General features: G+C 45.3%; 1 protein-coding gene across 3 annotated transcripts; it reads right to left on the bottom strand.

Annotated features, from left to right (window-relative positions):
• Positions 1-23,180: 23,180 nt before the first annotated feature.
• LOC146788923 (cis-aconitate decarboxylase-like) lies at positions 23,181-41,365 on the bottom strand. 3 transcript variants are annotated; one of them, XM_085630488.1, is made up of 7 exons: positions 41,077-41,365; positions 39,075-39,476; positions 37,330-37,384; positions 36,359-36,546; positions 27,707-27,799; positions 26,859-27,064; positions 23,181-25,119 (listed from the first exon to the last, which is right to left on the bottom strand). In XM_085630488.1, exons 2-7 carry the CDS (start codon positions 39,093-39,095, stop codon positions 24,198-24,200), a joined length of 1,485 nt encoding a protein of 494 aa, XP_085486614.1. In that variant the 5' UTR covers positions 39,096-39,476; positions 41,077-41,365; the 3' UTR covers positions 23,181-24,197. The 3 variants fall into 3 exon arrangements, with proteins under 3 accessions (XP_085486614.1, XP_085486615.1, XP_085486613.1); XM_085630489.1 differs by lacking the exon at positions 39,075-39,476; XM_085630487.1 differs by lacking the exon at positions 41,077-41,365 and having other exon boundaries at positions 39,075-41,056.
• Between the last annotated feature and the right edge of the window lie 30,724 nt (positions 41,366-72,089).

The raw sequence follows: 72,089 nt of genomic DNA, 5'->3' as shown, positions 1-72,089 counted from the left end.
GGGATTTTTAGGAGACTTAGAAGTACTTTGGAACTTGTGGTCTTCTTAGCTTAACAAACCCAGGTTGAATTATTAATTACCCTTCCCAGGACATATTTAGCGATGAAATCCATAGCCTAATGTGTCATACTATTTTGATAAATTAAAGTATTAGGGGCCAGATGTATCAAGCCTTTTTCCGTTCGCATACGGCCCGATTCACAGAATCTGCCCTTTTGAGAATGGTAAAAGGCCTTTTCTAATGTATAAAAGGCTTTGCATTTGCGATTTAGGTAATTGCAATTTTTTGTGATTTCCTGAGTTGCGAATGCAAATAGGGAATTGCAATTCGCGAATCCCTATTGCAAATGCAAGAAGCCTTCCCTAAACGCAAACTATACATTTAGTTAACGCTAATTACCATCAACTTCCAGTTGATGGTAACCATGTGCAAACCTTGAAAAATGCACAAAAATGCATTTTTCAAAGTGCCATGTAGCGCACACATGCCCCTAGCGCATGTGTGTGTGTGCATGTGCACACTTGTTTTTTGGGGGGTGATTCAGGGGGGCCTTAGGCCACCAGGCACCCTTGGTTTGCATTCACTAGTTGCAAGTACTAATTTGGTAATCGCAAATTAGCTAATGCAAAACCATTCATTCCTATGGGCGTTTAGGCCCATGGGAATTAATTGAGCCATATTACCTAATAGCGGTTCGCTATTTACAGAATAGCTATTGTGTAATGTTAAGGAGTTAAGGAGTTAAGTTTATTATGCATAGTTAATTAAAACCAGTGCAAACGTTTTACAAAAATTTAAAATAGCATAAAAGTTTGTTCATTAAAATCATCATTTTTAAAACGTGCAGTAAAAAACCCAGAGTAATTGTCCAGCAGCATTTTTTTCCCTGATGCAGGGCAGCATGTTCCTTGGCGTCCTAATGACCTCCTACTTGTTGTCTGTGTAGTTGATCGCCGGTTTTAGTGAGTTTAACAGTCTGTGCTCGGTCATCGCAAGGAACTTAACATATCTGCAGTTCAGTTTCGTATTTGCAGGGTTCATGCAGGTAAGCACTGCTTGCCTTCTAGTGCTGGTCCCTAACTGCTTGAACTGGTCCTTTAGGAGGTGTTGACGGGCTAGCCAAAGCTCTTCACAGAGGCAAGTCAGGTGGAGAATATCGCCCTTTTCTTGATTACAGAGCGGACAGGCTTCTTGGCCTTTGCTCCTGAGCCATGGTGGAAGATGCTCTCTACTCGGCGAGACCCCTAATCTGAGTTTCAAGAACTGCAGTTTTATGGCCTTGGGATAGCCCTGACTGAAGTATGATTGTGGTGTCAGGGTTTTGTATGAGTTTAAGGTCATCCATGCGTGGTTTCTTTTTGTGAATGCGGCCTTGTCCTCTAATAAGGAAAGAGATGTTACGTTTTTCCAAACCAGTTTTTTAAACGTGTTATGCCCCAGTTGCATATCCCAAGTCGCAAATTGGTTGGTGACCCCCAGGGCTGCCTTCAAGTAAGATCTTGCTTGAGATTCGTCCCTGCTTTGGATGTCTTGCCATAGCAGCGAATTTAGGGTGTTAGCCGAGGCCAAGCGGAGTTTGTGGCAGCAGATGATGTAGGCTCCCTGTCTGGCAAGGTCTTATTTTAGCAAACCAAACTCCAGCCTTATTTGGGCACGCGAAGTGTAGTGCGGAAGCGAAAACATTATTCTGTAGGCTTTTGTTTGGGTTGTGTCCAGGTTCTTAGAGTCTCTACTCGTAGTGCCTCACTGCCATGGCAGATGGAAGGGAGTAGTTTAGCCTGAATAACGTTCAAGTAAGGAGTCAAAATTGGCCCCATCAGGTGGTTGGCTAAGTTCTTCAATGAGATGGCAATGCAGATCCCTCTCCTTTTTGTTTCTTGTTTATGCTGTACAAATGTGCCATCTTTGTCGAAGATGACTCCAAGGTATTTGTACTCAGAACCTGGCTCTATTTTTTGGCCACCTAGGGCCCATGACTTCTGATGTTTGTTCTTGGTGTTGATTGACATGGTTCGGGTCTTACTCAAGTTTATTTTTAGATTGTTTTCCGTTGCGTAGCTATGCATTTGGATCAGAAGCTGCTGGAGGCCGATATAGGTGTGGCTGAGTAGTACGACGTCATCCGCGTACAGAAGATTACTCAGAGATTTTCCTCCCAGCCTCGGGGAATGGGAGTTGCATGTTTGAGTAGACTTGGTAGGTCAGCCATGTACAGATTAAACAATATTGGGGCAAGCACACACCCTTGCTTGAGGCCTTTGGTGGTGCAAACCTTAGATGACAAGTGTGTGCCGCCTCCTAGCTTCACTTGCACCCAAGTGTCAGAGTGGAGGAGCTTCAGCATGTTGAGCGTCGGCTGTGGTATGCCCCATTGCGCCAGTTTCCCCCAAAGTCTGCCTCTCTCGATGTTGTCAAATGCTGCACTGAAGTCGATGTAGCACAGGTGCAGCGGAAGTTTTTTAGTTTTTGCAGCATCTATGATTAGGGGGATAGCCAGTATGTTGGTTGATGTTCCTGTGTTTTTCCGGAAACCGGTCTGGTTCAGTGGAATAATCTGGTTTGCTTCCGCCCATTGCACAATCTCTTCTAGAATAGTTCCCGCAAAGTATTTTGCCTCATTATCAAGGAGGGCTACTAGGCGATAGTTGTTGGGGTCCATTTTATTGCCTTTTTTGTAGATAGGGACGATCGTCGACCCTCTCCAAGATTCTGGGATTCTATTTAGGAGTCTAACTTCCAAGAATATCGGTTGCAGAATGGTTGCCCATTCTGTGTTTTTTTCCTTAAATGGGGCTGGCGGGATGCCACTGGGTCCTGGCGCGCCTTCTTTCCTGCCCTTACAAATCTGCTTTTTTATTACAGCTATTTGCTGAGCGGCTGATAGCTCCAAGTAGTTTTTAGTTTGGCCTTGCTCTCTCTTGATCAGAGATCCCAGCGTTGGCGTAGTGGAGTCTGCCTCTATGTTGTTACCTCTTTGTACTCCTCTGTGTTCCAGCTGGTCATTAAAGTGGCTGTAGAGGTAGTTGATCCATGACTCTTGCACAATGTGCGATCCTAGGTCTTTATGTTGTGGACGCAAGATCCTGTTCATTGATTGCCAGAAGCGGGCACTATTGCTGCTTTTAGTGTCATATAGTAATTTTGCCCATGCCTCGTTTTCAGCATCTCTTTTTATGGTCCATTTTATACGTTTGAGCTCAGCCCTTTGTTTTCTCAGCTCTGCTCGAAGATGTACATTGTTAGGGGCTGATCTGAGCTTCCGTAAGGTCAAGATGACTGTTCTTTTGTGTGACCTTACTTGAGCTCTCGGACCTTTTTTTAAGTTGCTTTTGCTATTTTCTTTATGGAGGTTACTTTTTGGGGCGTTCTTAATTGCCAGTTCTTTTAGCAAAAGTCCTGTGTATTGCTCCCAGTGGGAGATGTGCCCAGCTGCATCTGGTTTGTGTGAGTTGTATATGAGGAGGGCAGTTTCAGCCACGGTGGTTGAGTTAGTTGGCGTGCATTTGATCCTTTTCAGGTTGATCGAATAGATCTCCCCTAGCATATTGTCTGGCTTAATTGCAGTGTGCGTCTTAGATGTCAGATGGCATTCCTGGGGACGGTGGTCACTTTCACCCTTGTCCCCCATTCTGAACCCCCGGATATGTGGAAATAGTGCCAGACTGGCAAAAGTGTAATCCAGAATAGAGCTAGCAGTTTGTGAGTAGAAGGTTTCTACTGGAGGAGAGTCAGTCGGAAATCTTCCATTTAAGGCCCGAAGATTTTGATGTTCTAGATCTTTAATTAAGGCGTTATTTTGATTTTTTCTCCTATGTAGCGGGGAGCTTTGTGGTGGAATGGTGTAGATTTTATTGAGGGCTAAAGCCTCTTCTTCTGCTGATGAACCAAGTAAGTTTTGGTTGAAGTCCCCTGTCAAGAGGAAGAGAGGCTTTTCCATCTGAGTGACGTACTTCGTCAGTTGGTTGCAGATTGTGTTAGAGTCTTTGGCTCTGTGTTTGGGGTGAACGTATGCGTTGACAAGGCATATCTCTTCTTCTTTATTGCCTAGCTGTATTTTTATCTTCACTGTTAGCGTTGTGGATGTGGATGAGTCCAAGAGGACTGCCGAAGGTATTGTTGTGGTGGATATGTATGTAGCCAAGCCTCCAGATTGGTGACCGAATCTGTTAGTTCTGACCGCTGCTGTAGAATAGCAAGTGAAGCCCATGATATGTTGTGTGGTTGTAAGCCAGGTTTCTTGCAACATTATTATGTCGAATATAGAGATGTATTTTTGAAAATCCGGGTTGTCCATTTTTGAGTTTAGGCCATTTATGTTCCAAGAACAAATGCCTATGGTTGGTAACCATCCCTTTTTCTCGTCACTAACTTGTTGGTCGCGTCAGGCCTCTTCAGGACATGTGAAGATCGTGCGAGATAGTATTTCTCTTGTTAGTGCTCGATTTTGATATGATGCTCCCCTTGCACAAGCTGCTGTACGTCCCCGGGGGCTGTGTGTGTGTTTATTTGGCGTACTTCCTCGCGGCGACTTAGTGACGGTGAGAGTCCGAGTCTGATAGTCCTTTGATGCTGTGCCCCGCCGGCTCGTTGTGAGTGCCGGCTCAAGTCCGGCTGTTTCCTTCGGCCTGTCGATTGGTCGCTGCCATGGGCTGATCTCTCTTGTTTTGGGCGAGCTTCCCAAGGCGCCTCTAAGGACGCTAAGGGTATTTACCTGTTGTGTCTCTGGTTCCGGTCTTGTCCTCCTCTGAAGTGGTGAGGGGTAGGCTTGTCTTTGTAAAAGGACTAGCTTGATGCCCCATATCTTAAATTGCGCTGCTTCTGCTGCAATTAAGTCGGCGACTTTGATAGAGCACCAGGTAGTCTTGGTCGCCTCTGGGGAGTTTGAGTTTGTAGCGGGTAGGAATTCGACCGAGATCAAGTCCTTAGTGCTTATCCCCCCCAGGTTGGGGATGCATTCCATAAGTTTAAGAATGTTGCCACGATTTAGCGTGTCATGCTGCCCTTGAGACGTAAATTCTGGATAGAAAACCAAGGTCTCTGTTGATTGTTTTTTGTTTCCTTCCTCCTGGCGAGCTGGTGAACCTTGGCCTGGGTGCGCTTCGTGAAGTGCCAGGTTAGTGCCTTTACCTGGCATATTGGCCATGAATGTTATTACTTTGGTTGGGATTGTTTGCTTTGGTATTATTCCTGTTTCAGAAGGCCAATTTGCTTGTGAGTGCTCTGGTTGGATTGGAGCAGAGTGGATGGTCATAATTGGTGTGGCTCTCCTTTGGACTTCATGGTTTGAGCGTAGCGTTGAGCCAGTTGGTCTTTCTCTGGCTCCCTCTTCAGAGTTTAGCCTGAGTGGATGCTTGCTTGCCATTATTATTGATGTATGTTGATTAATTGTCGCCACGGGTATTTCCCTCTGGAGAGGAGGTTCCTTGTTTGGCAATGTTAATTCTCCCGCTTGATCGTCGTAGGGCCTTGTTTCGTTGTTCTTGGAGCCGCTTGGCTGTGTGCACTGTTTGGTCATTACTGCCACATCTCTATGTGCATCTGTTTGTTCCATTTGATCTCTTCCCGATGGACCTTGTGCATCTGTTTGTTCCGTTTGGTCACTAGCCGTTGGACCTTGGGGCCTTTGCCCCTGTTGCTTAGGCCGGCTATCGATTGCTTTTTTCTGCTGTTGAGTAGGGTCAGTGGGCGCGTGGACTACCCCTTCTGTGGTAAGGGCATTGTTTGTGCTAGCCGAAGATTTTTCCTCTGTGGCAAAGAAGATGGGAAAGTAATTTGTCGTGGATGATTCGGATGTTTGCTTACGCCCTTTTCTTTTTTGTTGCCGCCTTTGTTTTGCGTTAAGTTGTGGGGGTTGGGCCGGTCCCCTCTGAGATATCTCCTCGTTTGCGGGAGCGGGATGTTCAGTTGGCTCTGGTCCAGATACTTTGCACCTGGAGGCTCCCTCTTCAGATTTAGTTGGGCCCATTTCCTGTATTGCGTTCCCTCTGTGTAGATTCCTCAGATCTCCTATTAGATCGGTTAGCATTGAGGGTAGTGTGGCTAGTTTATCGACAGCTTGGCTGCAATTGAAGCTCAGGTAGGTACTAGTTTGTGCTCTCCTGATCAAGTTGTTCAAATTGCCCAGCTTGTCATCGATGCCGGCTGTAAAAACTGCCAGTGTATTGAGAAGGGTGAGTTGTAGCTCCATTTTCTCTGATTGGTATGGCAGGGAATCTACAGCTAGCTGGATTGTATTTAGCAATGAGCCCCAAGTTCCATTGTTCTGTTCTTTTACCCGCTCTGTCTCCTTAGGGGTGTTACCGAGATTATTGGTGTTTTTGACTGCCGGAGATGGATCGAGGGGTTGGGGCTCTTTATGGTCTGGTATGCAGGTTGCTAGTATCTCTTCCCATTCTTGTGTGTTGAAATAAGGCCCTGTTGCCTTACCTTCCACATCCTGGCTAGAGTTATGGGGACTTGCTGCCTCCATACCAGAGGAGTTTGTTACAAGACCGTCGGTTTCCCGATCTGTGTGTGGAGGAGCACATCCGGCCCTTGGGTGCAACTTGATGGGTGTGCTTTAACTGTAGCTCATAGTTTGTGTACCCAGCGCCAAGCTGGGAACTCTTTCCTCGGGTACAGCCGATGACGTTGTCTGTGTGGCAGCCTCTGAATCCCTTACTATTGGGCACCTGTCTGAACCGTCAGCTGGTTTTAGTGCTGAAGTATGTTTCGCATTGGCTTTGTGCTCATCTAGGGGGGGTAGCGTGTCACCTCCCCGGCTGCGTTTAACCTTGTCATCTGGGTCCTCTGGGTGAACGGGTGGGAGTTCCTGCTTGGGGGTTGAGTCGTGTGACTTTCCTCTTGCATTTGAGGTCTCCAGAGGAGTGCAGTGGTTCGTGTGCTTTGAAATACTGCACTGATGCGGGTCTGTCGTTAGATTTCCTGGAAACAAGGGGCTTGCCGCCTCAAGCTTTGGTGGTGACGAACACGTTGGTTTTAGGACAGAGGGGAGCAGTGGGGTTTGCAAACCGTGCAGGTGTCTGTTGCTGGAGAAGATGGCAGAGCCGGCGTCTTTTAGAAATTCGAACTTCGTGTATATTTTGGGTTGGTAAAGCTTTTTTGCAGTTTGTGGCTCATTTGTAAAGGCATCTGGGAGCAAGATCGTTGGTAATTCCTGCTCTGTTATAGTGTTGTTCCCCCCCGGTGTCCGCTCCGCCTGCTCTGTTAAAGAGAGATTCGACTCTGTGCAGGTGGATGAGTTTGGGCTCGTTTTCTTTTATTGTATCCCTTTCCTTTCCTTATCCTTGCCTTTGGTTTTGCGCTTGGATTGTGCTTGGGCTTAGACTCAGGAGGCCCCCTGGCCTTCCCTGACCTCATAGTGCTGGTAAACGTAGAGCTTTTTCTCCCCACCCTGGCTCTCCGCCGGCTATTTAGTTCACTAGTTCTCTGGCTGGTGTTGGAGGCCTGGGGCAGGCGTCGCCTTACTCCCTCGCTCCAGGGGGAGTGGGCTGACTCACAGGAGCAGGCAAGCTGCGTTGGTCTGGGCTGAGCTTTCAGGTCCGTGAGCGGATCCGTGAGCCCGATGCCAGTGAGGTGAGGTGAAGTAGGGTGAGGGATGCCAGAGGAGGTGAGGGTGATAGAGCAGTTTTAGGGACCCCCCCCCTGCTCCAGAGTCTCTGCAGTTGCGGCTGTCTGTATCTTAATGTCAGTGTGCGGGTGGTGGCTGTAGGTATTGCACGCGCGAGGAGCCTGCTGCGAGCGGAGCACACGGCGGGGGCCGTAGGTCAGTCGGACCTAGTCGGGCTGCCTGTCAGACAACCCCCCGGGCTCTTACTTCGCGGCTGCCTCTTTCGGCAGCTGCGCTCGCATCTCCCGCGTCCTCCCGCAGAAGGTTTGCGCCTTACCGATGGATGGGGGCCCGGGGCTACCAGGATACGTGATCTCACCTCCCTATCGCTGGCAGACTGACGATGGTGAAGTGATGAAGTGGTGTTATGCTGGCAGAACTGGAGGTCCGGGATCGTGGAGCGAGAGCTCAGGAGAACACCACCGGCAGAAATCGGCAGTGAGCGGCAGTAAGCGGCTCCTCCTCGCTCCCCTCACTCCTCTCGCTCCTCGCAGCTCGCCTGCTTGCTTTGCTCCTCCTTCCTCACATCTGCCTTTCAAGGCTCACCTGTGCTCCCCCGTCGGTACTATTGCTAGAGCGGCGGGTTAAAGTGCGGTTAAAGTGCAGCAATGTTAAGGAATCACAAAATAATTTGAGATTCCTACTTACATTGCATTTTGCGATTCCAAAATAGCGATTTGGTAAAATTTCAGAATCGCAAAATGTTTGTGTGATACATCTAGCCCTAGGTTTATTTAACCTCCTTACTATCTAAATCTATATTTAGGACACTTCATAGAATTTATGTTCTAGAGGCTGGGTTTAGTCCCATGTAGCCTCATTCTGACAACCTTTGAGGTTATTAGCCTTTATAAGCCCCTGTCTTATGCAGATATCTATAATCTATCCCTTTCTGAGGAACTGCAAGATAATATAATTTACACCTCCAAACACCTGAAAAATGCCCCAAACTATAGGTAGATTGACCGAGCCCCATGTAGTTTGCTGATGGTATCATCTTCCCTCTGAAGGGAAGATATGAGTTTCTAAAGCAACATAAGATGATTTTCCAGAGAGTACTTAAATGTTTTGTAAAAGGAGGTAATCAAAGTTCTAATAGCCTTCACATGTTCAGAAGTGTCTTATATGTGCATGCTCCCCTTTCTTCTTTTCTGCAGAACCCAGTGTCCTCACCAGAACTAGAGACAAGTTCCTCGGGTTCTCTATGTTCTGACCCAACTGATTTCCTTTTCATTGTATGCACACCTTCTTTATAGTGCTTTATCACCTCCTTTCTTTGTCTTCTGATAGCAAATAATTAGTCCCCCGCATCACTCTTTTTCTTTAGAAATTCTACCTTTGTTCCCATTTCTCTTTCTCTACTCAGGCACCCTCATGTTCTGAAGTTTGTTGTTTATTACTTTGCCTACGCAGACTATCTCTGTCCATTTTCTACTTTCTGTGTTTTCTCTTTCTGTCCACATCGCTCCATTTTCTGCATCTACTCGCTTTGACCTATTGAAATTCCTCCTCTGAATCACTACCTCAGCAAATATGGAGGGAGAGGACAGGTGCTCTTGAGCATTTGCTTTCGGTTTAGGTATCACCTTTGTAGGACAAGGCAGAAATTTTGAATGGGGCTGCAGGATTCAAAAGAAACTCATGCACCTAATCCATCTAGGTAACTCTCCCAAACATTTAAATTTTTAAGATCCCAAGAGCAGGGATTTGAAGTGGGGTTTTATTTCCTTATTTTATGTTTGTTATTCCATTTGTGCATATTTTACTAAAACAAATCCTTGTTTTTATACTAACAAGCTGCTCTCCACTTACTTCCGAACAATGCCAACTGTTTTCAAATCTCTAGTACTTGCTTCAAAAGAGACCTGAGACTCCTCCTCCTCTACAAATATTTTAACACATAAGCATACTGAACTCCATTCAATTACCTCTCTTTCTATGACTAGACCCTCTGTGATAGTCAGTTGTTTGCTTGCTTCTGCTGTCTATTAGGTCTTTCTCTCCCTTAACTCATAATGTTCTTATTGCCCGCGTACGGTAATCCACGCTCATTGCTTAATGATTTTCTCTGTATATATTTATGTGTGTACTAGAATCTAACGTGCCTTACATCATATGCTCAGCGACTTGATTATACTGTGTTCTTCACGATTATGTAAAGCGCTCTGATACCTTCGGGTCTAGCTAGTGCTATTTAAAACCTATAAAATAAAATAATTTTAAAAAGGACCATTTTCCTCCTCCTGTTGCAGGGAACTTACCTCATTGTGCTGTTTCAGATGTGTTTGGAGAGTCTGTGTTTCACTAGCAGATGTTGCCTCTTGCGAGGTAATAGCTGCATTATTTATTCTTTTAGTAGGAACACCCTCAATACACTTGAATGATTGGATTTCCAATTTTGGTTTATCAGTCAGGACTTGCAGATGATCTCTGGGCCTGTATGCTGTACAGTGTCATCATTAGTCTCAAACACCTTCTCGAGAGCCAAGACCGCATCTAAGGGACTGTCGATAATCACCTTAATTTTAGAGAGTTTGTTAATCAATTGCTCCTGTACTTCAATATAAACTCCATGAGTATTATTCAACTGTATGTGCTAAATGAAAATATTCAGATATGAATTTGTAATACTGTCTACATCCTGTATTAAAAAAACACACAAGATGATGTGTGGAAATATGGATTTTTCTGATCAGTTATGTCCCCTATCTTGGACCCCAACGGTTTCATGTATGAATCACAAGTACATGTATGTCCCCTCCAGTTCCAGTTATGAAGACGCAAACACATGTGCGTCCACCGTCAACATGTCCTCTGTCAGATCCGCCATGAATAGGCCGGATATTCCATTCCTAAGTATGAAAGGCCACCGGCTTTATATGGTTCACTTATGCCATTTTACAGTCCAGGCAAGTAGGCCCTGATTCTGTCATCAAACTCTTCTTGCCTTCTGCCTCTGAAAGCTCCAGTCTGAGCCTGCATCTGTGACCATGAACTTTGTCTCATTCTCTGCGCGGCTCACGAAGCCTGACATCAGCCTGCTGCCTGCCAAAAACTGTATTTCACCTTCGACATTATCTGCTCCATTCCCTGCCCGATGCATTCCTGTCTAGCAGTTTAAGTAAACATTCTTCCAGCTACCGAGCAAAGGCCCGGCTTCTCTGTCTTTATGCAAGTAATTCATAGCCCTATTACTATGGAAGATTTCCGCCCTCGCATCTAGTGTAGACACTTAGACGCTTGTACACGCACAAACAGTCAGTATAGTCAGTATAGAATAAGATTCTGCTCGAAGAGACCTCTCTTTTGGATAACATAGTTCTTTAAACATAGGATGTTAGATATGATTTGGGATTAGGTTGACTTGACCCTCCAGACTTCTGTCGCCACATGTAGAGCTAAATGTCAAGTCCCCTTCACCCCCTAGTTGCACGTCAATTACACGTCATGCTGCTGCGCGCGCATTTCTGCCAAGTATTTCTGCTGACATTGCGAAATTCTTTCATAGAACCACCCTATTATGACATCACATCTAATGACGTTCTTTCATCACTCCCAGTTACGCCTATTTTTTTGCTACGCACGAATATATTATCCATATTATCAATTGTTACGCCTCTTGTATTTGCTTCACTGTAATGCCTATTGTATGAAAGTAATTGATTGTCAATAACGTATGTACTTCACTTCCTGAACCTTCGTGGTGATGGAACTTGGAGCAACCGATTATAATCGACCATTGGAATAAAGCCCATTCCGAACCTCTAATACCACGGATTCTGCCTCTTATTTACTGAGCTATTTTATTATGTTTCTGTATCAAATTAAGTCCCGGTAATTAAATTATTTACCACAAGAATGGCGCCCGAACAGGGACACTTTCTCATCTCACGCGCCGGCGGTGAGTTGCAGGCCCGGTCTCCTGCCACAGCTGGACGGACAACAACGCGTACCAGCAGGATTTCCTGTATCTCCCTCCGGTCAAGCGGGGGCGACTGAGGCTGCGATCAACACCCAGACGAGGCGGTGAGAAGTGCGAAGTATCCCGACCAGAGCCTAGCTGAGAGAGCAAGATCCGAGGTATACAGAGGCCCACCAGTTTCCGAAGTCCCAAGTCGAGTCCAGTTTCCGAAGTGTTCGAGTCGAGTCCAGTCCGGTTCAAGTTCAGTTCAGTTTCCGAGGCCTTCCGTTTCCGAGCTACCCGGTGAGTACCATTACTGGGGAGGCGTTCTGACGTGCACATAGGTTGTGCCGGTCAAGACGGATTTGGGTACACAAATCCGGTCTGCACTGTTTCAGCAGTGTATCTGTACTGTTTAGCAGTATATCTAGTATATCAAGTATATAAATTCAGAATAATTCAGTTAATGTCGAGTATTATGTTTAGTGATTAAGTTTTCCTTAGACCATCATCGTCATTGTTGCTCAGTTAAATGTTAAATGTTTTAAGTACGTACTGCATATTGTGGTGTGAATGACTGTTCATTAACGTGTTTACTGTATTAAGTTTGTTCAAAATCAAGTATCAGATCAGTTCTCAATATGCCGCTCTTTTCGAAATTAAGACAGATCACAACAAGAAAAGGGGTACTCGAAGAAGCCGTTCCTATTCCTCCTAGGGACACTCCAGGGTACTTCATGTATCATAAACATGGCTTAGACGCTATATTATTTCTTGATTTATGGGTAGACTACACCAAGGAATTACCAGAAAGTCAGAGGTGGCCCACAGCGGGAACCTGGGATGCAGAGTGCATCATGAAAGTAGAAGAAGAGTTATGGAAAAGGAAAGTCAGACAGTCACAGAAAGACGCCATTGAGTTATGGCGTAAAGAATCTCATAGACGTACAGAAAAAGCACTCCGACAGGAAGAGAAGAATAAAGAGAGTTCAAATAAAGTCCGAGAAAATCTATTAATTGAAGAAGGTATCCGAGTGAAATCAGAACAAGTAGACAGACAAAGAAATGCCCTTATGAATGGTATGTATCCCCTTCTGGCCGAAGGATTACCTAAGGCTACTCCGGAGATACCAAAAGACTTGCCACCCCCATTGTTTCCAATAAAGGTACATCCTAAGGGGCATCCTAGAACCGCAGAAGACGTTTTTCTTTCCTCATATTTAGATGACGCAGCTCCCGAGTATGCAAATTCCGCCCCACATAGGCCGCCTGCCAGGGAGGTTCAACGCCAAGATCCAGTATCTCTACAGCAACAAGTCCTGACACAAGTTCCGGCAAGCACATCTGTTTCTACATCTGTTCCTACAGCTACTTCTATAGCTGTGTCTACACCTATAGTTGCTGTGTCGCGTTCAACGAATCCTTTCACGCCCGATACCCCAGACGGGGCTACGGGAGGTGCTAGCAACATTTTGTCTACGCCACCCAGAATAAATAAACTTACCTTTCAAGAGTCAGCACATTCACGTACCCCCAAACTCATAAATGCCCGTACGCTTAAGGAACTTCTTGTAGATTGTAGATATGACCCTGTGCCCGGCAAGGAGGACGAAATGATCATGGCATCATTACGTATCAGACGAGCTGCAGTGTATTTAGGGAAGTTACCAGGAATGACTGCGCATCTAGATAATATATATCATTTTGTTCAAACAGGGCGAGATTCAGAATGTATTAACAGAGCTATGGAATACCAGAAAGTGGAGATACAGGGGGAACTGTTACGTTTCCTCATAAATTGTGTGATCAGAAATCAAGACCGACCGGGGGTAGACCCGGAAGCAATGCAAATTCTTACCAGATGGAGCCAGAATATATCAGAAGGGAGACATGATAAGCAAAATTGTATAATAGCCATGTGCCGAAAGATCCGTAAAGAAATAGAACGTTTACATGAAGAAAGATTAGCGGTAGACCAGTTCGAACAAGGCGAGGAGGAAGGATCAGGACTGCCCACAGGACAGTCAGACACCATAGCCTATGTAGGTAGAGGAAGATCTTGTAATAGTAATAGATGTCTTATTGACCCGATACGTCCGATATGTCCAGATAATAACAGAAATTTCCATACACCTATAGTTCATATAAGGTCTAACGAGCATTCGTTCCAAGCCGCTGACAAATTACTCCGAGAACGAAGGGGTTATCATTTTCTCGATTCTATGGATGAACAAGAATTAGCCAGGTCAGCCGTCCATTGGGTTGACAGTCCCGGAAAGTATAGTGATGATACAGTAGCACGCACATTTTTGAATCTCACCCCAGATGAACAGCGTTTAGCTGGGATTTATATGATTCAACAACTCCTTATACTATATCAGAGTCAGCATTCGGACCCTGGTCCCTTACCTGATATATTGACTGAATTACTCATGAATAGATGGAGAGGTTCAGGTACTAAATTAATTAAAGAAATATTAGAATCAAGAAAGCAGTACATTCTTTTTGTATGTTCAGAACATGTCTCACTGCCCACTAAGGAAAGAACCACGTATTATATGGACAGACAGAATCCCTTACGAGAAGTGCACCCAATAAAAGGCGAGGACAATGAGTTTAAACGCGTATTTGTATATACGCCCATATCGAAAATAGAATTGTTAGAAATGAAGAAAGTGGTACCCAGTCATGACAAAGACCCAGCGGGTTTTCACCGAGAAATTAAAGACATGTTACTCATGGGAGAGTATACCTATCCCGACATTATGACAATATTAAAGGTATTAATGCCTGCTGGCATTTATGAAAAACTCAGGGAAAAAGAGTGGGAGGTAGGAGACCAAAAGATAGAATGGTCAGCATTAGAAGCAGAAGAAAAGGCCCGAACTGCAGGAGCAGGACTTGGGGATAAAACTAAAGCACTATCAGGTTTACTAGTACAGGTACTGCCACGTTTATTAACTACGAAAAAGGAAGATTGGGGTACAATTTCAGCCTGTAAACAGAAGCAAGATGAAGACACTAGTGATTTCTATGCCCGATTTGAAAAATGTTTTGGTATAAATAGTGGCATAAAAGCAAGTAGCGAATCATACCCACACCTGTTTGTGACAAAATTAGTAGAAAATGCCTTGCCTCAAGTGAAGAATAGAGTATTAAAATTCGAGAGTACCTGGCAAGGTAACACCCCATCGCAAATGTTACAAATGTTACAGTACCATCACAATAGAATTAGAGAGGAACAAGAACATGAACAAAGACGCATGAAAGACACGAAAATGAAAATGCTAGTCTCCCAGACAGTTCCAGCTGAAGGACATAAAAAGGGTACGACACATTCCAGTGATTCAACAGGACCTGTAAAAGGGACATGCAATTATTGTAAAAAGCCAGGTCATTACGTACACGATTGTCCAGTTTTGAAACATAATATCGCCATAAGTAATACAAAAGAAAGACCACGGCCACCTAGACAGGATCAGAACCAACAAGGAGCCCCGCAGCATGCACAGTCCATGCCAGTTCCACCACAGTCTATACAGTTTGTGCCAGCTGCACCAGCGCTGCCTGTTGCTGCCACACAAACCACGACACGACAGCTGTACCAGACCGCACAGTATGACTATCCTGATTATCAACGATACGCATGAACAAGCCTAGAGAGGGAAGTTGACTTACCCCTTATCGAGGTCCCCGTAGACCAAGAAGGACCTTATGTACATAGTAAATTATTAGGCCAAGACAGAAAATTTTTACTCGATACAGGGGCAAGTCGAACAACCATAAAACGTAGTGAAGCTCCAGGGGCACCCCTCTCAGGCTCACAGAATATTTCCCTTGGTTTTTCAGGAAAACCTATTGTTAATGAAGTGTCACAACCTCTTCCACTTACGATAGGACCTTTGACCCGAACTACAGATCTATTGCTTACTAAATCATGTCCAGAAAACTTGTTAGGAATAAAAACACTGAAAGCTCTAGGAGCTATAATATGTTGTTCTCCGGAAGGAGTAAGATTGTTTTTACGTGATTTTAAAGGTCACTATGTGTCTAGAGACATGGATCCCCGACTGCAGACTTTACCTACACATCTATGGGCACAAGGCCCTACTGATGTTGGTTGCATGAACATTACACCATATCGAGTCACACTAAAGGCAGGAGTGGTACTACCACGAATGCGACAATACAAGTTACCACCAGATGCTGTAGTGGCTTTACTGCAAATCATTGACGAGCTCATTGCCCAAGGAGTGGTTGTGGAAACAGACTCCAATGTATGTAATTCACCGATAATTCCGATTCTTAAACGAACAGATCCGAAGGCCCCGCCAGTATATCGATTGGTTATTGATCTGCGCGAATTAAACAAATGCATTGTGCCACAATTCCCTGTGGTCCCAGATATCTCGTCATTACTGACAGCTATTGATTCCGAAGCAACATTCTTTACTGTAATTGATCTCAAGAATGCCTTTTTCAGCGTCCCAATAGATCCGGAAAGCCAATATTTGTTCGGATTTAGTTTAAATGGACGTAGCTTTAAATTCTCCCGCGCACCTCAAGGATTCACAGAAAGCCCCAGCATCTATAGCCAAGCACTGAAACGAGAACTCGACAGTATCCACATGCCAGTTAACACTGCTCTGCTTCAATATGTCGATGATTTGCTGATCACCGCTAGAAGCGAACCAGAATGTGAGAAAGCATCACTGACAGTTTTACAATTTCTAGCCGAAAAGGGGCACAAGGTGTCCCCTTCTAAGCTGCAATTCTGTGTCCAGCGAGTTGTTTATCTTGGACACTCGCTGTCCAAGGAGGGAAGGCAGCTTACACCCGACCGCATTCAGTTAATAGCTAACATGCCAATACCAAAGACACAAAAGGAGGTGCGGGCTTTCATAGGCCTCACTTCATATTGTAGGCAGTGGATCCCTCAGTATGCTTTTCTAGCTAAACCACTCATTCAATTGACAACACAGGAGGCAGCCACATCGACTGTCCTCCCTTGGACTCAGGAACATACACAAGCTTTTGAAAGCTTAAAGAAAGCTTTATGTCAAGCACCTGTCTTAGCAACGCCATGTTACAGAAAACAGTTTACACTCTTTGTTACAGAACGCGAAGGTACTGCTTTGTCAGTACTCACACAGGAACAAGCAGGAGCACACAAACCATGTGCTTATTTTTCTAGTACATTAGATCCCGTAGCTCAGGCTTTGCCTGCGTGCCTGAAATCAGTGGCAGCAACAGCTTTAGCAATCAGACAAAGCGATGCCATAGTGTTAGGACATCCATTGACAGTTCAAGTACCACATGCAGTAGAGGTTCTTGTGAATAGAACGCAAACACAACACTTGACTATAGCGCGACTTACAGGGTACGAGTTAACATTGTTTCAACCACATATAGAAATCAGACGTTGTAACACATTGAATCCTGCCACACTTTTGCCAGTAATCGGAACAGACCCACTAGCCCATGACTGTATTGAAGTTATTACAATCACGACGAAACCCAGACAAGACTTGACGGATGTCCCATTGTCAGACCCAGACCTGACGTTGTATGTAGATGGTTCATGTATGAGAACAGGTACAGGAGAGTTAGTGGCCGCGTATGCAGTCACAACAGATACTGAAATCATTGAAACAAATTGCATAAATACCTTGTCAGCTCAAGCCGCAGAGCTCATCGCTCTGACACAAGCCTGTATTCAAGCCACAAATAAAAAAGTCAACATATACACTGATTCACGCTATGCATTCGGAGTTGTACATGACTTCGGCGTGCTGTGGCGAGAGAGAGGTTATTTAACTTCTCACGGTGCCCACATTCAGCACGGACCCCTCATTCATGCCTTATTAGATGCAATACATCTACCCACTGCAATATCAATCATGAAATGTAAAGCCCATACGAAAGTCACTGATATTATTTCTCAAGGCAATGATCTAGCCGACAGAACAGCTAAACAGACTGCTCAAACTCAAACATCCGACATGACAAAGACAATAGTCCCGACACCGACACATTGTATGACAGTTAAAGATCCTACTCTTGACGTAATTGACATACAGACACATGCTACACCAGACGAAATAAAGAAATGGACTGAATTAGGAGGGATCCAAACGGATCAAGGATGGATGATGAAGGAAAAGTCTGTGTGGTTCCTTCCTGATTCAATGGTCCAAGTTATAATTAACACTATACATAGTCCAGCACATCTAGGAGAAAAAGCTATGCTAGATAGCATTCAACACATTTGGTTCAATAAACATTTACGAGCAGCAGCCAAACAAAAAGTTCGTACCTGTATGATCTGTTGCCAGTTCAACCCAGGAAAAAGCGTTCCCGTAGAACAGGGTGGATTTCAGCCTCCTGATCACCCTTTTGAAGTCCTCCAGATGGATTATATCCAGATGGAACGATGTCGAGGATTCAAATATGTTCTCGTCGTTGTTTGTGCTCTTTCCCGTTGGACGGAGGCATACCCGGTTTCAGATTACACTGCCCCGACTACTGCCAAACAGTTGGTTCGAGAATTCTTCCCACGATACGGTTTACCACGTGTTGTTCACTCAGATAACGGCCAGCCGTTCTCATCCGAATTAATGAAACACGTTTCACTTTTGTTAGGCTATCAGTGGAAATTCCACTGTGTCCGACACCCCGAGGCAGCAGGTCTCGTAGAAAGACATAATCAGACCCTGAAAATTAGATTGTCCAAAATATGCAGAGAGAAAGGTGTCGACTGGGTAGTGGCATTACCAGTTGCACTCTTTTACACGAGAATGGTAGCACACTCTCGAACAGGGCTATCCCCGTATGAGGTGATCTTCGGCAGACCACCAAATATGTGGGGGACGCCTATACCACGCAAAATAACTGATATTGATTGTAATATGCTGACAGATTACTTGGCTTCCTTGATGTCTGCACTACAATCTTGTCGTTCACAGGTAGCTGCAGCCTTTCCTGACAACACTGAGGTGAAACCCCATGACGTAGTCCCGGGGGACTTGGTCCTGGTGAGGAACTTTGATCGAAAGACTCAGCTGGAACCTAGGTGGAAGTCGCCTCAGCTGGTCTTGCTCACCACGAGGACAGCCGTGAAGATCGAAGGCAGAAAAGGTTGGATTCATTCAAGTCATATCAAGAAATTTCATGGACTACAATCAGATGTGAATACCACACCTTGTGTGTCTTCACCCATTGACTCAAAACTTCCTTTTGTTGAAAAGAGTAAATCCGAACTGTATAAACTGAAACTCAGATCCAATCAGTCAAGCAATTTGATTGTTTAAGTCCTCTCCAAGGTGAAGCGGTTGAATTGTCTCTGACATGTATCCCTTGGACCTGAATAGAGAAAACACCCGAAAAATGTTGAAACGACAGGCGTACTGTAAATCACTGCGTAGTCATTGTATAGTGACGTTATTAATTTTGTTTTTCTTAAGTCTTTTAATAATTACTGCAAGTATATTGTTGCACATATATTATCCTATTTCTAGACATGTTTATAATATTACTGCTGAACATTCTTTTAGTGAATTACCTCCGCTTGAGTTGTCTTATAGATTTGCGCTGCGCAATAACACGTTTATTAGTATGTTACATCATTCCCATCAGGTTAGCAATGCTACAAATTGTTGGATATGTGGCCGACTCCCTCCCTATCAGAATTATAAAGGAATTCTACCTCTCTTTCCATACCCGTTCACACACAACGGCTCCTGTGGAGCATGGTTTAGTTTAATTAATTCTCTAGATTCGAATTCTGCAGTTTATCAAGATAACTGGGTATGGGGAAATTTGAACTTAGTTTTGCTTAAGGTCTGCTACCCTAACAAGGAGGGACTTCCCCAGAGAACAGGAACTGATCTAGAAAATGAAGTGTATGGATTAGGTAATTTTACGCTTAATCTTATGATCCTAAATGTCGAATCCGAAGCTACTCCAATTTTGCCCGCTATGTCAATATTTCCAGTAAAGGGTGAACTATGTGTAAGAAAAAATGGTTCCATACATATGGGCCATAGTAGATGCACCACTGTAGTAGAATTTAGTGATCAAGGCAAGTCTACATTTAGAGCTTCCCGCCATTCCTATTTCATATGTGGTCAGACGGCATATGTACGTTTGCCTCTAGATTGGGATGGTACTTGCTATATTGGATTCCTTTTGCCACCTGTTTTTCTAGCTCCTCCTGATTATCACAGAAACACTCATTTAGTAAATAATAGAGTAAGGAGAGATCTCCCAATAGTCGATTACACTGAAACAGCATGGGAAAAATACACAGATTTCAATAAAGGTCTCTTTCCCTATATAGGTACCGTTACTAATAGTAAGCTGATACGTAGACTAACTAGAACCCTTGAAGCAGTAGTGAACGAAACTATTTCCGCCTTAGGCAATTTAACAGAAGAGCAGTCTGCTATGCGGATTGTTGTGCTTCAAAATCGTCTTGTCCTTGACGTCATCCTGGCCGATAGGGGCGGAGCTTGTAGGGTCATCGGATCAAGCTGTTGCATTTTCATACCAGAAAATTCGCCATCTGTATATAAAGCCATAACTCGCCTTCATAAGATTGTAAGCCAGATACACCAGAACCCAGGCACCTGGACTTGGTCCGGTTGGTTTTGGAGTGTATTATCTACCTTTGGATGGAAGGTCCTATCTTTCCTAGGTATTGGCCTTCTCATACTCTTCAGTTGCTGTCTATGTCTACAATGTGGACCAGCGATCTGTGGTCTGTGTGCCACATCGTGTATTCCACCACCAAGATTTCATTCATCACGGAAGAAGAAAGAAGAACAAATGATGCTATATGAACAGATCAATGGATTGATGAAGATTGATATCTCTTAACGGGCAAGTAGGGGACAAGGAGGGAATGTGGAAATATGGATTTTTCTGATCAGTTATGTCCCCTATCTTGGACCCCAACGGTTTCATGTATGAATCACAAGTACATGTATGTCCCCTCCAGTTCCAGTTATGAAGACGCAAACACATGTGCGTCCACCGTCAACATGTCCTCTGTCAGATCCGCCATGAATAGGCCGGATATTCCATTCCTAAGTATGAAAGGCCACCGGCTTTATATGGTTCACTTATGCCATTTTACAGTCCAGGCAAGTAGGCCCTGATTCTGTCATCAAACTCTTCTTGCCTTCTGCCTCTGAAAGCTCCAGTCTGAGCCTGCATCTGTGACCATGAACTTTGTCTCATTCTCTGCGCGGCTCACGAAGCCTGACATCAGCCTGCTGCCTGCCAAAAACTGTATTTCACCTTCGACATTATCTGCTCCATTCCCTGCCCGATGCATTCCTGTCTAGCAGTTTAAGTAAACATTCTTCCAGCTACCGAGCAAAGGCCCGGCTTCTCTGTCTTTATGCAAGTAATTCATAGCCCTATTACTATGGAAGATTTCCGCCCTCGCATCTAGTGTAGACACTTAGACGCTTGTACACGCACAAACAGTCAGTATAGTCAGTATAGAATAAGATTCTGCTCGAAGAGACCTCTCTTTTGGATAACATAGTTCTTTAAACATAGGATGTTAGATATGATTTGGGATTAGGTTGACTTGACCCTCCAGACTTCTGTCGCCACATGTAGAGCTAAATGTCAAGTCCCCTTCACCCCCTAGTTGCACGTCAATTACACGTCATGCTGCTGCGCGCGCATTTCTGCCAAGTATTTCTGCTGACATTGCGAAATTCTTTCATAGAACCACCCTATTATGACATCACATCTAATGACGTTCTTTCATCACTCCCAGTTACGCCTATTTTTTTGCTACGCACGAATATATTATCCATATTATCAATTGTTACGCCTCTTGTATTTGCTTCACTGTAATGCCTATTGTATAAAAGTAATTGATTGTCAATAACGTATGTACTTCACTTCCTGAACCTTCGTGGTGATGGAACTTGGAGCAACCGATTATAATCGACCATTGGAATAAAGCCCATTCCGAACCTCTAATACCACGGATTCTGCCTCTTATTTACTGAGCTATTTTATTATGTTTCTGTATCAAATTAAGTCCCGGTAATTAAATTATTTACCACAGATGGACGGAATGTTGCACATTGGCAAAACATTCACCCCCAGTCACAGATCTGGGTTTAATCGATCGTTATTTTGCTCACCACGCCACCCCAGTTCAGACATGGCCACATCCTGTATTACCTCATCTGGTGGTCTATGGGCTCACATCCTTGCCTCATCCCTTTATAGGTACAGACCTTGAATTTCCTCCTTTACTATCGGTCACTGCATAGGTTTCCTAAATAGGTCAGTAAAAGGTATACAGCTCTTTCAGGGCTCTGCACAATATTTCACCCATTTTCCTACAACAGGTTGTGGCCCAAATCTGCCATTTCAGCTGTAACCTTAGCTCCTGGAAGGGGCTTTTCTAATCTTGTAAATTATTAAGAACAGGTAAATGATCTGGTGGGGTATCTCTCCTGTCAATCACTTACCCTATTGTAGCCTACTTAAAAATAATAAATCAGATCAGTTACTGCCAATATTGATAACCAATTCTTTTTCACGAAGCCAATGTAGTTGGGTTAACCATGTCAATAATCAATTACCACAGATAGTATCAAGCATGTGTGGTGGGCACCCGTGAGGGAACCACAATTAATGTGTCTGATTCACAAACTGCATTTTGTAGTATGTGAAGTAATAGCACCGTGGTACTACCCGTGCACTACAAAATGCAATTCACAAACTTGCAGCCAGGGACCGCCACCTCTGTCTGCCTTATCTTTTTAGTGTAGAGACCGTTTCTACGGTGGTGGCGATCTCCACACACTTAACCTCATGAATTAGTAATAAATATAGGAAAGACTGAGTGTGTGGTGGGAGAATGGGGAATATTTATTACTAAATGGGAGGGGTTCATCCCTGTCGCACATAGGGCATCAACTGCAACAACAAGGTGCTCGAAGGAATGCTTGAATTCATCTCAGCTGCTGGCAAAGACCAGGGATGCATTCCAGCGCATCAATTTTCACCCACAATGCCACTCTAGACAAACACCCACCTTTTGCAAATTAATACCAGCCCTGCCCTTTGTAGAAACAGTGAGTCCTGAACTGCCAGGCAAGACCCCCTCCAGGTAGGGGGGACATGCAAACCCAGAATGGCTTTGCCCAATTTGGGGCTCGTCAGTAGGGTATAGCTTGATTCTTATGGCACAGTGAACCCATGTCTAGTGCCCTTCTGGTGGTTACTTCAGAACCCAACACACGGTACTAACACTGTTCCTTGTGCCCCACAGTTCCAAAGCTGCCCTTCACCTGACTGACTTTTCAATGGCTTCTCACAAAAAAAACAGGTCCCGGTGGTCAGAGTGGGTGGAAGTTGCACTTCTGCTAGAGTAGTTTGAAGGTGAGAAAATCAGACAGGCTCCATGTGCCCATGTGAGTAATCCAAATTTCTTCTACCCAGTTGCGTGGTAAAACTGCACCTTTGTAAACACTTCCTGGTCTGTGGGCATTTGACCTCATAGTTGGCAAAATGCAAATCACAAAAATTCAGTATATGGCACACCAGAATGCATGGGGGTGCCTGTGTTGTTTCTCAGTCCTGAGTCACAGTAATGGATTTAATGCTTGTTATTTATTCAATAGATGATATGCTCAAAGTTAATAAATAGTTTATTGAGTTTATGCAAAAATACATCTTGTTACGGTACAAACAGATGACAGAAATCAAAGGTATTGCAGTCCCGATTTGCTTCTGCTCTGTGGCTGAATTTGAGCCGTCCTTGGAAGGCAAAGTCCTGTGACTTGATGCTTGTCCTCTCCTATTTCACATCAGATGAACACCTGACTTCACTGAGGCCAGCTGATAAACACATGCCCACTCAACCCTCAGCCCCAGTGCACACCTCAAGTATGTGTCCAAACAGGAATTATTGAATACTGTGGCTGGGTGATGCCCTGTGCTACCTGCTAGCATGTGACTACTGGGTGCCCCATGGAGAGGCTGAGAGTTTGAAAAATTTCTCCTGGTGAAGCAGCAGTCATATCACCCATCCCATCTTAGCAGGGTCAGCTGGCTTCAAGCAGTGACGACCACCACCATTTGGGAATCCTTCATTAGTTCATCACTCAGTCTAGCAGGACTAAGTGCCTTCACATGGTACATGGGTTAGGCCTTCTCTATAAATAGGACAGCATGAGTTACGAAAAACAAGCTTTGGACCAGCCAATGTCCTGCATCAAACTACACAACAATGACCGACAATAATAACATTGAAATTTACATTACAGTAGCCAATCACACTATTATTGAAAAATAAATATACGTAATAGAAAATACAAAATTGCTTCTAAAAGCAGCAGTGCACTGAATTATAAATACTTTACTTCAAAACGGATTACTCGGAAGGAGTCAACCCAGAACTAGCATCAGACTGTCCCCCATTGGGAAGTTATAAGGAGCCAGGGATCTATAAGGTTAATCTGTTTTGGCCACTCTGAAATGGCAAATATATTTCTATGATTGGCCTGTTATAATTCACACAAGAATTTTTAACAACATATTTTTCACATTTCCAGGGATTCCAGAAGGAATGGACCTCACTGTTTCCATTGAAGGGATACAGTTGAGGGCAAAGACAGCTGTTGCATATATTTGTGATTGACAGCTGCCTATTGCAGGGAGGAGGCCAGACTTGAGCTGTCTTCCAGGCACTCTATATCTTCCACCATCTCAATGATATCCTCAGCCTGGTCTTGGTGCAGCACATGGAGAGCATTGGAGCGGAACTTCTCACGGAGAGAGTTTTGACTGAGGGGCTTCCTCCAGTGTCCATAGAAGGTATCACACCGCCCCGACAGGACAGTCCCGTCCTCCAGCAGAAGAACCACCTCTCCGTACATCTTGTCGAAGTTGGCTTCATTGTCTACAGGATGCTCCAGCACCACCTTCTCCAGCAGGTTGATCAGACCAGGTCTCATGAGGTTGTCCTCGGCGAAAGAAGAGATGCCCACTTCTCCGTCCAGGAGGGCTGTGCAAGCATTGAACTGGAACGAGTGTCGGGCCTGGTGTTCTGACTCAGGGAAGGGCCTGTTGATGTATTTAGACACTGGGACCCTCAGAATAATTCTCTGGATGGTAGAGGGATTGAAGCAACCCATGATATTGACTAGTCTGTTCCTTACTGACATGGCAGCGTCTGCTACCCAGTGCATGCCCAAGTGTGCAGGGAATCTCTTGAAGGCAATGTCTTGCTTCTCCAGGAGGAAACTATAGTCTTCACCTGGCATTTCCAGGGGTGACGGCTTGTAGTTTCCATAGAAAGCGCTGAACCCTGAACAGCCAGGAACATCATCCAAGATGAGGGGGTTGGCCTCCATCCCACGGGCAGCTAGAAGTGCTGCTTCCATCCCAAGACGGGTGGCATTGCCAATGTGTAGCGGCTTGGCAAGGGTTGCGGCATTGGCCATGGGTGCCCCTGCCAGGGAAGTGGCAATTGCCAGAGCATGGGCACATTGGTCTTTATTCAAGGAAAGAAGTTTGGCTATCGCAGCAGCACTGCCCATGGTGCCAACCACAGAGGGAGGGTGAAACCTGGAAGGGGACAGAGAAAAATGAGACATTTATGCCAAGTGAAGTAATGTGATTAATGTGAAGAGTGTAAACGCGATCAGATCATGTCAGGCCTGTAATGATGTAAGGCAGTAACATTAGCGGTGGAATATTTAATGCACCATCCACTGAACAGTATTAGAAAACGTATCCTCTTACTCAATCTTACACATCATCAGCAGTTGCCAACAGTAGGGGTTCCAGGAGGTTCCTTTGATTGATAATGTAGTTGGGTTGTTAAATATATTGTGAGATCATTCACTAAAGAGCTCCTTTAATAATAGCTGTAATATCAGGCGGGTAATGCAAATGATAAAATGAGGTCTAAGCCCCACAGGTGAAATGCTACGATTGGCAATAAAATACCAAGCATGCTGGCTTTTCTACCTTCTATGTGAGAGGCAAAGCGGAAACATGACCAAGAAGGGGACAGGGGGTGTTTATCTTCCTGTAAGGTGGCAATTAAAGGGGACTGTTATTAACAGCTTTACTGTCCAGGTGCTTTCAAGTATTAACAGTTGTTAGTTGTCCTTTCCCCTCATTATGTGCATTACTTGTGAGGTGGGCGGTTAACAGCGATGAATGCACTGTGAACAGTGGCCAATGCAGGTTAATATCAGACATTTGTTTCTAAGGAATCACAGTAATGTCAGTGATGTAATATCTAATGCAACTTGTATCATGCAGTAAAGCCAGACAAGTATACTAATGATATGGTGGGGTATTGGCACATTAAGAAAATTCAATGTTTACAACCTACTAAGATCCATTTGCATGTGCTTATTTTGTGGGCATCATACGTGCATCGGAGGCATAGTTTTGGCGTCTGTGGAGTATCAAATGAACCTCTTGGCAGTATTGCTGTCCTTTGCGCTCATCACACATTTTTTCGGGGGTATAAACGCCCACTATGGTCATCTCGCTGAACTAGTGGTGCCCTCTGTGGGCATTACATGTACATCTTGAAGAACTTGCTGTCCTTTGAGGGCATGATAAATGCAAGTTAAGTTGATAGACGTCCTCTGTGGTTATTATATATAGTGGAGTGGTGTGGCTCACTGGTTAGAGGTGGCAGACCCGGAAGCAGAGGTCGGCCCGGGACCAGGGTTTGATTCCCGACGCGGCAGGGTCTTGGGCCAAGGTCAGCGGACTCGATAATTCTCGCCTCGGTGCCTACTCTAACCATGGATCCCACTCAGCAACTCTGGGCAATAGCTTGCTTAATCTCCACTTACGGCCCCATCAGCGCCGGGGATGCTTGTCTTCACCTTGGAGATGCCCAGTAGGGACCATCTCACAGGGAAAGCCAGGATGGGTTCCCCAGCAGTATACAGCGCCGGGACGCCCTGTTGCTGGGGCAGCTGTGCGCTTTACAAGTATACAACATTTACATTTTACATTCCCGGTTATTTAAAAACTCTGAAGGCATCATGCATGGACCCTCGTCACCTAAATGCCATCTGTAGACATCATGGATAACTTCTTGAAATGTAAATGTCATTTGGGGGCATCACACATAGCTCTTCAATTAAGAATAAACCTGCTGTTAGCATTACACATAGCTCTTCGGTCTAAAAAACCCTCTTTTAGCATTGCTCATAGCTCCTCGGTTTAAAAAACCCTCTGTCAGCATTGCTCATAGCTCCTCGATTTAAAAACCCTCTGTCAGCATTGCTCATAGCTCTTCGGTACATACATCGTCTTGGTGTGCATCACCGTACCTCTTTGGGATGTTGCTGGCCTCACTGGAGAACCTCATGAGTCTTCCTTGCACCTCGATGCCCACGTTGAATGCCAGCAGGAGGTCTGCACCGCTGGGCCTTGAACCCACAGGCAGCATCTGAGAAGTAGCCAAGAGGGCAGGCAGCAGAGCACCCGAGGGGTGGGTGGCAGGGTGCCAGGTGTCATCAAAGTCCATAGCATGAGTCTGTGATAAGAGAGGAGAGGAGAGTTAGGGGACCTTTAAAGAATATTCAGAGACAGCACTGCTGCCCAGTGCTGAAGAGGGAGGATCCAAGGTCTGCCAATCAGCAGAGCACAATTCCATTGACCAATAGGAGCTCTGTACAGAAGGCAGAGGGGACATGATGTCATTCAGAAGATTGACTTATCCTCTGCCCTATAGAAACATATTACAGAAGGAAGATGATCCCAAAATTCACAATTGGACATTCAGCTATGCTATTGTCTGAGAGAACCCCTCTCCAAAGAGGGCAGAGGAGCAGGAAAACAGGACCTAGTATTTAACAGAGAATCTACGCCATCGCCTTCTAGAATCCTTTAGAGAATAAATAGTCCATTTGCCACACAACAATCAGGGAACCAGATCCATGTCCAATTACTACGTCCATGGAGTGTGCATGTTCATCCTAGAATCTCAAAGATCACACCAGGGAGGTTATTGTGGTGTGAAACCATATTGATGTAAATAAGGGGTAGGGATTCAGTCAAAGTGTAAAGATGACTGATCTCCACCCTCTCACCTCAGCCTAACAGTTGCACTGACATTACACACAGATTCATGGGTTAATCAATTGATTGAATGAGAGGCGGCTGCCCAGTGCCTTACCGCCACTCCGTTGGAGTATGCAGCCAGAGTGGGGGAGAGCCGCAGTCCATGTCGTCCGTAAACAGAGCTGGTTGCAGAAGAGGGATACAGGTCCTGTTAGAGGAGAAAGAGAGAAACTCTTATGAGGGAATAATGCACCAACTGATACATCCTGTGGGGGTTCATCAGGAGCCACTTGGGAGTATAGATACCCCTACATGAGTCATGCACAGGATAGTACAGGGCCGCAGCCTGCTTAGGAGATAACCTATCCCAGTGCAAGGTTTGCTCCTTAAAGCGCACAGACACAATCCCGTAAGATGCACCGAGCTCTAAACTCTTCGCAATCATGGGTGCTGAGAACATTCTAAATCACCCATCCCTCTCCACCCTACAGGTGTCTTCACCTCCCATTGTAAGGGGCAGGAAACCTTGTTAAACATAGTCACAGAGAGATTAAATGTAAATTGATCTTACAAAAGTAAATACCATTGGCATATTCACCAACCTAGGCTTGTTGGGACCTTTCCTATCTAATGGTAGATGGTTGTCTGACACTGAAGTCTAATCCGTAGAACATCAAACACAGAACTATTTGCATACAACTCTGTACACGGTACTGCCCAGGATGTAGTTGACAGTACGTTTTTGTCTACATATCACATAGCGGCAGAAACTGGTTGTAATTCAATTTCAATTTCAATTTATTTATTATGTTTTGGCTCTCAAAAGAGGGCCACATAGAAGTTTACAATGATAAAAGCAGAAGACAAGTACATATCAAGATTATGACATTTGAGAAACATATTTAAGTACAAAAATAACATACAATGACAGATCTACAGCAGGAAGCAATGTCAAACATCTCCAGAGGCATGTTAATAAATAGCTAAAAAACCTTTAAAAAAGTTAAAAATATAGAAACAGAACATTTCATTAGGAGGCCAATAAAGTGCTTGGAGAAAGCCGTTCAAAGTGGAAATGCCCAGACGGATACAAATAGGTTTTAACCATCTGAGACGCAATATACGGAGCGCAGGGCAGGTCAATAAAACATGCATACAATCCTGGGTACTCAGTTTACATAAATTGCACATAGGAGAAGAACCGTACCATTTGGATAAAAGTAGATTTAAAGGTACTAGGTCGTAACGTAAAAGAAACCAGAATCTACGAATACCATGCGGCAAGTTCCATGTGACATAGGGTTGGGCCAACTTCATCACATAAGAATTAAGGAGAAGGTCTACATCCCTTTTTTCACAGATTAACTTCTTATCAGACTGAAAACATAGTTCCCACGAGGCCTGTTTTAATACGAGTTTTAACTGTAAGGGAGAATACAAAAACAAGGTGTTTTCATCTAATTTTAGAAGGGTTACGGCTTTTCTAAAATTCCTTACAAGTTGTGAAAACTCTTTGAAATTACCCAGTAATTCACTTCTGAGGAGAGCTCTCATCGTCCCTAGTTCAGCTCTAGCCAGGCAGGCCACCCATTTTACTAGGGCACATAGTCCCTGTACCCAACTGCTCCTGAGACCGAAATCGAGCCTACAAGCGGCCAAAGAGCACGCAGTATTCAGAGAAGATAGGGATCTTAAGAGTTTCCCCTCAATCTTATGGCAAAAGTCCCAATATTTCACCTCTATAAGTTCTATACCATACAGTATCGTTGCGGGGATTTTAGACCTGTACACCTCCAGTAAACACGAAAAGTGCCTTTTCCCCGTAGCCTGATAGAGGGAGTTTAAACCTTTGCCATGGGCGAGGGCTTTGCGTGAACTATGCTCAATATGGGGCCTCTCACTCAAGTTAGCCGTGATAATTTTCCCCAGGAAGGTATAGGAGTTAACAACCTCCAGTTTTTGGCCGCCGATATACCATCCAAAATTTACAGATCGGCACTTCTTCTTACCGGCTATGCACATAACTTTACTTTTAGATAAATTAATCTTCATGCAATGGGCAGCAGCAAAAACATGAAGGGCATGTAGCCGATTTGTAAGTCCTTTAGGAGTCAAGTCTAGAATAAGGACGTCATCGGCATACATCAAGCAGGATATTGGGGTCCCCCCCATCACCGGAGCAATACCCTCACTGGCAGACAAGGCGGCGGGTAGGTCTACAGTATATAAGGAGAACAAAAGGGGAGCCAATAAACAGCCTTGTTTAAGGCCATTCAAGGACGAAATTTGATGGGAGAGCCCCCTTTCGCCCCCTTGCAAGACACTACACCAAGTCTCTGTATGGAGAGTCCGAACAAGCTCCAATAGATAAGCTGGAACACCAAGAGCTGCCAATTTTCTCCACAGCGTTCTACGATCTACTTTATCGAACACTGTGGAGAAATCAATAAAAGCCGTATACACCACCCCCCCTCTCACCTGCACGTATTTATCAGTAACCACATGGAGAGCGGTGAGGTTATCTAAAGTACCATGCCCCCTACGGAAGCCAGTTTGTTCAAGAGGCAAGATATTATTCTCCTCGACCCAGTCAGAGAGGAAATTTAAAAGACATTTCGCAAAGACCTTTCCGATAGAGTCGAGGAGGGCTATCAAACGATAATTGCTGGGGCTATCCCTGGTTCCCTTCTTAAAAATAGGGACCAAGATACTTCCCCTCCAGGAGGCAGGTACCGTTTTAGACAAGAAACAGGCTTTAAACAATGGATACAGGATTTTACTCCACCTTAAAGGATCCTGCTTCAGGAGTGTCATAGGGAGTTCGTCAGGACCCATTGCCCCAGAGGCACGCATATTTTTTATAGCCATCTCAATTGCTTCCTCTGTGGGATAATTAATGAGTCCTTCGGGCGTTGCATCTAGGACAATATCTTCACCTGTAATACCATTCCCTGCATAGAGGTCCCGAATATAAGTGATCCATACCTCTTCAGCTATGGGGATGGGGCAAGGGCTTATTCTAGTACCACATCCCTTCCCAATTATTGCCCAAAATTCTCTAATCCTACCATGAACAACTGATTCCCTCAAGTTGATCCAAACTGTATCTTCCTTCTCCTTTTTTATTTTCGCCTTTAGTCTGCATCTCTTTCTTTTTAGTCTAGAAATTTCTTTTTCTCGTTCCATAACTCTATCTAGATATTGCTCACGGACTAGTTTATTTATTTCCTTGTTCAGGATGCGTAGTATACTAGGCACCACTACCCCTTTTCTAGGGCGGGAAGTCTTTTTTACATGTAAAATAATGTTTCGCATGAGTTTTTCAAAATTAACTATTTCTAGACCACGCCACTCATTTAATTCTATTAAAGTTTCACATAATATATCCTGGACCCCATTAATGGCAGAAGGATTCCAAAAACACCTTCTCGTGGAAGCGTGGAAAGCAGCGTCACTGCCGTTAAGGGACCATGGCGCAGTGGGCATGGAATTTAAAGAAATAGTTATGAGCATTACACTATGGTCGCTCAGAGATGTAGGAATAATCTTAAAATCCTGAATACACGGAAACAAGCCATAATCCGAGATTGCATAATCCAAGATAGAAGACCCAAAAGGAGACTTATGTGTAAATTTGGCAGGCACATCGGACGGGAATCTCCCATTTAATATAAGTCCCTCAACGGCCGCTAGTTCTTTTAGCAGAATCTTCCCTCTTTTGTTAGTCACTAACTTATCTGGGAAGAGGGGTAGGGGAACAAAATGCGCCTCTTCTTTAGATTTATTTCTAAAAAGTTTCAGACTAGCATTGGAAATTTTGCAGTTCAGATCTCCAACGAGAATGATATCCGGAGGGGATGGAACATTTTTAATTTGATCAATATATCGAAATACCTGCTTCAATATGAGATTAAAACGCTCTTCTGGAGGAATATACACATTAAGAATAACAATAGGTGACTTTTTAAAATTACTAAACAGATTTGCTATTGTTATAGCGTGAAAAAATTTACTTGAGTCGGTGTAATGGGAAAATCTCCACTGCAATTTATTTGATAATAGACAAGCGATTCCCCCCCTAGCGTGACCTTTCTTGGAAGGGGCAGCTGGCACTTCCAAAACATAGAAATCCTTCGAAACGTCCAGCATATTAATACACCAGGTTTCCTGTATACAAATCACATTTGCTCCTAAAGAGAATAAAAGGTCAAATTTCTCTGGACTACTATGAATCCCTGCCGCATTCCAAGAAATAATTTTCAATGGGGTGTTAAAGATGGTGAAACAATTTGGGGTTATCTGTGGTCTTAGTAGATAAGGCACTGTGCAGCCAATTCCACCGATTATTATCCTCTATGAAGGAGGAATTCTGAGGCAGAGGGAGTGGCTTTACCTGAGAGACCGAACGTTTCCCCTTAGAGACCCAAATCTTCAGGTCTCTAAGAGGGGAGGCTACCCCATTTTGTTTATCGCCCTTTAGTGCCATCCCAAGGGAAGGGTTGGTATTACCAAGGTTAAAAATAGGGAGAACATCAATACCTGTGCGTTGAAAATTCTCAGCTTGCTGTAATATCAAATTTACAATGATAGGTGAATAAAATTTAACCCTTATACTCAAAACCCTGTCTCCACCAGACAAAGAGACTAGCTCAATGTCCCTAGATTGAATAGGGTGAAGACTTTCAATCTGGCTAAAACGCTTAAGTAGCCATGCTCTGTTTAGGGGTATATCTGCATCGAATAAAGGTAAAAAGTCTAACACGAGAGTGTCCACATGAGCCTTTGAGTTTTTTGGATGGCGCGCAGGAAGAGAGCGGTCTCCAATCTCTGGGGCAGGAGAGAAAGAAGAGGCCAAAGGGTTAAGGGGCCCAAGTTGATATAGGATTGGGGCTCTTATCGCAGTCGATGGAGAGGAACTCGGAAGAGGGCCCTCCATTTGCGGCAAAACTTCCAAAGACATTGGTGGGCAAAATTCACTTTCCACCTTTAAAGACGTAGAAGTTGGATCCAAGTCTATTTCTTCGTTCTCCGATGCAACTAGAGAGTTTTGGAAGATTATCCGTCGTTGTCTTTTCTTCCTGTATTTTCGGATTGGTTTCCTTTTATTCCCTTTATTATTTCTATGTTTACCGTTTTTTACCTTTACCTCTTGTTTATCTTCAGAAAGTTCTTTTTTATTTTCAGACATGAAGATTGGGAATAAATCTTGAACCACTTTAGAACCGGAAATAGATTTGTTTTCTTCCTCAATCTCTAGAACAGAGTTCTTAACACAATTGGGCACTGCGGTTAAAGGCTGAACTGTAGTATGAAACTGGTTGTAAAATTGTTGACCCATGGCCGGTTAGCTGAATTGATATCTGATTTTCTTTAATTAGTAACATCTCAGGTAAATATTTTACGGAAACATCTCTCCTGCCTTTAGTTGGGTGTTGCTGCTTTTATTGAAGTCTAATTTCTCCTGCATAATGGAATTTGAATACACTTACATAGCAAACTCCCACCCTGATGGTAAACAGATATGTCCTAATGGATTAAAACATGATTGAGTATTTGGTTGCATGCATTCGTGGTGTTTTTTATCTTGCACTATTTTAGTTTGAAATTGAACATCTATTATTTGCATCAGTTTAGTTAGCGGACGTGGAATTGCGTTCTATCCCATCTTGTCTGTTATCTGAAAGTGTCTGAGCAGGTGATGCCACCTAATTTCTGAAGGGTACTTTTTCTTGTGATTTCTTTTAAAAGGTGCCTGGTGAAAAAAGTCCCATGCATGATGCTGCATAGTGTGGATCTTGTTCTCCAGTCCCCCTTTTGATTTCATACTGGATTTCTTTATTATAAACCAAACACTTACAACAATAATGAGTGTATGTCCTAAGTACCCACAACAATCATGAGCGTGTCCTAAGCACTCACAACAATCATGAGTGTGCCCTAAGCACCCACAACAATCATGCGTGTGTGTGTTGAGCACCCACAACAATCATGAGTGTGTGCCCTGAGCACCCACAACAATCATGAGTGTGTGCCCTGAGCACCCACAACAATCATGAGTGTGTGTCCTAAGCACCCACAACAATCGTTAGTGTGTATCCTAAGCACCCACAACAATCATGAGTTTGTGCCCTGAGCACCCACAACAATCATGAGCTTGAGCCCTAAGCACACACGACAATCATGATTGTGTGTCCTGAGCACCCACAACAATCATTGGTGTGTGTCCTAAGCACACACAACAATCATGAGTGTGTGTCCGAAGCACCAACAACAATCATTAGTGTGTGTCCTAAGCACCCACAACAAACATGAGTGTGCCCGAAGCACCCATGACAATCATGAGTGTGTCCTAAGCACTCACAATAATCATGAGTGTGGGCTGATGGTTCTTGTGAAACAGGACAAGGTCCAGAGCTGGGTTCTGATGTCTACAGGTGTTCACCAACTGCACCCTCCTTATCTGAACGAGACTGCATCAGCTCCCAGGCTGTAGAAGATTGACAGAGGAGGCTCTCACAAATCAAGTGGCAGGACAGGCTTTATTGCCTGTTACTGGCCAAGGAGAGTTTACCGCCTGGCCTCTCCTGTGTTTTAAAGTGCTCTACCTCTGCCCTGCAAACGACTCCATCATTGCATCTATGTGGGACATATATGACATGCTTATGTGTAGATTACGTGTACAGAAGAATGTGCACAGAACTAGTGTGCTGCATGCAACTGTAGAAACCAAGGAATCCCTTGTGAGGTTCTGAAACGAAGTGGTACATAAGAGGGTGGGAGCCCCAGACCGCAATGTGAATTGCAGAGCTCCATGAGACATTCCTGAGGCCCTTTGCAGTGGACCAGACTCTAGGATGGAAAGATTAGGAGATAGATGGATGAAGCAAAGGGGAATCCCCCTGCTCTTTCCTGCTCCGTTGCTCCTCAGAAGGGTAAACCCCAACAAGCTGAGCCGTAGATAGTGTGCCTTTATTTTGGGTATCCCCTGAGAAGAGACTCATTGCCCTTCTAACACTGTGAGGCAATGACTACATGAACCTGTCTAGGAGGAATGTGCTAAAGTTGTGAACTGCCTTAAACCCTTGGACTTGCGGAAGGCACAGACTATCCTCAAACTTAGAACAAGTATTAGGTAGACCCTAGTAGCCAGTGTTTGAGGATTTCTGTACCAGAATGCTATGGTTTCACACCAGTGGTCCTGAGAAACTCATCTATGCTTGAGAATTGACGTCACTGACTGTAACGCCTCTTTGCCTGGTTTGAGAACCGGAACTAGGATGTTCTACAAATCTGCCTGGAGAAGCTGCCTGAGACCTGCCTTGAGGGGAAGAGCTGACTGGCGTCTGTGAAGGGGGCTTGAGATGTCCTGGCCCAAAGACTATGTTGCCTTGAAAAGAAGAACTGCGAGGAGCTGAGGCAGGTGGAGCGGAACACAGCTACCTGCAACTCAGGAAAGACACGCACTGTCAGTCTGTGTAGTGAGGCTTCGAGACTCTGTGGCACCTATGGAGTCTTAATAAGCTAAAGCGCCTGTGAGTACTAGGGCGCTCACTGAGATCACAACATCACCTGTCTCATTCTCCCCATAATGAAACTAAGTATGTGACTAACGGGGGTCCTGAAGAACTGAGAATCATCACCTTATATAAAATTAAAACACCTTGAAAGTGTAGGTGCCATGACAAGATCACACCGTCATCAGCAGTCTGTTCCCATCCTCCATTGGACCATCGCTGTGACTGGTTTGGCTCTGCACTTCGTTTGGCCGGGGACTTGTGTTTAGGTCCAAGGAAGAAGCACCAATGAGGGCCCAGCAATAAACTCAGCAGCGCTGGCGGATTGCAGCTTGCATCGCCCTTGGGCCCAGACACCCCAATAGTGTTGGCTGGGCTCAGTCAGAACACCTCCCCCAGTGGGCTGTGTGGAACCACAGGCCACTGGCAGACACACACTGCCAACTCACAGCCAGCAAGACTCAACCGATCACCCCAGGACTATGAAGATTAATGTACAGTGTAAGAGAAGAGCATTAAGAGAACTGTGGCTTGAGGAAATGACATACCCTGGCACAAACCTAGTCATGTTTCTTGTGAGAAGTGGTAGACGGGGAGGAGAACCCAGAAATGAGGGAACAAGAAGACCTGCACTAACCCGTCTCTCGATAGGGCAGAGGGCCGGAGTTCACAATGAATAGATGGTATAATTACTTTGGACAGGAAATCATTTGTTTCCTCAAACAGAATTTGTTACATTAATTATTGTGTACCATGTTTGTCTTGTCTCTAATATTTTATGTACAGTTTTCTGTTGTGTGACTGAAGTACAGTATGTTTTTGCTTTGACTGAAAACACTGGTTGGACATAACTGTAATGATTGCTAATAGACGTTTCATTCAATCCCACACCACCTCCTTGAGTAAGACTTGAAACTGCACAAATTTGCTACCAATGGGGTCAAGTGCTAAAGGGGTGTGCTTAGTGTTCAGTTTCTTTAGTTCCGTTTTGTTTTCAATAGTAGAGTTAAACCCCAGGACACAAGTGGTAAAAGGCTTTGATGCTTACACTTTGAGCCCTGTAACTCTTGATTGTCCTGGGGCTTTTGAAAAAGTTCACACAATGCTCCATAGAGTGATTCCTACAATGGTCTAGGCCTGATCACACCTTGTAGTATCTAGGGTTATGTTGGGCACCTGTGGTCTAGAGGTTCCCTTTAAAAGGAGGATTGTTCCATAATGTGCTGCCTGGTGGGTTCCAGACCTCATCTTACCTGACAGTATCCCAAGGCGATGTCGAACACATGCGTTGTGCTTCCCACCAATCCAACTCCGATGCTGTCCAGGATCATGCGCTTGCTGCGGTGTCGAACAGCATGTGACAGGTGATCCAACTGCACTCCATGGATAAAAGAAGCAAAGCTGCTAGTGACCGCCTTCTCCAGGGGGGACCCTTCCAACGCTGCACAGGAAGAAGGGAGAGGATAAGACCTACTGCTAGCCTGGGTAGAGTAAGACAAGAAATCCAGCGGATCTGGATCCGAAACAAAACAAGCTCAAGCGGATCTCAGCCAGCATCACGCGGACATGGAGACGAGGCTGAGCGAAGACCTACATCAGGATGGTACACACTGGAGCAGATAACAAACCCTAGATCGCAGATCACTAAACAAACTCCAGGACACAGAACATTTAACAAACCCTACGGCACAGACCATTAAACAAACCCCACGACGGGGAACATTTAACAAAGCCTATGACATGAAACATTTAACAAACCCTACGACACAGAACATTTAACAAACCCCAGGACACTGAACATTTAACAAACCCTAGGACACAAAACATTTTACAAACCCATGTACACCGAACATTTAACAGACCCTATGAACAGGACATTCAACACACCTTAGGACACAGCACCCCTAGGACACAGCACATTTAACAAACCCTGGGACACAGCACATTTAACAAACCCTGGGACACAGCATATTAACAAACCTTAGCACCCCCCTAGGACACAGCACTTCTAACACCCCTGGGACATAGAACTTTAAAAACCGTAGGACACTGAACATTTAACAAACCCTAGAACACTTAACATTTTACAAACTTTCGAACACAGATCATTAACAAACCCTCCACAGCACTTTTAACAAACCACAGGACACAGCACAGTGATCAGACCCTAGGACACAAAGACCCCCCTCCCTGAGTCCCAGTGTGAACTTGCGCAGACACCTACCTTCCACGGCCGCAGTGTGGCTCCGTCTGGACAGCGAGAGGACGGGCTTTGATTTCTGAAAGAAAAGAGTGTTTGATGTTAGGGAGGTATTTATTTGTGATTGTGGACCCCTGAGGGTCAGGCACGGGCACCACTTCCAAGAAATGTTGAATCTCAACTCTTGTGTGCGTGCGGTATGGACTCAATGGAGCGCGCGTGCATCAGCGAGGCAGATGCATTAGTGACAGTGCAGCGCGTGACTTGTGTGCGTTGCACGTCAGTTACAACGAATGCTTCCGGGGCCCCATTGGTAATTTTCAAGGGATGGAAGGACGACCTGCGCACAGTGTAGAAAGTGACCCTCGCACGGGCGTCTTCCCTTCTGCTGGCGCCCGAGTGCAAGGCTTGGTTGTGAATCGTGGGGTGGGCACTGCTACCCCTGGCATGTCCTTAGCTGACCCCTGCACGTGCTTTATTACTCCTGGTCCCGGGGATCATGCCAGCAGCAGCAGGGGCGAGAAGAAGAGAACCCTGTGGTGACACCCGGGGCCCAGACTGACTGGTGATATCCCCGCTACACCTGGCACTTGGGCGGATTGATGAAAACAGAGAGAGAAACTGGAAAGCGCGGGAAAGGGAAGAGCGAGAGAATGAAAAAGTGAGAGGGAAAGAAAGAGAGAAAGAATAGATGAGAGGGGCAGATGAAACGAGATAAAAAGGCAACAAGGAAGGGAGAAAAAAGGAAAGAAAAGTGTGCGTCTGTGTGCGACACTCATATAGAAGGAAATAAATATCTACAAGAAAGGAAAGGAATTGAGAGGATGAAAGAAAATGAAGTGGGAAAGAAAACGAAATAGGAAAAATATATGAGAAAAGAGGATAAGAAGAAGCGAGAGAAGGAAAGAGAAGGAAAGTAACATGCTCACTTGCAATGTTCGCCTCATGTATCATTACTGTTCCTATTGTGAAGCGCTCTGACACCTTCGGGTAAAGTCCGCGGTATGTAAAAACGCATAAAATAAATAAGTAAATAAAAAGTATGTGTGTTCGTGTGAGACTCTGGAGCGTCAGTTTCCGTGTGCGCAGATCTCTGTCCTAAACCCCTGCGATGTCTACTCCCGGTCGTGTTTTCAGCCAATCACTGGGGCTCTAATAACGGCTGGTGCAGCTGTGCAAGTGTTAGCGTGTGGCGAGACACGACGCAAGACACACCCTCTCAGTGAAGGGGGGGGGGCGGCTCCGGGGACACTCTGCATGAAACAAGGAATCTAAGTGCTTCCCACCCTCCGTTCCCCAACAAGTTTAAGAAGTATAAACAATGAAAGTGCTTTAACTGGTCTGGGGACAGACTTTGCAAAAACACTGACGTAATCTAGAATTAACAATTGTTAACCATCTGTATGTGGCACAGCGGCACTACAACACGGGGCGCACGAGGCGCTACACCAGCCCTAAAGATTTTAGACAGAGAAGAACAATGAAGAGGCCATTCCGATGTGTTTCCTCGGGCGTGTCGTTTTTTCAAAGACAGACTGACACACTTCCCCTATGCCTTTAATGGTGTTCATCTCCCCTCAAATAATGGTTCCAGCACCTCTGAGGCACACTGCACGTGCAGTAGAACCTCTTCAGCACTCATGGAAGTCTGGTAAGAGGCGCTCGGCTCCCTGTCATAGAGACAGGAAGCGCCTCGAAAACAACAGATAAAACAAGTAAACACAGCGACTGAGCGATGCGAGAACACGCAGGTTGGAACAGAGCCTCACCTGGAAGGTAGACAGCAGCATTGTGCGCCTTGAAGCCTTCTTATCCTGAAAGAGCGCCCGTCACTGGTGCTGGAGGGCGGCTGCTGTCTCTGGTGCTGGAGGGCAGATGTCTCTGGTGCTGGAGGGACGCAGATGTCTCTGGGTCAGCAGGGGGCAGATGTCTCTGGTGTTGCGGGGTGCAGATGTCTCTACTATTGGCGGGGTGCAGCTGTCTTGGACTCTTGGGGTTGCCGGAGACCGATGTCCCTGGTGCTTGGTGTCTGTGTCCGCCTCTTCCATCGTTTATATTCACTTCTGGTGAATGGCTCTGGAGGAAGAGACATCCCCAGTGACGTGACCTGTAGGGGGCGGGGCAAGGTGTGTCCAGATTCGGGGAAAGAACAGGGAAATACTCGGAGGAAACTCCGGACAGAAAATCCGCTATTATACATGTTTTTATTTCTTTACTTATGTTGAAATCTGCTTTAGGCAAACAAAGACATGATCGGACCATTTTACAAAGCACAGCGTATAATTAGACCTGAGTTCAATCATCAAACATTAATTAACCTCTTAGAAGACAATCAGTTTTCCACACAAAAAAAAATATGAACATCATTGTGCAAACCTCAACAAAGGAGCGGTTTCAGGGAAACCAGTGGTATAATTTTCTAAAACCTACGGGAATACAACAGTTGAAATACGAAAAAGTAAAGCACCCAGGCCAGTATTTTTGGAAATACGTGCTTTAAAAAGTGCCATTGTGATAACATATTTTAGAAACGTCTTTAATCAGTAAGAAAGACACCCAAACGCTGCCCACCAACAATATCCCCCACAGCAGCAAACGTGTGTGTGCGCGTGTGTGTGTTACTCCTGGTCCCGGGGATCATGCCAGCAGCAGCAGGGGCGAGAAGAAGAGAACCCTGTGGTGACATCCGGGGCCTAGACTGACTGGTGATATCCCCGCTACACCTGGCACTTGGGTGGATTGATGAAAACAGAGAGAAACTGGAAAGCGTGGGAAAGGGAAGAGCGAGAGAATGAAAAAGTGAGAGGGAAAGAAAGAGAGAAAGAATAGATGAGAGGGGCAGATGAAACGAGAAAAAAAGGCAACAAGGAAGGGAGAAAAAAGTAAAGAAAAGTGTGCGTCCGTGTGCGACACTCATATAGAAGGAAATACATATCTACAAGAAAGGTAAGGAATTGAGAGGATGAAAGAAAATGAAGTGGGAAAGAAAAAGAAATAAGAAAAATATATGAGAAAAGAGGATAAGAAGAAGCGAGAGAAGGAAAGAGAAAGAAAGTATGTGTGTTCGCGTGAGACTCTGGAGCGTCAGTTTCCGTGTGCGCAGATCTCTGTCCTAAACCCGTGCGATGTCTACTCCCGGTCGTGTTTTCAGCCACTCACTGGGGCTCTAATAACGGCCGGTGCAGCTGTGCAAGTGTTAGCGTGTGGCGAGACACGACGCAAGACACACCCTCTCAGTGAAGGGGGGGGGGGTGGGCGGCTCCGGGGACACTCTGCATGAGGCAAGGAATCAAAGTGCTTCCCACCCTCAGTTCCCCAACAAGTTTAAAAAGTGTAAACAATGAAAGTGCTTTAACTGGTCTGGGGACAGACTTTGTAAAAACACTGACGAAATCTAGAATTAATACTTGTTAACCATCTGTATGTGGCACAGCGGCACTACAACACGGGGCGCACGAGGCGCTACACCAGCCCACACAATTAAGAGGCCATTCCGATGTGTTTCCTCGGGCGTGTCGTCTTTTCAAAGACAGACTGACACACTTCCCCTATGCCTTTAGTGGTGTGCATCTCCCCTCTAAGAATGGTTCCAGCACCTCTGAGGCACACTGCACGTGCAGTAAAACCTCTCCAGCACTCATGGAAGTCTGGTAAGAGGGCCTCGGCTCCTTGTCACAGAGACAGGAAGCGCCTCGAATCAACAGATAAAACAAGTAAACACAGCGACTGAGCGACGCGAGAACACGCAGGTTGGAAGGAACAGAGCCTCACCTGGAAGGTAGACAGCAGCATTGTGCGCCTTGAAGCCTTCTTCTCCTGATAGAGCGCCCGTCACTGGTGCTGGAGGGCGGCTGCTGTCTCTGGTGCTGGAGGGCGGCTGCTGTCTCTGGTGCTGGAGGGCAGATGTCTCTGGTGCTGGAGGGACGCAGATGTCTCTGGGTCAACAGGGGGCAGATGTCTCTGGTGTTGCTGGGTGCAGATGTCTCTACTATTGGCGGGGTGCAGCTGTCTTGGACTCTTGGAGTTGCAGGAGACCGATGTCCCTGGTGCTTGGTGTCCGTGTCTGCCTCTTCCATCGTTTATATTCACTTCAGGTGAATGGCTCTGGAGGAAGAGACATCCCCAGTGACGTGACCTGTAGGGGGCGGGGCAAGGTGTGTCCAGATTCGGGGAAAGAACAGGGAAATACTTGGAGGAAACTCCGGACAGAAAATTCGCTATTATACATGTTTTTATCTCTTTACTTATGTTGAAATCTGCTTTAGGCAAACAAAGACATGATCGGACCATTTTACAAAGCACAGCGTATAATTAGACCTGAGTTCAATCATCAAACATTAATTAACCTCTTAGAAGACAATCAGTTTTCCACAACAAAAAAATATTAACAGTGATGCAAACCTCAACAAAGGAGCGGTTTCAGGGAAACCAGTGGTATAATTTTCTAAAACCTACCGGAATACAACAGTTGAAATACGAAAAAGTAAACCACCCAGGCCAGTATTTTTTGGAAATAAGTGCTTTAAAAAGTGCCATTGTGATAACATATTTTAGAAACGTCTTTAATCAGTAAGAAAGACACCCAAACGCTGCCCACCAACAATATCCCCACAGCAACAAACGTGTGTGTGCGCGTGTGTGTGTGCGCGCGCGCGTGTGTGCCAAGAACGGAAGTGTAATCTGCCGGAAGTGGGATGTCACCTGGAGAGAGTCCGACTGCCACCGGAGAGTGGAGGTGCAGTTTGCAAGGGTTTCTACAGGGCCTGCCTGGGGTGAATTTCACCTGTGAAGGACAACAGAGTGTGTGTGTGGTGGTGGGGGGTGTTGGGGGGGCTGGCACAGAATGGGTGAGGGGACACAGGGGGGAGCACAGTGTATGCCAAGGGACACAGAGTGGGTGAAGTGGCACAGAAAATGAGAACCTCCCAGTGGGGGGGCGTGCCAGAAAATGGGTGACCGGCTGCATAATATATGAAGGACCACAGAGAAAACAAGGAAAGTGTGTGGGGGAAGGATGTAAACAGTATGAGGGAAGGGTGGACGAGATCAAAGGACATGTGGTACAAAGCTGGTGAAGGCACAGTGAGCGAAGCCTAAATTGGAGGTGGGGGCATATTGTGTTAAAGGGGCATAAATGACTGATGTGTATGGCACGGGTGGGGGTGTCAGAGTGGGTAAGGGGGCTCGAATTGTGGAAGGACAAAGAGGGGCTGCCGGGATCTGGGTAGAGTTTGTGCAGCTGAGGTGCACAGTGTGGGCGAGTGGCACAGACCAGGCAGGGATCACACTCATTCAGACTCTTAGGCCTCCACCACGAGGTGCCCATGGGGATATAACAAGGTACTGGGTGCATACCTGGAGGAAATACAGGGAACTGTGGGGATCCCGGACATACCACCAAGAAACAAATCTTAACGCACATCATAATAGCATAAGGTCATTATCGGGGGGGGGGGGGGAGGGGGGATGCACAAGTTAAACCGGGGACTACATACTCAGTTTGAATCAATCAAAGGAGTCGAATAAAGCATGGCTGGACGGTGCTTAGACATTGTACCGTAAACCCACCCATGCAACAATGTAGGACCTGCCACTCAGTGCTCCGATGACGTCATGTTACAATGTAACAAGAAAATACCCCCGTTTAGCGTTTTTGAATAAATACATTTGCAACAATGAAACACAATGAGAGAAAATGAAAGGCGTTAAACTTCCTTTGAAAAGAATATTGTCATTTTGAGAGCAGGATGCAGTAAACTTCGAAGTGTTTTCAACTCTTTCAATTTCCAAATAAATTTGAGGATATTCTGCTAGCTTTTACACTTCAATGATTTATTATTATTTCCGGATTATTGTTGTTCTGACGAAAAAACCTTCGTAAAAATTATTTCTTGCCTGTCAAAAGGCAGGGCGCCACAGCCATGAGACCCCGGGAATCGGCATTGGTAACATTTGACTCACAAACTCTCACATTTCTCCTGGCTTCTTTTGTAACAAGTAGAAGATACAATGTCCTGGTGGCATTCATAATCCACCCACAACTACATTCTTCTTCATCTTGAATTTATGTATTTCAATTACAATTTGTGTCAATGTTTCTTAATAAATTATAGTCAATTTAATTTGCAAAAGGACAAAATGGATCGCAGAGTGAGGGACGCTGCATAAACTCACTTCCTGTTTGCTTTACTGTGTTCTTCAATGCGCCTTTCAAGCTAAACTCGGGGAAGAAATGAATAGATTATTAGATTTACAATTTATAAATCTCATTTACGTACTTACGGTGTCCAATCTCTTGTTATTAATTGACACAGACAGTTGTCTGCTAATGTTGCCCTCGTATAGGTTCAGAATCTACTCCTCACCTCTCCCTCAGTGTCTGCCTGAATAGCTCATCCCTGAGGCCATAGTCAGGTCTAGTGGCCTGGTTAACTTTGGCTTCGTAAAGAGTCAATGGAGATTTCCAACATTTATCCTACATTGTATTTTGTTCAAAACTATAGTTAAAAATGTAAATACAGAACATTAATAAAAAAAACTGCAGGAAAATCTTTTCCTTAAATTGCCTTCATATGTGGGGCAAGGTTAAGCTCTCCAACCCTGTTGACAATTTTCTTAGTGTCATCAAGTGCATCTCAGATATTTCTTTCTTTAGTTCCTCATGCAGTTTTTAACACAGCGTCTCATCGCTCACAATTTCGTGCCAGAATCATTATTTCAGGAGGTGCAATCAGGGTTTACCAGAAGCAATATTATCATCGTAAATAATAGAAATCTTGCGAAGAGGCTCTGTGTGTTCTCCTACAAACCCTGGCACAATAGATGTTTGCACTCACATCTTCTAAGGCCATGCCATGAATGAGCCATCCAAGGCGCATACTCTGATTGGAAAGGACCCACACCTAACTTTTGTGACAGTGCTTAATTTGTAAACGATTAACTGCCGGGGCCCCAAGAGTTTCTCAAGAACCTGAAACCAGTGCTGATGAATGTCGGGACTGCAGAATCCCAAGGCTGTGTAGTCTTGACTCTACCTCATGCCTCTTTCCACCTCCATCATACACTATCCGCCCCTTTATTTCACTCTTGGAGGTTGTTTTTCATCCCTGATTTCTCCCTTTGTCTCTTTGTTTCTGTCTCGTCCACCTCCATTTCTCCTCCTGTGTTTTTGTCCCTCTTGCCTTGGGTCAAAATCTGATGAGGAAATTAAAGTGTTGGTCCCAGAAAATGAGTTCCAATGGGCCCCACCTGCAGCAGCGGCTTAAATTAGGCACTGTTTTGTCGTCATTTATCATCTATCAGCAAATTTAAAGTCCCCTGTGTTGCATCTGGACTGCAGGCCATTTTAAGCTTGATATACTAAACTGTGAATGTCGGCATACATGCATGCATTTATATACTGTCCTCCAGTCTTGGGTGGACATCCTCCTGCCCCTTCCAGTCCCTAAGGTCCCTCTCTGTTCTACTGCCCTACACACACGTCCCGCTACCCTGCACACAGTATAGATAATCTTATATCAGTATACTTCCTGCGGTTACTCTACTTCTAGATATGTCCTCTCTCTGTTCTACTGCCCTACACACATATGTCCCTGTACTGTGCACACAATACAGATAATCTAATATCATTACCGTTCTCTGTGGTTACTCTACTGCTAGATATGTTCTGTGTCTGTTCTACTGCCCTACACACATATGTCCATATACCATGCACACAATAACGTTAATGTAATGTCATTATACGTCCTGGGATTACTGTACTGATAGACAAGTACTCTGTTCTACTGCCCTACACATATATGTCCCTCTACTGTTGAGGAAATTCGATTTTCGATCTCGATCGTATTGACCGGCCATTTTGTAAACCACCGCCATTTTGTGTTGCCCTCACTCAGGCAGCACGGCGAACAAAGTCTTTTCTGCTTTTCCTGCAATATTGTGTCAAAATAGCCTTTTGCCTCTGTTTACAAAGCTGGTGTTAGAAACTGGCCGAGTACACTAATCCCTGTCTGGTTTTTCTAATCCCTGTCTTAACTATCTGTTGGTTCACACTATTCTCTTCTGACTTTATCTTATCTTCTGGCCTTCGCTGTCCTCTGCTCGTATTCTCTTGTTTCACAACTGTCCTCCAAAACACACATACTATCTCGCCACCGGCGAGTCAGCTACGGACACGTTAATAGATTAACCCGTAAGGAGGAGCGACAAACACAGTTGAAGGAGAGGCCTCTTCGGGTTACTCGATACTTTGTTTTTCAACCTTCTCTATTGGCTCTATCCTATCTTAAACTTCCCTCATTGGTTCTCGATGTGTGCGCTAGGTGTGTTTTCTAGTTAATGTATATGTCTCCTATACACTATAAAAAAAATTGTACGCCACGGAGTGAAATGGCAGTCTCCTGAGAACATACAGTGTGTACTTCTAGGACAACTGTACTAGCTGCAGCTAATAAAATCTGATCTTTTACGCCGACAGAGTGTCCCCGTGTCTCTGTTAGCTGAAGCAGTAGAACCCAGGAGATTAAGGCGTACCCTGCGCCGCCAGACCCAAAAGGTTCTGGTTCTTCAACTGGCGCCCAACGTAGGGCGGTTTCAGAGGTAGTGGTTCTGCCTGAAGGTCGTGAGGAACCCCGCAAGAAAATTCTGGAGGAATCGCGAGCCACTTCAAGCGACCCCTGTATGTAGAAAGTGGTCCGAAGGTCTTTTGCAGCGTGGTTACTCCTTCCTGATGGCTACTGACGACTGCTGCCCTGACTGCCGTCCTGCCTTGGCCCTCTTTTTGGTGATGTATTGTAAGGCGAGACGATAGACGGGCCTCTGTTGGTGTAAGAAGACATCTTATTTAAGTATTGGTGGGTTGCTCCCACATTGGTTCTTTGGTTCTTTGGTTCTTTGGTTCTTTGGTCCTTTGGTTCTTTGGTTCTTAAGTTCTTTGGGTCTTTGATTCAGGTACTGCAATAACAAAAGCCGAGGGGTAAGTACATTTGTGCTGTGTTAACTAAATGTAACCCCCTTGATGTTTGTGAACAGTCCAGTGAAATAACGATGCCTGGTCTGACTAAGTTTAGGAAACTTTGTTGCTTTGGTTGTAATAGGGATTCCCGGCTGGAGGACACTTGTCCGATTCCTTCGGTTGAAACTCCCACTTATGAGCTCTATTCTAAACATGGTGTTGGCCCCATTGCCTTTAACGAGGCATGGATCCGATACACGAAGAATGATGGTGTTTTAAAATGGCCAGAAAATGGTAGTTTGAGCCTGACATACTAGATAATTTGGAAGCTATTTTATTCAAAAGAAAAGCCCGGCCGGCAATGTTTGACTCTTTCCGCCTTTGGCGTAAGGAAGCCAAACAGAGAAAAATTAAGCAAGAAAAACGAGATAGGAAAACACAGGGTATGACAATTATACAGGCTGCTCAGCAATTTAAAGATGATGAAGTCGATAATGCAATGGAAATTTCAGAGAGACAGCATCATATGGCGATAGATAAATGCTATCCGATGTTGCCAGCTTCCCCTTCCAATAAAAGAAAGGATTCAGAGGAAGATCCCTTGATGTCTCACTTATTGAGATTGCCTCCGCCCTATGTACAAGGTGCTAATGCACCCCCGTTGTTTCAGCCTGCTCAGCCGCCAGCTGCGCCTCCGCTTGCTCCGGCTCTTCCACATTTGCCCCCTCAAGTATTGCCGCCTCCGCCAGCTTTGCCTTTGACTCCTTTGCCTTCATCTTCTTTGCCCTCTGCTCCCCCGGGAATTACCGATTCCTTTTCAGGTAGTTCGCCTAATACTTTGTCCCCTATCCTATGTCCAATTCTCCGTCTATGCGTAAACGCCTCACAGATACGGTCTCTGGTCTTTTATCTCCTTTCTTTGAGGCTTTAAATGTGTCTCCGTCTTTTTCTCGAAGACAGTCTCGTAGTCAGTTCCCAGCTTCCGAAGAACGAGAAAGGTTAAACTCTCTCGCTCATAAATGGATTGAGAAGGGTCCCCAGTATAATGTGCCCAACATTATGCCTACCTTCTCACAGTGGAATGCGCCTACGCAGAGATATGTTTTTAATGTCATGTGTGATACTCTCCTTAAAGGATGGGAGGATATGGATTTGGGTTCGGTTCCTCAGGGTCTGTTAGATGTTCAGGCTGATTTTGATAAGGGTCTCATTGTGGGTTCCAAGGTTGAGGACGCCGTAAAGCAACTTGTTACCTTTAGAACCTTATTTACCTCACAGGCTTTTCTTGACTCCAATCCCTCAGTTATGTTGACACTGAAAAATTATCCAATGAGAGAGGTTCCCCCAGTGTGGAGAGAAGAGATTGCGGGAGTAGGTGGTAATCCAGCTATTCCTGCTCACTTCCAGCGTATATGGGTACATGTTCCCTGGAAAAGATCTGAAGTTTTGGCTCTTAAACAGTCTCTACCAGATCCTTGTAATAACCCTGCAGGTTATTATAAAGAATTGTCACAGACCGTTGATGCCTGTATCATGAATTTAGCAGACATCGGCATGTTGATGGGGAATGTAGTCCCACAAGCGTTATGGGCTAGAATTCGTAAAGAGATTCCTGCCCAAGAATTAGGTGGAGACTGGGCTGCTATAACTGCCGCAGATAGAGACCAAGTGGGTGGTGCGAAGCCCGATGCTTTGATTTCAGAACTCCCTGGTAGGATTATTACATTAATGAAAACGATGATGCCTGCCTTGAGAGTTAACTGGGATAAACTAGCCGCGTGCAAACAGAAGAAAGATGAGAGTGTCTTCGATTTCTTCACTCGTTTCGAAGAGACATTCATTGATCACAGTGGTCAAGACATGACTACGGAGGGTGGACAGCGATTATTTGTGGATAAGTTTGTGTTCAACCTGCTTCCCGAGCTGTCACACAAGTTGAAAGACTCCGAGAGTTCATGGGCTGTTTCTTCTTCAGCCCAGATATTGGCTACTGCTCAATATTATGAAAATAGAGATAAAGAAGAAAAAGATAAGCAAGAGAAAAAGACTAAAGGATTAAAAACTAAGGTTCTCTTGCAGCAGGCTTATCCACCTCGTTATGCATAGCCCCAGTTTCAGAGGGTGTATCAAAAACCTGAGCCATATATTCTGCGACCTTTGTTACGTCCTAATCAATGTGCCTATTGTAGGGAGGAAGGTCATTTTAAGAATAGTTGCCCGGTTTTATTGCAGCGCAATGGCACACCATCTGCTTCACGAGGTCGTGGTGGCCTCCAGTCAGTAAACAGAGGTAGAGGTCGAGTTATGTTGACTCAAGAACAGCGTTCCCTTCCCCCTCTTAATTCCGTGAACTATTTTGATCAGCAAAACGCTCGGTCTACACAGTACTACAATGAGGATTGTTATGTTGAAGGCGAGAATGAAAGTCTTCATGCTAACTAGGACAGCCATGGACAAAGTAAGGGAGTTGTGTCGATTCCAGTAGATCAGAATGGACCTTATGTTAATGTCACTACAATGGGTGTTTCAGAGCCATTTCTTTTAGATACAGGTGCGATGAGAAGTTCTATCATTCATTCAAAACTCCCTCGGGCACCTTTGTCTGGCTTAACAAATGTATCTGTAGGTTATTCTGGCGCCCCAGTTCGTAATCCGGTCTCTTACCCTTTACCTATTTCAATTGGCCCTCATCATTTGGAAGCTCCGCTTCTCTTAACGAATGGTTGCGGCGAGAATCTATTGGGCTTAGATCTACTAAAAAGAATACATGCCACAATATCTTGTTCTCCTTCTGGTGTATATCTTACTCTAGGACAGAGATTGACTTCTCCAATGTATTTGTCTAAAGATCAATTCCCACCTGAATTGCTCTCTCTTTCTGCGACGCTTTGGGCTACGGGTCCAAATGATGTTGGTTGTCTTGAGATCCCACCGTATGTTGTTACTCTCAAGCCCAATGCTGAATTGCCACGCATTCCTCAATATAGAATTTCCACTGAAGGTGAAAAAGCGCTTTTGTAAATCATTCATGATTTGATCCAGAAGGGAGTGGTTGAGGAAACGAGAGGAAACATATGTAATAGCCCTATTCTTCCTGTTCTTAAATGCACTGATCCTTCTCAGCCTCCTGTTTATCGTTTTGTGATTGATCTTCGGGAGGTAAACAAAATTGTTGTACCACAGTTTCCGGTTGTCCCAGATATCACTGCGCTGTTGACAATGATACCTTCCACAGCGGTTTGGTTTTCTGTTATCGATCTAAAAAATGCTTTCTTTAGTATTCCCATTGCTGAAGAAAGTAGAGATATTTTTGGCTTCTCTCTTGGAGGCCGAAGCTTCCGGTTCAAGCGCGCACCTCAAGGCTATTGTGAAAGTCCTTTTATTTATAGTCAAGCTCTGAAATGTCATCTTGATGCTTTTTCTTTGCCGTCCTGTACTGCTCTTATTCAGTACATGGACGACTTGTTGATCGCTGCTGATTCAGAGGAAATATGTAAGAATGTGACGGTTGCATTGTTGCGACACTTGTCCGATCTTAATCATAAGGTTTCACCTTCCAAGCTACAATATGTTCGTCGAGAGGTTACCTACTTGGGTCATATCTTGTCAAAGGAGGGAAGACGACTAATCCCAGAACGTATCCAAGCAATTGCGCAAATGTCTGTGCCATCCACACAAAGAGGGGTACGTGCCTTTTTGGGTATTACTTCCTATTGTAGGCAGTGGATCCCTAACTTCTCTCTGTTGGCCAAACCTTTGTTGGCACTCACTTTGAAAGATACGCCTCAGCCCCTTCCGTGGACTGACGAATGTCAGAGGAGTATTGCTGACTTATACTATGTTCTGCTCCTGTACTAGGTACTCCTGATTACAGCAAACCTTTTACGCTCTATGTTCATGAAAAAGAAGGTTGTGCGTTGTCAGTCTTAACGCAGCGATTTGGAGACAAACAACGGCCATGTGCCTATTTCTCGGCTACGTTAGATCCAGTAGCTAAAGCATTGCCTAGCTGTCTTAAAGCGACAGCAGCAGCAGCTATTTCCATTTGTCAATCGGCTGGAGTGGTGCTAGATAATACTCTCATTGATATGGTACCACATACAGTGGATACTTAGCTAAACAGAACAAAAACACAGCATCTTACGAGTGCCCGTTCGACTGGATATGGAGCTGACGCTTTTGGCTAGTCATGTACACATCAAACGATGTAACACTTTAAATCCAGCTACTATGTTGCCTCTTCCAGAAGAGAAAGGTGTTCAAGAACAACATGATTGTTTCCTCCGTACTGAGGAAGAGACAAAATGTAGTATTCACTTAACAGATACGCCATTAGTGAATCCGGATGGAACGCTATGGGTAGATGGTTCTTGTTTTAATCTTCCTAATGGAGAGACAACTTCAGCTTATGCGGTTACTACCTTGCATACAGTCATGGAAACAGCATGCATCAGACATAACTCAGCTCAGGCAGCTGAACTGATAGCCTTAACTAGAGCGTGTGTGTTATCCAAGGGAAAAAGAGTGAACGTGTATACCGATAGCCAATACACTTTTGGTGTAGCGTTCAATTTTGGACGTCTGTGGAAAGAAAGGGGATTCCTTACTTCCCATGGCACTAAGATACAACATGGTCAGTTGGTGACTGACCTTCTTGAGTCACTTGCTTTACCTACCCAGATAGCAATTGTGAAGTGTAGTGCGCACAAGAAGATTACTGACGATGTTGGTCGTGGAAATGCATTTGCGGACGAGGTAGCTAAAAAGACAGCCAGAGATGCTACAAGTCGCATGTATTTTGCGGGCCCTGCAAACTGGGTCAGAGAAAGAGGAATGTATGAGGACACAGTAGAAAGTGTGAAATTAATTCAAGAAGAGGCTACAGAGAAAGAATTGAGTAAGTGGAAAGAAAGTACAGGAATGTTAGATGAGATGGGATGTTGGGTAGAATTATCAGAGCACCAACGTTGGCTGTTACCAGATGCCTATGTACTACCTGTAGTTACTATGGCGCATGGTCCAGCCCACCTAAGTGCGAAAGGAATATGCAAGCTTTTGGCTCCAGTGTGGCAGAATGAGGGAATACCGAAATGTGCAGACAATGTAGTGAAACACTGTATCATTTGCTTAATGTACAATCCTGGAAAGGGAACCCCAACTCCAGCAGGTCATTTTGCTCCTCCGACCTATCCATTTGAGGTGTTGCAAATCGATTACATTCACATGGAACGATGCAACAATCTCAAATATGTTCTAGTGGCGGTATGTGCCTTTTCCAGATGGATAGAGGCATATCCCCTGAAAGAGAATACTGCTCTATTCACAGCCAAAATACTTTTAAAGGAGTCTTTCCCTAAGTTTGGGTTGCCCCGCATTGTCTGGAGTGACAATGGGAGTGAATTTGTGGGCCAAGTCATGCAAAAAGTTTGTGCGGGTCTTGGCATCAAACAAAAATTCCATGCGGCAAACCATCCACAGTCAGCGGGTCTAGTGGAGTGCTATAATGGCACTGTACCATTTAGTGATGCACACTTGAATGGAACATTGTCAGAGAAAGAAAACGACAACATTCTCCAGGAAGCTGTACCACCGCACCTTCGTCTGAATACCACAGATCCACGAACATTGTTTCAGGATCAGACTGTACTTGATAAGGCTCGTTATAATTTGAGACCTAGACCAAAGAAGAAAACTTGAGATTCTCACTTCCATGTAGTTTCTATCCCGGTTGCATGGTCACGGTAGGAGTCTTGGTTGTGACCTGAGTAGTGACAATAGGTCTGCAGGACGTGCAGTGTCATAGGATGGCAGATAATCATAACCAAGTGATTGAGGAAGATTGCCGTGAGCATCCACTTAGAAGATGTATACTACATTAGGAGAAAGAGAGAGAAAGGAAAAGATGAAAAACTACTGTAAATTAATGTATAGTCGTTGTGGTATAACCTTATGTATTTTCATATTATTGTGTATTTTAATGGCGTGTATAGGTTGGATTGTTCATGCTATGCAGCAAAAAGTTGTCCCTTCTTCTATCACTGTGCCTTCTTATTCCACTATCTCTCCACATCTATTTCATACACTTCCTCAACATTAACTAATTCGAAGAACCGAAAATTACAATAACTCCTTTATCCAGTTCTTACATCAACACCAATTGGTAATTAATACAACCGACTGTTGGGAGTGTGGACTAATGCCCCATGCCACAGAAAAAGGGATGCCATATTTAGTCCTTCCGTTCTCTTATGAAGGTTCTGCTTGGGCTTATTTTGTAATTTTCTCTAATGCCTATCAAAGCCGATTTAAACGACCTGTCAGTTCTTATATTGGTGGACCAGATTTCAGTCATAGTTCATTGATAAAGGGAATGGTAGCTATGGCTAAAATCATGGAAAATAGTAAAATTTCTATCGATGAGAGAAAAGCAAATACTAATTGGAACGTCACACATTATATCACTAGTCTTAGTGATAAGGTTAAACAGGGAAAATCTCCACCAATTTGGACTGTACCTCATCAAGGCAATTTCTGTTTGAAAATAAATGGTCAGACTGCTGACACCGAACAGATAAAAAGCTTTTGCTCCCATACGTACATCCATTCATCTCAGAATTTGCCGCCGTTAGTACCATCTCAGGGCACGTATTTTATCTGCCATGATAGAGCCTATACATGGTTACCGACTGGTTTTTCTGGAACCTGCTATATAGCTTTCCTTCTTCCCCCTACATATACTGCTTCTTCAAATTTTCAGAACAGATATGGCAGAGGGATTATTGATTCCAAAGACACAGCAGGACAAGAGGGAGGAGACTTCCTAAAAGGATTTCTTCCTTTTTGGGGTCCTATGGCAAACAGTAGGAATATGAGGCAACTGGTTTGTGTTGTAGAGACTACTATAGATGTCACTGTAGGAGCTTTGAGTAACATTACAGCAGAACTACAGGCGGATCGTCTTATGACATTATAGAATCGAGTTGCCTTAGATATTATTCTTGCAGATCGTGGTGGAGTCTGTAAATTGATCAAATCAAGTTGCTGTATTTATATACCTGATGATGCTCCGACAGTATACCAAGCCATCTCTAAATTACACATAATCTCCGAGTCGATTCATCAGGATGAAGGAGATTGGTCGTTATTGTGGTGGTTTTGGGGACTACTGTCTAAGTGGGGTTGGAAGGTATTAACATTCCTTGGAATGGTTTTGGCCATCATTTTCTCTTGTTGTCTCTGTATGCACTGTGGTCCCGCCATGTGTGACCTTTGTGCTACTATGTACATCCCAAACCCTAAGTCACAGAGAACAGAGAATATCAAAATGATGTTGCAACAACAGCTTGATGACCTCATGGCCATTGACATCGACTCAGATTAACATGAGTCCGTGCATTATTGCCTGAGTTCTGGCAAAAGGAGGGTCTGAGGAAGTTCGATTTTCGATCTCGATCGTATTGACCGGCCATTTTGTAAACCGCCGCCATTTTGTGTTGCCCTTACTCAGGCAGCACGGCGAACGAAGTTTTTTCTTCTTTTTTCCTGCAATATTGTGTCAAAATAGCCTTCTGCCTCTGTTTACAAAGCTGGTGTTAGAGACTGGCCGAGTACACTAATCCCTGTCTGGTTTTTCTAATCCCTGTCTTAACTATCTGTTGGTTCACACTATTCTCTTCTGACTTTATCTTATCTTCTGGCCATCGCTGTCCTCTGCTCGTATTCTCTCGTTTTACAACTGTCCTCCAAAACACACATACTATCTCGCCACCTGCGAGTCAGCTACGGACACGTTAATAGATTAACCCGTAGGGAGGAGCGACAAACACAGTTGAAGGAGAGGCCTCTTCGGGTTACTCGATACTTTGTTTTTCAACCTTCTCTATTGGCTCTATCCTATCTTAAACTTCCCTCATTGGTTCTCGATGTGTGCACTAGGTGTGTTTTCTAGTTAATGTATATGTCTCCTATACACTATAAAAAATTGTACGCCACGGAGTGACGTGGCAGTCTCCTGAGAACATACCATGTGTACTTCTAGGACAACTGTACTAGCTGCAGCTAATAAAATCTGATCTTTTACGCCGACAGAGTGTCCCCGTGTCTCTGTTAGCTGGAGCAGGAGAACCCAGGAGATTAAGGCGTACCCTGCGCCGCCAGACCCAAAAGGTTCTGGTTCTTCACTGTGCACACAATACAGATAATCTAATATCATTACCTTTCTCCTGTGGTTACTCTACTGCTAGATATGTTCTGTTTTTGTCTGTTCTACTGCCCACACATGTGTCCCTCTCCCATACACATAATATAGATAATCTAATATCATGATACACCCTCCAGTTACTCTACTGCTAGATATGTTTTATGTCTGTTCTACTGCCCTATACTCATGTTCCTCTGCTGTGCACACCGTACAGGTGATCTAATATCATTATACGCCCTGCAGATACTCTACTGCTAGATATGTTCTATATCTCTTCCACTGCCCTACACACATATGTCCCTCTACGATACACACAGTGTAGATAATCTAATATCATTATTTGCTCTGCAGATACTCTACTGCTAGATATGTTCTAAGGCTGTTCTACTGCCCAGCGCACATAAGTCCCTCTACCTTGCACATGGTATAGCTAATATATTTCATTATATGCCATTCGGTTTTCACTACTTCTGGATATGTTCTGTGTCTGTTCTACTGCCCTGCACACATATGACTCTCTCCCGGGCACACGGTATAGATAATCTAATATCAGTATACTTCCTGGGGTTACTCTGCTGCTGCTTATGTTCTATGTCTGCTCTACTGCCCTACACACATATGTGTCCCTCTGACATGTACACGGTATAGATAATCTCATATCATTATACACCCAGCGGTTACTCTATTGCTCCTACTCACCTTTGGTGATGCTTCTATACTAGACGTCCCTTGCATGCGCTGCTTCCACTTGATCCCATTTGTTGCTCCTCCATCTCTGGACTCTGATGGCAATGCTACTCCCACTGTGTGATTTAAGATCTTGATACCTCCCTACAGTGACCCCTGCCTGCCTTGTTCTCCTGCTCTTGCTAACTCTGCTCACTGGATGTCCCATCTCCACCAAGCCTTGTCCCTCAAGGTGTAGATCTGACACCAGCTTGTATTATTCTTACTTGTAAAGGCCAAGGACTCGCATTCATCATCCCACCTGTGCACCTGCTCATGTTGTTTGAGATAATAGGGTGATATGATTGGTACGAAGAATGGTCCATCATAAAGTACAAATCTGCATCTTGTCTTTGCACTGGGGCTTGTCTCAGTTCACTGGTTCGGACGATGTCCCTTCGGCGCGCTCTGTGATCTACAGACTCTTCATGTCTTTCAATAAACACTTTACCAAGTCATCCTACCTGTGAGGCAACGTTTACTTCAATGCCACTGTATTCCCTATTGTTACTAAACTACTCAATGTAATCAGTGGTTACACCACTGATACCTAAACCAGTCACATTACAGTACTGCATCAAACTCTATATAGTTATTGTAATGACACTATATCCATATATTTATTCTGTTGGCGGCAAACTGTCCATGGCTACCTATTGGCTACTATACATTCTACAGTTACTTAACTTACTTTGTATCTTTCAGTTCTCTCTCCTACTACTATGCACCTCTCGGTACTCTACTGTCACTAAATGCCCTGTACACACACAATAAACTCATGATTACTGCCATGGTACTCTGTCCCTCTGCCCCCTTACTCTACTGCTAATAAAAATTAAATGGGCATTGTTCTGAAACAAATATGCCCAAAGGTCACAATTCGTCCCAAACAACCCCCAATTACTCTAATTTAAACATCAAAACTATTTTAAAATCATTCCCTAGAGTCTGTTTTAAGTTTCTGCCTCCATGATTTTCTATGGGCGTGGGTTGCAGTAGCTGTGAGTGGTCTAATCAGTAGGCATGGGCGGTAAATTCCGTTCTGCTCGCGGAATTTGGGTAATTTCACGTTCCGCGGAGAACACAGAATTGCCCACAATTCTGTGTTCCGCGGCGTCGCGAAATTTTTTGCTTGTTCGCGTTCTCAAAATGCGCGTTCACGAGATATTTGCCCCGAGGATGCAAACAGCGTTCTTTTTGATGGGAAGAAAGCATTGGGAACAAGCAATTCCGCATGTTCGCGGAATTTCCGTGTGCTCGCGGAGATTTTTTACCATTTCGCGGAGCTTTGCGTAGCGCGACTATGCAAATTCCGCCCACCCCTACTAATCAGTGTGGGTACTTGTTACTATGTGGAGAAGGTATAGAAAATGTTAAAGAAAAGGTGTGGTTGAATTATATGGTTCCAGGGGCATCTTCCTTATTTGGAAGTGTTGCCCCCACACACCCTCATCAGGCATTTCGTTCCTCGTGGGGTCGGCGCTGCAATGCCCCACGGGGCCCATGAGAGGGCTTTTTGACAGAAATCTTTTCTTGTATCAGCTGTGATAGTGCATGCAGGTGTGTGGGGTATAATGTAAAAGGTGGAGAGTGTGATCTTAAAATTACCCGAAGGAGATCAAATTTTATTCAGAGACCCTTCGGTAAGGTTAGAAACGAAGATGTGGTAGTGTCCGCAAGGTTATGATACGTCACTACTCAGTAAGTGTGTTGTAGTGAACTAATGTGGTTTGAATATTCAGGTCGACATGTTTCACGCTATGTTGGTCCAGTCCTGGATCCCTAGCATTTCTTCAGGACCACAAAATATGTTCCCTACCCCTGAATTAGGGTGGGTATCTAGAATCGTATTATACTCAATCCCTGGTAGTGATACAGTAGATCCTAGGTATCTATGTCTTGCTCACCCCAGTACGAATCCATAAATCAACCCCTACTCACTGGCAATTATGTGCCCTAGGTCAAGGTAAGGGACCGCAAGATTATTGTGGTTTAGTTCCATGTGTGGTCAGCAGCCCGTCACCTACCCCTTGTCCTGCCTGGATTTGTACTGGTGTGAGCAAGACATAGATACCTAGGATCTACTGTATCACTGCTAGACCTGTCAGCCCTAGGGTGGTCTTCCCCTACATTTTTTTCCCTTTTTTGCCTTGTTACTAACCACCATTTTTGTTGGACATAGGACTCTGGGCGCCTTACCGCTGCTGAACAGTGCTGAGGTGCAGGTGCTCTCTCCTAACAACATGGCTGCCACAGGCCCCTTGAGGTTCTGGACTTTTAAGAGTCCAGAGGTGTCAGGGAAACAACACCCGAAGACCCCTGAGTTCCTCCTGTCCCGGTGCACAAATAAACAGAGACACGGGCTTCTCGATGGTGGCGTCAAAGACCAAGGTTTATTTACTCCAGGGACACAGAAATCATAGGAACCACACAGAGGCAGAATCTACGAGACTGTTCGAATTGCATTAAGTGGGTTACTCTTTAAATACACGCAAAATGTCTTTAGGCTACATTACACGAATATTTCTCATGCCCAACCCGGTATCCCAAACAAACAGTAAATTTGACATTAAACAATAATTAGTTGTAGGTTTTCGGTATTCGATCAGGTCCTCTCGACAGTTTTCCATTCTTTGCCCGATCCTCCCCATCATAAAAATCGGAACCTCCCCATTGTAAAAGCCCAGAAGGAAAGGAGCAGAGCCAGGTGCAAAGGATTGAAATGTAGGATAAGAGGTGTTTATGGATCATAAACGGGCATGGCTACCGTCTTCGGCCTTTCAGTCAGGACAACGGACACGAGAACCAGTGTAGCAGGACTGGCCTCAGGCAAGGGAGGTAGCTTGATTCTGCCTAGTCATGCAGCGTCAACCTTTCTCGGGGCTCGAGCTTACGTGTCCTTAACAAGGTGACTCTGCCGGGGTCATCGTCCGTTCATTGACTATGTGAGGGCAAGAAAAATGGATGCCGTAACTAAAATGGATGCCACGACTTTACCACTGAATGCCCTATTTCTCAGTGAATTCATGCTAGTTGCGTAGCGAAAACACTGTCATGCATACAATGGATCATTTGCGGTTCATTGGTACCGAAATCGTGTCAGTACTACGATACCGAATTCACGGGTTCGGATCGCTACAGAACCTCAGACCGTCCTTTTGCCCTTACATAGGCAATAACTCACTCTATGTCGGAATCCATTTCTATGTTCATCAGGTCACTGACATGTTGTTGGAGCATTACTCTATCCCGTGGCGTATCTCTAAAAACAGGTGGTCTTCTTACGCATGTAGAAATGCAGAGATTACATAAGGCAGGACCACACTGAACAATGAGACAGCACGAAAATAAAAATACTAATGCAACGCCAGTGACTATCAGAACCTTCCATCCCCACGCAGACAACAGGCTCCAGAACCATCCCATTAATGACCAGTCACCTTCTTCTACATGAATAGAGTCAGAGATCTTATGTAACTTAGAGATGGCCTTGTACACCGTTGGCGCATTATCTGGAATAAAAACGCAGCAACTTGATTGGATCATCTTACATACTCCACCTCGATCTGCAAGTAACACGTCAAGGACCATACGGTTCTGTAACGTCATGAGGCGATCCGCTTGAAGCTCAGCTGTTAGGTTACTAGGAGCACCCGCCGTTTCAGTGATAGTGGATTCAACTACCCGTGTTAGTTGACGTAAGTTTCTACTGTTGGCCATAGGCCCCCAGAACGGGAGGAAACCTTTGAAGAAGTCTCCTGCTTCTTGGCCAGTAGTATCTTCTTTACTGAAAACACCTCTCACAACTCTAGTTTTGTGATAGTCCGGTGCAGCAGTATATGTCGGAGGTAACAGTTGAGCGATGTAACATGAGCCTGAGAAGTCAGCAGGCAGCCATGTGTATGCTCTGTCTTGGCAAACAAAATAGGTACCCTTAGCAGCTAAGAATGCAGGGGAAGACTGTGAGGGGAAAACATATGTTTCGATACAGTCACTTTTCCCTAGTCGAGCTTTCGGATTCCTCCCATTTCCTTGCAAACAGACTTGACCTTGGTGGGGTACGACCCAGATCGGAGTTGAGCTCTTACGTTTGTTCTCACCCAGAGTAATGCCATATTCCGTAACATTCCAACCCATGTAAACTCGCAATTCATCCTTGGGAATGAACGGAGTATTATTGACATCTCTCACCATGTCAGTGATTCCTTTTACCAAGGCTCTATTAGCAGAGTTATACCGGGTGGAACGCGGAGGTCGTGGAGGATAGGTCTCTAGGGCATAAGCGAACATGGTCTGAAATGCCCAGAATGATCCATTATAACTAAAAGGCAGGACCAGATAGGGGATGCCCTTGTCCATGGTATGTGGTATCAAACCACACACCCAGCAGTTTGTTGTATTAACCACTAGTTGATGTTGGTGCAAGAGTTGAATGAAAGTGTTATTTATAAACTCAGAGCGTCGAGCTTGCTCGTGGGCAGGAAAAGGATGGAAAGAATGAAGAGAAACAACAGTCGGAGAAACAGGAGCATGGGGAGATACTGTAGATGCAACAGGTGTAAAGATCAACTGAATACCAAAAATAATTCCGCCTACCAAAGTTATTAAGACAATCAGAAGTGTCAGAGTACATTGCATTAGGAAACATTTACTGTACAATATGTCATATAATTTCGTCTTGTGCACATTTATGACATTAACCCGTCGCAGTTCAGGAAGCTCCATCTTCTACAACCGTTCGCAACGGATGGTTTGTACCTGTTAAAAACTTGCCTCTGTTTATCCTGGGAGTTCCCAAGACAAACAAAAAAACTGACCTAGTGTCTGATTCCCTGCAAATTAAAACAAGGCACACGTTACGACCCTACGGTAACCCAGATGGCAAGGTGAGAGAAACAATAAAAAAAACAAAAAGATAAAAATTTTGAGCAAACTTCCTGACTGAATGGAATGCAGTAAGATCAAAACAGTTTTCAAACAGAAGGGTAATTATGCAATGTCATTAGTTCATAACATGAGAACGTAGATTATATCTGTACTTTCCGGGTCTTGTCTGGTCTTGAAATAGCTGGTCTACAGGTACGGAAATGTTCGACTCCACAGGTGACAAATGTTCACTTTGTACAATACTCGGTTCAGGATTCAAAGGAGCGGTTCCTGCTGGGGTGTCAAAGTTCTGTGTTTCAGTTCGTGGGTGGTCCGTTATGTACTCTGCATCACTGAAAGGGATGTGCCTAGGAACAGGTTCTGTCTCGGATACACCAATTCCCTGTCTAACCCAGTTATCATAGGGGAGTGGAAGGGGGACACGCTTCGTATGGCTGGCGTACACCCAATTTTTCCTTCCAGCTAGGCGTACTGCAGTTCTTGTTGTGAGGAGGACTTGAAACGGACCCACGAATCTTGGCTGGAGGTTCCGAGTACGTTCAAAGTTCCGAACTACCACTTGGTCGCCTGGTTTCAACGTGTGGCCTGGACTCTTTGGCAGTTTAGGCAAGGATTCGAATACCTGTTGATGAATCAGGCTCAATTTAGCAGTCAGATCATGAAGGTAATCAATTAACATTGGGTATTCCATCTGTTTGAATTCCTTTGGCCTAGGGACTCCCCAAACATTAGCAGGGCGGCCGAACACAATCTCATATGGGCTAAGCCCTACTCGAGAGTGTACAGCCGCTCTGGTGGACAGTAAAGCTAAAGGCAGTGCGTCTGGCCAAGAGAGACCAGTGGAAGCTTGAATTTTCGCAAGTTTCAGCTTCAGGGTGCCATTGTACCCTTCAACCAAACCCGCTGATTGTGGGTGATTCGCACTGTGGTATTTTTGGGAAATACCCAGACCCGCACACACACTCTTCATAACTTTCCCTACAAACTCACTTCCATTGTCCGACCAAACAATCCGCGGCATACCATACCTGGGGAAGTATTCTTTTAGGAGGATTTTGGCAGTGGACATAGCAGTGTTGTCCTTTAACGGATATGCCTCAATCCATCTTGAGAAGGCACAGACTACCACTAGGACGTATTTAAGATTGTTACACCTATCCATGTGGATATAATCCAACTGAATCACTTCAAAGGGACAAGAAGGGGGAGCAAAATGGCCAGTTGGGGTTGGGGTTCCCTTGCCAGGATTATGCATCAGGCATACCATACAATTTTTCACCACTCTTTCTGCACACTTAGTAATTCCATCGTTCTTCCATACTGGAGCTAACATTTTACAGATCCCTTTCGAACTGATGTGCGCCGCTCCATGCGCCATCGTGACTACTGCAAGTACATACGCATCAGGTAACATCCAACGCTGCTGCTCAGACAAATCGACCCAACATCCACTTGAATCCATTTTACCCGTTTTCTCCTTCCATTCATTCTTCTCATTTTCAGTTGCTTCATTCTGGATTGTTTTCACACTTTCAATCGTATTCTCACACATTCCTGATTCCGCAATCCATCTTGCAGACGTTGCAACGTACATTCGGCTCGTCATGTTCTTGGCCGTTTCTTTAGCGACCTCATCAGCAAACGCATTTCCACGGCCAACATCATCCGTAATCTTCCGATGTGCACTGCACTTCACAATTGCAACTTCATTCGGTAGAGTCAGGGATTCCAATAGATCGCTGACTAACTGTCCATGTTGGATCTTAGTCCCATGGGACGTGAGAAAACCTCTTTCTCTCCAGAGATGCCCAAAATTGTGTGCAACGCCGAAGGCGTATTGGCTATCAGTAAACACATTCACTCTCTTTCCCTCAGCTAAAACACACGCTCTTGTTAATGCAATTAGTTCTGCAGCTTGGGCGGAATTCTGACTTACTCTTGCAGTCTCAACAATCGTACTCAAAGTCGTAACTGCATATGCGGCCGTCACATCGCCATTCTGTAGTTTGAAACACGACCCATCGACATATAAAGTGCCGTCTGGGTCTAGTAACGGAGTGTCTTTTAAATCAATCCTACCTTTTGTCTCTTCCTCAGTTCTGAAACAACAGTCATGGGGCTCTGAATCACTCGACTCCTGAGTAGTCGGCAACAGTGTTGCTGGATTCAATATGTTGCATCGCTTGATCTGAATGTGACTTGCCAAAAGCGTCAGCTCATAGCCTGATAGTCTAGCACTGGTGAGGTGCTGAGCTTTCGTTCGATTCATGAGTGTATCCACAGCATGTGGAACCATGACTACTAACATGTTGTTCATGACTAGTCCAGCAGACTGTCGAATAGACACTGCAGCTGCCGCTGTAGCTCTCAAACAACTTGGCAACGCTCTGGCTACCGGATCTAATGTGGATGAGAAATATGCACAAGGCCGCTGTTTGTCACCAAATTGTTGCGTTAATACACTCAATGCACAACCTTCTCTTTCATGGACATATAGTGTAAACAGCTTACTGTAGTCAGGAGTACCCAACACAGGAGCTGAACACAGCGCATCACGTAAGTCAGAGAAGCTCTGTTGACATTCATCAGACCATGGCAAAGGGCTCGGAACACCTTTTCCAGTCAGGGCTACCAATGGTTTCGCCATGAGAGAAAAATTTGGGATCCATTGCCTGCAGTATGACGTAATACCCAAAAACGCACGTACTTCTCTCTGTGTGCTTGGTACAGTCATCTGTGAAATTGCTTTGATTCTCTCTGGGGTCAACCTTCTTCCCTCCTTTGACAAAAGATGACCTAAGTAGGTCACTTCTTGGCAACAATATTGCAGTTTAGAAGGTGACACCTTGTGATGTAAGTCTGACAAATGACGTAATAAAGAAATTGTAGCTGCTTTGCAAGTTTCCTTATCATCAGCGGCTAGTAAAAGATCGTCTACGTATTGGATCAGAGCAACACCATGGGGGAGTACAAGGGCATCTAATTGACTCTTCAATGCTTGGCTGTAAATTGAAGGGCTTTCACAATAACCTTGTGGAGCGCGTTTGAATCTGAAACTGCGACCTCCTAAGGAGAAACCAAAAATGTCTCTACTTTCCTCGGCTATGGGAATGCTGAAAAAGGCATTTTTCAAGTCGATCACTGTAAACCATGAAGCTGAGGCAGGAATCAACGTCAGTAATGCAGTGATATCTGGGACTACAGGAAACTGTGGAATCACCATTTTGTTAACTTCTCTGAGGTCAATCACAAATCTGTAAATTGGAGGTTTGGAAGGGTCAGTACGTTTCAAAATCGGCAGAACAGGACTATTGCAGACGTTTCCTCGAGTTTCCTCAATCACATCTTTCTGTATTAAGTCTTTCACGATCAGCACGAGTGCTCGTTCACCTTCATTCGAAATCCGATACTGTGGGATTCGTGGGAATTTACCATTAGCTTTCAGACTTACCACATAAGGGGGAATTTCCAAGAGGCCTACATCATTAGGACCAGTCGCCCAAAGAGTATCAGGGAGAGAACGCAGCTCCGGTGGGAGCTTGTCCATCGACATATACATTGGAGAGATGACTCGTTTGCCTAATGTGATCTGTACTCCCGAAGGAGAACAGTACAGTGTCGCGTGCAGGCGTTTCAACAGATCTAAACCAAGCAGATTCTCATTACAACCGGTTGTTAGGAAAAGGGGTGCTTCTAGTTCGCATGGCCCAACAGATATTGACAAAGGACTAGAAACAGGATTGTGAACAGGGGCGCCTGAGAATCCTACCGAAGTGTTCGTTAAGCCAGACAAAGGTGCGCCAGGGAGTTTCGCATGCATAATTGAACTTTTTGCCGCACCAGTATCCAACAGAAACGGTTCGACCACGCCTGAGGTAACTACTGCGACATAAGGTCCACTTTGATCAACTGGAACTGATACTACTCCCTCTCTTTGCCTGCGGCTGTCCTTGTGCTCGCTTCTTTGAATGTCTTCATTATGATCATAGTAATCTCCAACATGATACTGTGGAGATCTACCTGGTTGCGTAGGTTGTATATTTCGCTGATCAAAATAATTCGATTGGCGATCAGTCTGTGGTGTCATCGTACCACGCCCTCTAGGAGCTTGCATAAACCCAACATTACCTCTCTGAGCTGGGACACCACTAGTTTGTGGGTGCAGTACTGGGCACTCATTCTTATAATGACCCTCCTTTTTACAATAAGCACACTGATTCCATGCTAACTGCTGTCGGGGAAAACCATAATTAAATCTTTGGGCCGTCCCTTGCTGGAATTGTGGCTGTGGCTGAAACTGGGGTCGCTGCTGTGAATCTGACTGATTCGAACGAGGCGGATACGCCTGTTGCAGAAGAACTTTGGTCTTTAGATCTTTCGTTTTCTTTTCTGACTTTTCCTTCTCTTCTTTCTCTCTATTCTCGTAATACTGAGCAGTTGCAAGTATCTGTGCTGTCGTCGACACTGCCCATGCACTTTCAGAATCCTTTAACTTGTTACTAAGCTCAGGTAGTAAATTAAACACAAACTTGTCGACAAACAATCTCTGGCCTCCCTCAGTACTCATTTCTTGCCCACTGTGATCTACGAAGGTCTCTTCAAATCTAGTGAAGAAGTCAGAGACGCTTTCGTCCTTCTTTTGCTTGCATGCCGATAATTTATCCCAATTGACTCGTAACTCTGGCATCAGCGTTTTCATCAGAGTAATTATTCTGCCAGGTAAGGCAGCAATCAGAGGTTCAGGTTTAGCACCGCCAACTTGTTGCGCATCTGCCGCTATAATAGCTGCCCAATCACCTCCTAAGGCGACTGGGTGGTTTTCTTGCCGAATTTTGACCCATATAGGCTGTGGCACCACATTACCCAACAACATTTCAATGTCTGCCAAATTCATGATACACGCTTGAACTGTCTGCGTTAACTCTTTGTAATAACCAGCAGGATTTTTACGTGGGTCTGGTAACGCTTGTTTTACGGCTAACACTTCGGCCCGTTTCCAAGGGATGTGTATCCACACTCTCTGGAAATGTGCCGGGGCGGCGACAATATTATTAGCCCCATCAGCTGGAACTGCATCACGCCATATCGGTGGAACTTCCCTCATCGGATATTGTCCTCGTCGTTTCCTAGTAGTAATCGGTGAACCATCAGGGTCTCTTGTCGCTCGAAGAGGGGACTCATCCCTATAAGCTAAAATCAGTTCTATCGCTCCCCTTACTTCTGGACCTATCACCATTCCTGCGGCAAATTTCTGTTGAATATTTGTAAGGGCAGAGGGGACGGAGTCTAAATCATCATCTTCCCATTCTTCACGCACAAGAGAACACATCACGTCAAAAACATAACGTTGAGTTGGTTCATTCCATTGCATAAAGGTATCTAACACTCTTCGTGCATCATACTTCGTAGCTTTTGACATCCACCTAAGAGCTGTCGAATCTAACGTGTCTCGTTCCTGGGGACCAGGAAGCTGGCTACGTCTCTGTATAGAGGAGTTAAGATATTAGTTACAGAGTCGGTTATTTTCCGACGAACGGAAAGCGGAGTCAGAATGTTCACAGGGTTCGGGGACAGGACAGCTGAAGCAGATGAAATAGTAAAGGTGGGAGCAGCAGGTAAAGCAGTTTGCGAAACGACAGGCAAAGGCGGAACGGGCGCCCCAGGAAGAGGGGGTGCCGAGGGAACATTAACCACAGGAAGGATAGGAGCTGGAATCAAAGGAAGTGGAGCAACTATTCCAGGCTGACCAGCAGCTGGCTGTACAACAGGTAGCAACTGTGGTACTGTAATACCCTGTGCACACGGTGGGGGTGAATTTAACAGGTAAGACAACAGAGGATCCTTTTCATGATCCTCCATCGGCTTAGCAGGACATGATGGCAATACAGGGTAACATTTATCAATTGCCAAATTATATTTTCTATTCGCCATCTCCATTGCTTTCTCAGTCTCGTTGACATGCAGCTGCCTAGCAGACTCCATTAAAGTCAACCCTTTCTCTTTCTGTTCTTTCTTCGTTTTCCTAATTTCTCTCTGTTTGGCTTCTTTGCGCCATACGCGAAAAGAATCAAACATTGCCGGCCGGGCTTTTTTCTTGAACAACTTCATTTCTAGATTGTCTAGTATTTCCGTTTCGAAGCTACCATGCGGTGGCCAACTAAGGACACCATCTTTTTTGGTATAACGGGCCCATACTTCATTATACGTAATAGGACCCACACCATGTTTACAATAGAGCTCATATGTAGGAGTTCCAATCGGAGGAACCGAACACGAATCCTCCAACCGGGAATCCCTGTTGCAACGTACCCAGGACAAGAAACAATTACTACTGGTAGTCATGACAACAAAGACAAATTCCAACAAAAATGCGCAGAGAACTTAGGCCTACCAAAATGAACTAATACCAAAACAGAGATTATCTAAACAAGAGCAACCAATGATAATCTACGAATTAAACCAGAGCAACAAGGAACAACCAAACTGAGCGTAGCCCACTTAATACTTAACTGAAATGTGGAAGACGTCACCAAGGAGAACCCGTCTACGTATCGCCGTACTAAGGTCTGCACCTCGGGTCCAAGACAGGGCGACAGTCAGGGCAGCGGTCCTCTGTAGCCGTCTGGGAACGGGAACCCTTGTGGAAGAGATCATCGGGCCACTTTTACGACATGCAGGGATCGATGAAGCGGGGTACCTCCCTCCGGAATCTTCACACGAAACTTCTCGAACTTTTCAGGCTTTGGACCGGTACCGGATGACGTCGCCCCACGTTGGGCGCCAATTTGAGGTTCTGGACTTTTAAGAGTCTAGAGGTGTCAGGGAAACAACACCCGAAGACCCCTGAGTTCCTCCTGTCCCGGTGCACAAATAAACAGAGACACGGGATTCTCGATGGTGGCGTCAAAGACCAAGGTTTATTTACTGCAGGGACACAGAAATCATAGGAACCACACAGAGGCAGAATCTACGAGACTGTTCGAATTGCATTAAGTGGGTTACTCTTTAAATACACGCAAAATGTCTTTAGGCTACATTACACGAATATTTCTCATGCCCAACCCGGTATCCCAAACAAACAGTAAATTTGACATTAAACAATAATTAGTTGTAGGTTTTCGGTATTCGATCAGGTCCTCTCGACAGTTTTCCATTCTTTGCCCGATCCTCCCCATCATAAAAATCGGAACCTCCCCATTGTAAAAGCCCAGAAGGAAAGGAGCAGAGCCAGGTGCAAAGGATTGAAATGTAGGATAAGAGGTGTTTATGGATCATAAACGGGCATGGCTACCGTCTTCGGCCTTTCAGTCAGGACAACGGACACGAGAACCAGTGTAGCAGGACTGGCCTCAGGCAAGGGAGGTAGCTTGATTCTGCCTAGTCATGCAGCGTCAACCTTTCTCGGGGCTCGAGCTTACGTGTCCTTAACAAGGTGACTCTGCCGGGGTCATCGTCCGTTCATTGACTATGTGAGGGCAAGAAAAATGGATGCCGTAACTAAAATGGATGCCACGACTTTACCACCGAATGCCCTATTTCTCAGTGAATTCATGCTAGTTGCGTAGCGAAAACACTGTCATGCATACAATGGATCATTTGCGGTTCATTGGTACCGAAATCGTGTCAGTACTACGATACCGAATTCACGGGTTCGGATCGCTACAGAACCTCACCCTGCTACAGCGGTGAGGCCACTGTCCTATCTGCGCACTAGTAGTTGGGATAAGGCTGGGATTTAATGATACTGTAACCATGACCGTCCCACCTCTTGTCACACTAGACAGACACCACAGAGTCCCCAGATTCCTCTGGAGCCTTCCAACCCCCCAGGTTGGTGCCAGAACTTGCCGCCTTTTTGAAGGGTCGCCTGACCTAGGGGTATAAAAGCAAAGGAGGGAAGCCCGACAAGTTAGTTGCACTACTGGACCTGGGGACCCTCCGCTGGAGTGAAGGCTGCTGAGCTAGGGGGATGCTACACTACTGAGGCTGACTGATCCAAGGACCTGCTGTCCCCAAGTTAGATGAGTACCCTGACTGCCTGCTGACCTTGCCCTGTGAGAGGGGAACCAGGGACACAAACCCCAGTGTGCCTGCCCAGGACTGCCATATTGGAATGGAATGGAATTGAATAGGTTTTTATATAGCGCGATAGCTACCCGCAGGCGTCCCAGCGCTTTAGCAGAATACAGGTGGGTGAAGCGGGTCGAGGTTATCGGCTGAAGAAGAAGGTTTTTAGTTTTTTTGGGAAGAGCAGGATGTTAGGTTCTGAGCGGATAGAGAGTGGAAGGGAGTTCCAGAGCCTTGCCGCGTTTGTTGAGAACATTCTTCCTCCACTTCTTTCTCTTTTGAACCTGGGAATGATGACTTGGAAGGCGAGGGTCGACCTCAGCTGCCTATTGGGATGGTAGGGGGTGATCAGGGTGTGATTTAGGATTGCTCCTTTCCTCCAGTAAGCACGGTGGGCGATGCACATGCTTTTGAAGTTGACTCTATCCTTTACTGGCAGCCAGTGAAGTACTCTTAGTTCAGATTTCACTGATTGCCGGCGGGGAATGCGCAGGAGAGTGCGAGCAGCGCAGTTCTGAATAACCTGCAGTTTTTTCAGGGTGGAATCGGGGGCTCCTAGGTATAGGGCATTTCCAAAGTCCAGCCGGGAGAGGATTAGACCCTGGACCATGATCTGTCTGGCCTTAAAAGGGAGGAGCGGTAGGATCTTTCGTATGAGTCTAATAATGCCCATGCAGGTGGCTGCTAGTTTGGTTGCCTGGTGGCCGAAGGTTAATGCGTTATCCAGCCAGATACCCAAGCTCTTGATGGTATCCCTGGCTGGGGGTGCTGGGCCTAGTGCTGGCGGCCACAGAGAGTCAATGGATTTTTGGGGGGAGTTGCCCAGCACCATTAGCTCTGTTTTGTCGCCGTTCAGCTTCAAATAAGACTGGCTCATCCAGGAGCATACTGCTTCCATGCAGCCTCTGAGATCGCTGGAGTAAGAGGAGGGATGAGTCAGGGTAACCACCAGTTGCGTATCGTCGGTGTAGGACACGACTTGAACGCCGAAAGGGCGTATTATTTCTGCGAGGGGGAGCATATAAATGTTAAACAGTGTGGGGCTCAAGGACAAGCCCTGGGGAACCCCACAACTGAGAGGATTGCTGGGCGAGGTGGTATTACCCTCACAGACTCGAAAAGAGCGATCTGAAAGAAAGGAATGTAGCCAGGCCGCAGCAGTGGAGGTTATCCCTAGCTCTGACAATCTGTGGCATAGGATGTCATGATTCACAGTGTCGAAGGCGGCACTGAGGTCCAATAAGATAATGGCCGTAGTGCCGCCCTGATTCACGATCTTTCTAGCTCCTTCTGTTACTGCTAATAAAGCAGTTTCTGTTCCGTGCATGGGGCGGAACCCCGTCTGTGAGGAGTCCAGAGAGTTGTTTGTTTCCAGGAATTCTTTGAGACATTGATTTACGTGTTTTTCCGCGATTTTAGTTATCCACGGTAACAGGGAGATCGGGCAGTAGTTCCCCGGGTTCATCTGATCTAGATTGGGTTTTTTCAGGAGTGCCTTAACTGTAGCTTGTTTCCACTTCGGGGGGACAAGCCCTGCTGAGAGAGAGTTGTTGATCAGGTTCTGGATGATGGGGAGGATGGTGGGGGTAATTGTTCTTAGGAAACGAGCTGGGGCTGGATCACTGGGGGATCCAGACTTTACCTGTAGTATTATAGTTTCTAGGCTGGTAGGTTCCAGAGGTGGAAAGGTTTCCAGGGAGGTGGGAGGGGTAGGTCTGGTGTGCTGCTGTACTGATAGGGGGTGAGGGGGTGGGGGGAAGGAGGAGTAGATCGTGGCTATTTTGTTATAGAAGTAGTCGGCCTGTTCACTGCAACGAGTTTGTGCGGTTAGAGGATCTGGTAGCTTGTCGGGGAGTTTGAGCAAGCTTTTTGCGATCTGGTAAATCTCCTTGGGTTTGGATGCTGCTTCATTAATCTTATCTTCGAAGAAACTGGCTTGAGCTTTTTTTATGTCGATTTTATAGATTTTAATGGACGCCCGAAATTCAATTTTGCTGGTGTGTGAATAGTCGAGGCGCCATTTCCGTTCCAGTCTTTTGCATTCTCTCTTAAGAGTGCGCAGGTCCTGTGAGTACCAAGGGGCATTTTTTGGTCTCTGTTTGGATTTGATGTCCTTGAGTGGAATAATAAGGTCTAAAGAGGTGGTGATCCAGTTATTAAAGTTGTCATTGCTGACAATCGGATCGGGGTTGTTCTCTGGAGCAGAGGCTTCCAGTGTGGATGTCCACAAGTTAGTATTGAGTTGCGACCATTTGCGGTCTCTGCTAGGGGCGGGGGGTGATGTGGGGCTAGATCCTGATGGTGCCCAAAAAAATGGGATCAGAAAGTGGTCCGTCCATGGGAGGGTGATGGATGGACTAACTGTGAGATGGGTACAGTTACTAAAAATTGGGTCCAAAAGGTGCCCTTTTTCGTGGGTGGGTTGCAGTACTAACTGGGAGAGATCTAGTGCTAGTAGATTATTACGTAGTTCGGCGGCTGCCGAGTCCAGGGGGTCGTCCAGGTGCACATTAAGGTCACCTAATAGGGTGTAATTAGGGGAGGAGCAGATACCACTGGCTACCTCTGGGGCGAGCTGGTTTATAAAGTTAGTTGGAGTGCCGGGTGGTCGGTAAATAAGAGTCCCTGAAAATGTGCAGGTGGGGGAGAGGTCCAGCGAGAAAGTGAGGTGTTTGCAACTGGATAGGTTGGTTGGAGAGGAGCGGCAGGTGTAGCAATTTTTATAAATGATAGAAGAAGAGCGATCTGCTCGGAGTATTTGGTATTCTGCAGGGAGTGCTTGAATGACATCGGGGTCGGAGTCAGTTTGGAGCCATGTTTCCGTGAGGAAAATGGCGTCGGGGTCTTTGTCCGAGATCAACAGGGATATTTCTGTGGCATGTTTAGGGAGGGATCTGCAGTTAAGCAAAAGCATGCGGAACGAAGGGGGGGGGTGTGGCTGGGTGGCTTTGATACTTACAGTGTGGGCAGTTGAAGTGTTTTGTGGTGGGATCCCATGATGCGAGGCAAAGATCATTAGTGTTGCCTCGTAGTTGATGTAGCGTGTAGGAGGAGTATTGTGTAGGAGAATTTTGGCCAGCGGTCGTGGCCCCTGGTCCCGGTCGGTCGCGGACGGGCGCAGACGGGCTTGCCTTTGGCGCTCCTTCGGCGCCCCGCCGGCGCCGCCGCTGCGCCCGTCCGCTGCGCCTCCTGGGAAGGGGAATCATTTTGTAGTGGCGAGGGCCTCGGGGTGGGAGGGTCCTAGCACAGGTGATCGGGTTCCTCACCCAAGATGGCGGGCCCGGAAGTTCAAAATATTCAAAATATTCCCTCCCACTGCACCTGACTTCTGAAAACCATTGACAGCACTATGTCTAGGTCGTGCTGTGTGCCTGCCAGCTGGAACCCATTACAGGCGCTGTGACTGTGAAGCGCTGTGAGCCTGGGGGTACTACTGCTACCTGGAGGCCCCTGAGGTACGATAACTGCGATGTGACCTAGAAGCGCTGTGAGCTTCGAAACACGGTGGAGCCAAAATCACCGCCGCTGCCCAGGACCTGATTGTGCTATGAGGCGCAGTGTTAGTAGTGAAGCGCTGCGAGCTCAGAAACGCTGTGGGGCCAAAATCACCACCGCTGCCCAGGACCTGATAGTGCTACGAGGTGCTGCGGTAGTAGTGAAGCGCTGTGAGCTCAGAAACGCTGTGGGGCCTCAATCACCACCGCTGCCCAGGACCTGGTTGTGCTACGAGGCGCTGCGGTAGGAGTGAAACGCTGCTGCGCCCCGAGCCTCACCTCGAGCTCAAACACGGTGGCCAAGATCCCCGCTGCGGCCCTGGCGCCGCTGGAAGAGAACGCTCCAGGTCAAGATCGCTGCTGGGGCCCCCTGAGCTGGAGTGAGGGCTGCCGTGGTTACTGCCAGGGCCACGCTGAGATTGCGCGCAAAGAAGAGCATCACTAGGCAACCGGGGCA

This window comes from Triturus cristatus, chromosome 10 (assembly GCF_964204655.1).
Source record: "Triturus cristatus chromosome 10, aTriCri1.1, whole genome shotgun sequence".
Classification (NCBI taxonomy): domain Eukaryota; kingdom Metazoa; phylum Chordata; class Amphibia; order Caudata; family Salamandridae; genus Triturus; species Triturus cristatus.
Note: the sequence above shows the minus strand (reverse complement) of the source record. Positions and strands in the feature narration are given on the sequence as shown.

Bases quoted from the DNA above. Each gene is read 5' to 3' on its own strand.
- LOC146788923 (XM_085630488.1), bottom strand. From the start codon at position 39,095: ATGCTGCTGTCTACCTTCCAG. The intron at 27,065-27,706 runs GTAAGGCACTGG...CTCTTATCACAG, and splicing joins CATACTCCAACGGAGTGGCG to ACTCATGCTATGGACTTTGA. The intron at 25,120-26,858 runs GTACGGTGATGC...GTCCCCTTCCAG, and splicing joins GCCAGCAACATCCCAAAGAG to GTTTCACCCTCCCTCTGTGG.